The sequence below is a fragment of the Macaca thibetana genome, chromosome 4 (assembly GCF_024542745.1).
Source record: "Macaca thibetana thibetana isolate TM-01 chromosome 4, ASM2454274v1, whole genome shotgun sequence".
In the NCBI taxonomy this organism is placed as follows: Eukaryota; Metazoa; Chordata; class Mammalia; order Primates; family Cercopithecidae; genus Macaca; species Macaca thibetana.
Window position 1 is genome coordinate 11,077,579 of NC_065581.1, and position 58,041 is coordinate 11,135,619.

General features: G+C 43.4%; 2 protein-coding genes across 2 annotated transcripts; one reads left to right on the forward strand and one right to left on the reverse strand.

Moving 5' to 3' along the window:
• Nucleotides 1-4,880: 4,880 nt before the first annotated feature.
• On the forward strand, nucleotides 4,881-49,034 carry SMIM13 (small integral membrane protein 13). The gene is made up of 2 exons (XM_050789617.1): nucleotides 4,881-5,136; nucleotides 44,764-49,034. Exons 1-2 carry the CDS (start codon nucleotides 5,061-5,063, stop codon nucleotides 44,961-44,963), a joined length of 276 nt encoding a protein of 91 aa, XP_050645574.1. The 5' UTR covers nucleotides 4,881-5,060; the 3' UTR covers nucleotides 44,964-49,034.
• ERVFRD-1 (endogenous retrovirus group FRD member 1, envelope) lies at nucleotides 11,669-21,063 on the reverse strand. Its single transcript, XM_050789586.1, has 2 exons — nucleotides 20,784-21,063; nucleotides 11,669-14,812 (listed from the first exon to the last, which is right to left on the reverse strand). Exon 2 carries the CDS (start codon nucleotides 14,490-14,492, stop codon nucleotides 12,879-12,881), a length of 1,614 nt encoding a protein of 537 aa, XP_050645543.1. The 5' UTR covers nucleotides 14,493-14,812; nucleotides 20,784-21,063; the 3' UTR covers nucleotides 11,669-12,878.
• Nucleotides 49,035-58,041: the final 9,007 nt, after the last annotated feature.

Here is a 58,041-nt window from a genome sequence, read left to right on the forward strand (position 1 = left end):
CTCAGCCTCCCAAGTAGCTGGGACGACAGGCGCCCGCCACCACGCCCGGCTAGTTTTTTGTATTTTTAGTAGAGACGGGGTTTCACCATGTTAGCCAGGATAGTCTCGATCTCCTGACCTTGTGATCCACCCGCCTCGGCCTCCCAAAGTGCTGGGATTACAGGCTTGAGCCACCGCGCCCGGCCTTTTTTGTATTTTTTAGTAGAGACGGGGTTTCACCGTGTGAGCCAGGATGGTCTCGATCTCCTGACCTCGTGATCCACCCGTCTCGGCCTCCCAAAGTGCTGGGATTACAGGCTTGAGCCACCGCGCCCGGCCTGGGCTCCACCCTCTTGAATGAGATTAGTGCCCTTGTAAAAGAAGCTCAAGGACCGGGTGTGGTGGCTCACACCTATAATCCTACGCTTCGGGAGGCTGAGGCCGGCGGATCACTTGAGCCTGGGAGTTTGAGACCAGCCTAGGCAACATGGTGGAACCCCATCTCTACAAAAAATACGAAAAATTAGCCAGGAGAGTGGTGGCAGATGCCTATAGACCCAGCTACTCTAAAGGCAGAGGTGGGAGGATCGGCTGAGCCCAGGGATGTCAAGGCTGCAGTGAGTCATGATCGTGCCACTGCACTCTAGCCTGGGCGGCAGAGTGATACCTTGTCTCAGAAAAAAACGAAAAAACAAAAAAGCAAACCTGAAAAGCTTGAGTGAACTCCCTTGCCTCTTCCACCTTGTAGGGACACAGCAAGAGGTGCCATCTATGAAGCAGTGAGCTCTCACCAGACATTGAATCTGCTGGCACTTTGATCTTGGACTTCTTAGCCTCCAAAACTGTACACAATAAATTTCTGTTGTATATAAACTACCCAATCTAAGGTATTTTGTTATAGCAGCCTGAAGTAAGACATATATGAACATATATATATATATATATTTGAATTGCTAAATATGAAACAGTCCCAGGGCTATCACAAGGTGGGCACACAATTGCTAAATGTAATTTACACTGGTGTTTCTCAAGTCTGTTCATCAAAACATGGAGAATATTAAAAAACTTACAGCTCCTCTATACCTCCTTCCCTGCCTTCAGTATTCCTGGTATGAAACCTAGGAAATTTTTTTGGCTGGGCACGGTGGCTCAAGCCTGTAATCCCAGCACTTTGGGAGGCCGAGATGGGCGGATCACGAGGTCAGGAGATCGAGACCATCCTGGCTAACACGGTGAAACCCCGTCTCTACTAAAAAATACAAAAAACTAGCTGGGTGAGGTGGCGGGCGCCTGTAGTCCCAGCTACTAGGGAGGCAGAGGCAGGAGAATGGCATAAACCCGGGAGGCAGAGTTTGCAGTGAGCTGAGATCCGGCCACTGCACTCCAGCCTGGGTGACAGAGCGAGACTCTGTCTCAAAAAAAAAAAAAAAAAAGAAACTTAGGAATTTTTTTTTTTTTTTTTTTTGAGACAGGGTCTTGCTCTGTCTCCTAGGCTGGAGTGCCGTGGCATGATCTCGGCTCACTGCAACCTCCGTCTCTCGGGTTCCACAAATTCTCACTCCTCAGCCTCCCAAGTAGCTGGGATTACAGGCATGTGCCACCATGCCTGGCTGAATTTTTTTGCATTTTCAGTAGAGATGAGCTTTCACCTTGTGGTCCAGGCTGGTCTCAAACTCCTGACCTCAAGTGATCCTCCTGCCTCAGCCTCCCAAAGTGCTGGGATTACAGGTGTGAGCCACCGCGCCCAGCCCAAAACCTAGGAATGTTTTTAAAGCTCCCTGGGTAATTCCAATGTATAAACAAGACTGATAACCAGGTGTGGTGGCTCATGCCTGTAATTCCATCACTTTGGGAGGCCAACGTGGGCAGATTACTTGAGCACAGGAGTTCGAGACCAGCCTAGGTAATATGGCAAAAACCTATCTCTGCAAAAAATAAAATTAGCAGGGCATAGTGATGCATGCCTGTGGTCCCAGCTACTCAGGAGGCTGAGGTGGGAGGATCACTTGAGCCCAGGAGGTCAAGGCTGCAGTAAGCCATTGGCTTAGAGGAGTTAGACAAGTGAACAGGAGTCAGGAAGATCTTATTGAGGAGGAATGTGGACAGACATTGCAGAAGTAGGAGTGAGGCTGTCAGAAAAGAGGGAGCAGAGCGTTTTTTATAGGGATGAGAATAGTAAAAGGACTGGAAATAGCTGGGCTTATTTTTTTAATTTCATTTTTATTAAAACTGAGTCTCGCTCTGTCACCCAGGCTGGAGTGCAGTGGTGTGACCTTGGCTCACTGCAACCTCTGCCTCCTGGGCTCAAGCGATTCTCCTGCCTCAGCCTCCTGAGTAGCTGGGATTACAGGCATCTGCCACCACACCCAGCTATTTTTTGTATTTTTAGTAGAGATGGGGTTTCGCCATGTTGGTCAGGCTAGTCTCGAACTCCTGACCTCAAGTGATCTGCCCACCTCGGCCCCCCAAAGCTGGTTGCGGTGCCACCGCACCCAACCAGCTGTCTCAAAAACAAAAATAAAAAACAATCATGATTAGGCCCTACTCCCAGAGATTCTGTTCATTTGGTATGGGGATGAGGTCTAGCTATTTGTAATTTATAAATCTCCCTAGGTGATTTGAAATGTGCATCCAGAGTTGAGAAACATTGACAAGGCTTAGAGCAATGGCCAAGTTGATTTGCTTCCTGTGGCTTTTGCACTAGCTGTTCCCTTTACCTGGTGTGTTCTTCTCTAGGTCTTTCCATGAACCCTTCTTGTCATTCAGGACTCAGATTAAATGTTACTTCCTCAGGAAGACCTTCCCTGATCCCCCACAACAAGCTAAAATAACACACCTACATTTATCACACTGTCTTGCTTATTTTCATGACTGAATTAATAGCAGTCCCTGAGATTTCTCTATTTATGCTTATTGTCTGTTTTTCTCCAACCATCATATAAGCATCTTGAGTAAAGGCACTTTGTCTTATTCACTGCTGTATCCGCAGCACTTAGAACAGTGCCTGGCCTCTATAGGTATTCCAATATATGTGAATCAATGATAAAAATAAATTGTTTTAGTTCTTCTGATGGCGCTTTTTTTTTTTTTTTTTTTTTTTTTTTTTTTTTTTTTTTTTTGGATACGGAGTCTCTCTGTCGCCCAAGCTGGAGTGCAGTGGCGCGATCTCGGCACACTGCAACCTCGGCCTCCAGGGTTCAAGTGATTCTCCTGCGTCAGCCCCCCGAGTACATGAAATTACAGGCGCCCACCACTACCCCCGGCTAATTTTTGTATTTTTAGTAGAGACAGGGTTTCACCAGGTTGGCCAGGCTGGTCTCGATCTCCTGATCTCAGGTGATCTGCCCACCTCGGCCTCCCAAAGTGCTGGGATTACAGGCGTGAGCCACCTCGCCTAGCCCTGACGGCTATTTTCAACTGGTTTTTAATAAAATGTGCTTTACTTATGCAAAGTAATTGAACCATCCATGAAATAAGCACAAACTGATTTTTTTGTAAATATATCTTAATTTCACTGGGTTCATTCTCTTCACAGGAATCTATATTAAATCTGTTTCAAAGCAAGTAATTATCCTTTAATGTATTTTTACATATGATATCGGTTCCTAATGTTGCTTCTTAGGGAATACAGTACACATAGCATGGCAGCTGGGTATGGCAGGATACATTTATTAAATCAAGGGATTGCTGCTTCGAACTTTTGTGTTTGTTTTTGGAGACAGAAGACAGGGAACTGTAATTTCTAGAAGAGTAGAAAGTATCTCAGGAAGCAAAGGAGTCACAGGAAAACGCGAAGGCTCTGATTCCTTCTGAAAGAGGGACACATTTACCCTCTATTCTTCTCGGGGCACCTCTTTAACAAGTGAATGTGATCTGGCGGAAGTGGGGAGTTTTAATTTTAGGTGGAGACAGAATAGTTGAGATTATGCAAGTGTCTTGTTTCGTAGAGGAGTAAGCCAGTGCGGCAACATCTCCAAGCTGTGGGTCAGCTGTCGCTTGGTCTCAAGGAAGCAGCTGAGTCTAATTTACAACTCAGGCAGGCGATCTGAGGGCAGTGCTGCTGTCCTTAAGTCACCCGCGGGCCATTTCTGAAATGCTTTACCTACGAAAAGACAGAACATAACATCTGTTGCAAGGGAAAAATGAGGGACCTGAGTACTTCCTCCAAGTCCCAAATATCCAACCTTCGCCCCCGGCAACAGGGCTAGGTGCACGAGCAACCAGTTTTTCAGGCAGCCGCCTCCTCTTTCCTCCCTCGGCGTACTTCATCACGGCTGGAAACAAAACGACTTCGTATTCAGAATAATGGTTGAAATCTCACTGGCGCCTCAGCAGTGCGGGCAGCCAAATCCGCGGCTTCGGAGAAGGCCAGCCCACCTTCTTCCGACTGAGGCGACTTGAGCAAGACCAAAGGCAGAGCGACCCTCACGATGGAAGCAGCGAAGCCCGAGTGGGCGGTGCTTTCTGGGAGTTGTAGTCCGTGCGAGACAACGCCCTCCCGTCTCCACCAGGCTCTGCACTCCATCTCCCAGCCGCCCCCGCGCCGCGGAGGAGGCGAGCTCGGTGATGAGCTGCCGCAGCGATAGGGGGGCCTGGGGCGGAGAAGCCGCTGCAGCAGCGGCCGGGAGGCGCTGACATCTGGCATCCCTGGGGGTCTCAGAGACACTTGGGTGGACAGCGACGAAGGCCTTGTGGCCGCCGTGTGTCCCCGCGCTAACTCTCTGTCCTCCCCACAGGCGCGCGGTGTCCGCCATGGAAGCACATCCGATCGCCGGGGTCTCTGGGTGCCGCGGCCTCGGCTTCCCGGGGCGATGACGGACTAGAGGCGCCCTGCGTCCCGCCTGACTCCAGCGCTCTGGCCACCCGGGCGGGAAAGGGATCGGGCGGGCGGGAGGTCCCACGGTGCCCGCCTTTGCGCCGCCCCACCCCCTGAGGGCGCTGCTGAGGGGGCGCCAGCCGCCCATGCAGCCCCGGCGCCCAGCCGCGCCTGGCGCCCGCAGCTGAAGCGCAGGACGCGCGGCCGCCCTCGCTCACTGCCGTCCGCGCCCGCCGCCCCGAGCCGGCCGCCCTTCTGCCCCAAGATGTGGCACAGCGTCGGGCTGACCCTGCTTGTGTTCGTGGCTACTCTGCTGATCGTCCTGCTGCTGATGGTGTGCGGTGAGTGGGGGCGGCAGCCGCGGGGCAATTCCACACGCCGGGTCGCTGATGTGCTTTTTTTTTTTTTTTTTTGGTTTTGGTTTTTTGGTTTTTTTGTTTGTTTGTTTAAAAAGGGGCGTGGACGGACAAGTGTCTTAAAATCAACTGTTGTCCCTTAGCCTCTAGGGCTGAGCGCAGAGGTGGGCCCTTTACCCATGGCCGGCCCTCGGGCATCCTGGGGGAGGGAAAGGATAGGCTGCAGGGCTTCCTGACTCTGAGTGAAACTCTGTCTTGCTTCACCGGCAGCGTCTGCTCTTGATTTCATTCTCACCACAGGCTGCCCAGATTGTAACCTTGGCCTGCATTCGAAGGTGAAGTGATTGGTTAGTCCTTTTTCATTTGCACAGATTCTTACCTTAACGATGACAGGTGTCACCTTCGTTTCATCAGCGGGTGGGCTAGAGTTGGGTTTTCAGCACCCGTTCAATTGTTTACTCAGAGTTCAGCCTTAAACTCAATTCCAAGCAGAGATGTCGAGACCAGGCAGAGCTTAAAAACACCGGCTATATTAAACTTCCAGGGTCAGGTAACCTAACTCTCAGTTCTATAATAATGGTGCTATTTTGAATGCTGTGCGTATTTTCCTTCTTGGAATGAGAGGACGTTCAACTTTCTTCTTAGGATAATGTTAGCCCAATTTTAGATCTTTTTTATTTCTTTGTACATATATAGTAGCTAATAACCACAGGTCTCTTAGCAAAGTGGCTGAGCAATTGTGAAAATCTAAAAAGTATATAGAACACATGTCAGTGAGTTTACACATATTTATGAGACTGAAGTATGGGTTCAGGTTGATGTAATAATGGGTCAGAATTCATACAGATACTATAGGGCTTGTTCATTACATGATAAATGTACAAATTGTTACTTAGTGATGCTGTGGAAGACGTGTGCACTTGTGCATATGCGTGTATATGTATTTATAAACTTGTAGGTTTATTTTATTTTGTTTTTTGAGATGGAGTCTCATTCTTGTCGCCCAGGCAGGAGTGCAATGGCCTGATCTTGGCCCACTGTAACCTCCGCCTCCTGGGTTTAAGTGATTTTCCTGCCTCAGCCTCTGGAGTAGCTGTAGCTGGGATTACAGGCACCCACCACCATGACCAGCTAATTTTTGTATTTTTAGTAGAGATGGGGTTTAACCGTGTTGGCCACGCTGGTCTTGAACTCCTGACCTCATGAGATCCACCTGCCTTGGCCTCCCAAAGTGCTGGGATTACAGGCATGAGCCACCACGCCTGGCCTTGTATGTATGTTTAAAATTTATTGTGCTTTCCTATAACACCAGATTAAAGCTTCTAATTTACAGCCTTTCTTTTCTGATGAGATAAAGCAATTGAATAACTTCTTAATTTTCTGCTTGTGATGTCAACAAGCAGAAGAATATTAGAATATTGAACTAATTGTAGATGTTTAAGGTTCTTGAAGTAAGGACAACAAACTCCTTGTGATATGTTTGGATGTGGGGAAGGAGGGAAAGCATTTATTACCCTTTCTAGTTTGAAAATGCAAGCTACCTGGACATGGGAATGTGACATGTAGACCCTACCATACCCTGGCTAGGATATTTGCCAAATTTACCTTTGTGACTTCAGAATTCCAAATTGCTTTCTCGTCTCTAAACAGCTATTTGATGGTTTAATTATACAAATTTTTCTAAAAGTGCTTTTAGTTTCAGAAACATTAAAGAATAAGAGAGATGAGGTGTGTTAGGACAACAGTCCCCAACCTTTTTGGCACCAGGGACTCGTTTCATGGAGAATAATTTTTCCACAGACGGAGCAGGGATGGTTTTGGGATAAAATCATTCCACCTCAGATCATCAGGCATTAGTTAGATTCTCATAAGCAGCGAGCAGCCTAGATCCCTCCTATGCGCAGTTCACCGTAGGTTCACAATAGGTGCTCCTATGAGAATCTAATGTGCTGCTGATCAAACAGGAGGCGGAGCTCAGATGGTACCACTCGCCGCCTGCATGGGCCAGGGACCTGTGTGCTAGGGATGGGGACCCCTGTGCTAGGACACCTTAGTTGTTTGGAATGATCAAGAACTAAAAGCTCCATGATGAAGTTATCAACACTTTTTGTTGTTGTTGTTGGGAGAACTGATGATGGAGTAGCCTCATCTTTTGACTAGGATGGGGCGGGAACTTGGGGAGAGGAGGCAAGGATCAGACCAGACTTGAGAGAGAAACTAGAGTGCGATATTAGTTTGCCAGGGCTGCCATGACAAAATACTGGAGACTGGTGGGTGGCTTAAACAACACATTTCTCTTCTTTCTTATCTTTTTTTTTTTTTTTTGAGACGGCGTTTTGCTCTCGTTGCCCAGGCTGGAGTGCAATGACGCGATCTCGGCCCACTGCAACCTCTGCCACCTGGGTTCAAGCGATTCTCCTGCCTCAGCCTCCTGAGTAGCTGGGATCACAGGCATGCGCCACCATGCCCGGCTAATTTTCTGTTTTTAATAGAGATGGGGTTTCTCCGTGTTGGCCAGGCTGGTCTTGATCTCCCAACCTCAGGTGATCCACCTGCCTCGGCCTCCCAAAGTGCTGGGATTACAGGCGTGAGCCACTGCGCCTGGCCCAATGCCCGGCTAATTTTGTATTTTTAGTAGAGATGGGGTTTCTCCATGTTGGTCAGTCAGGCGGGTCTTGAGCTCAGGTGATCTGCCCACCTCGACCTCCCAAAGTGCTGGGATGACAGGCGTAAGCCACCCACACCTGGCCGAACACATTTATTTTCTTTTTTTTTTTTTTTGATCTGGAGTCTCGCTCCGTTGCCCAGGCTGGAGTGCAATGGCACAATCTCGGCTCACTGCAACCTCCGTCTCCCGGGTTCAAGCGATTCTCCTGCCTCAGCCTCCCAAGTATCTGGGATTATAGGCGCCCACCACTACACTTGGCTAATTCTTGTATTTTTAGTAGAGATGGGCTTTCACCATGTTAGTCAGGGTGGTCTTGAACTCCTGACCTCAGGCGATCCACCCACCTCGGCCTCCCAAAGTGCTGGGATTACAGGCATGAGCCACCGCGCCCTGCCTGAACACATTTGTTTTCTTACATCTCTGGAAGCTAGAAGTCAAAGATCAGCAGGATTGATTTTCTCCTGAGGCTACTCCCCTTAGCTTGTAGATAGTGGTCTTCTCCTTGTGTCTTCACATAGTCTCTTCTTTGTTGTGTTCTAATCTCTTTATAAGTCACTGGATTATGCGTCCTCACCCTATGACTTTATTTAACCTTAATTACCTCTTTAAAAACCTTATCTCCAGGCCGGGCATGGCGGCTCACGCTTGTAATCCCAGCCCTTTGGAAGGCCGAGGCAGGCAGATCACCTGAGATCAGGAGTTCGAGACCAGTCTGGCCAACCTGGCAAATCCTCATCTCTACTAAAAAAAAAAAAAAATGCCAAAAATTTGCCGGGCATGATGGCACGTGTCTGTAATCCCAGCTGCTCAGGAGGCTGAGGCAAGAGAACTGCTTGAACCCAGTAGGCGGAGGATGCAGTGAGCTGACATCGCACCATAGCACTCCAGCCTGGGTGACAAGAGTAAAACTCCGTCTTGAAAAAAAAAATAAATAAAAATAAAAAAATCAGAAATACATTGTCTTCTCTGTGCCCACCACCACCTTCATCTTCAGCCTGCATTAGTCTCCTAACTAGTCTTTTTTCCAACCCATCTTAAGTTACTTTTCACATACTAGCCACACTGTTTTATGAAGAATATTTTATCACCAGTCTAGTTTCAAAAGTCAGTAGTACTTATGAAGAGCTGGTTCCTTTCAACTCTGTTTCACTATTTTCCTGGTTATTTTCTTTCATATTTCTAAATAACATTCATTACTATCTCTTGATTTTGCATTTTTAGACATTATTAACCATGGTAGATGCTCCATCCATTTCTTTCTCTCGTTGCCATTGATAATACCTTTAGCTGACTTAATAGTGTGGATTTATATTTTGACTCTATAAACATTATTCTCTGCTGGTTAAATAGTGTAATATGACCACACTTTCATTCTTACATGGTTCTTCATTTTTTTTGAAGTTAATACATAATTGCCTTTTTAGCTTACCTACTGTTGCTTTGGTACATTGTTGTTTTGTTTTGTTTTGTTTTCTGAGAGGGAGTCTCACTCTGTTGCCCAGGCTGGAGTCCAGTGACGCGATCTCAGCTCACTGCAACCTTCACCTCCTGGGTTCGAGCGATTCTCCTGCCTCAGCCTCCTGAGTAGCTGGGACTACAGGTGCCTGCCACCATGCCCAGCTAATTTTTTGTATTTTTAATGGAGACGAGGTTTCACCATGTTAGCCAGGATGGTCTTGATCTCCTGACCTCGTGATCCACCTGCCTCGGCCTTCCAAAGTACTGGGATTACAGGCGTGAGCCACCATGCCTGGCCTACTTTGGTACATTGTTATGTGCCCCCTACCAGATGTTCCACAATCTCTTACACTCATCAGTAGTATTTCCCATATGTTCAAATGGAATGCTTTTCCCCTCCTTCCCCTACCCAGCTCCAGAACCTTCCTTCTTTCTCAACAGCTGTCATTCTGCAGGAAGTTGTACTTTCTCTGTCCTGTTCTGTACCCTGTTTTCTGGGTCTCATGTCATTATCTTTTTCAGTTTCCATTCTTTTTTTGTTGGAGCACATTTTCTAGTAGCTTTTTAGGAAAGAATGCATGAAAAATAATTTTTTGAGCTAATGCATACCTGAAAATGTCTCTATTTGTTTATATTCTACCTTTATACTTGATTGATAATTTGAATAGGTTTTGGGGTTGCAAATGATTTTCACCCAAAATTTGAGAATGGTTACCCCATTGATTTCTTGCTTCCAGGTCTGGTATTGAAAAATTTAATGCCTTCTGTTTCCTTGTCGTTATACATGACTTGGTTTCTCTTTCAAGATGCTTTTTGGATAGCCTTTTTGTCATTGTATACTGGAAAGTCATAATGATGTGCCTTTGTATGTGTCTCTTTCATTTTTCTAGGTCCCTTCAGTTCAGATTTTTTCCTCATTTCTGGGGAAATTTTCTACTAGATTTGTGATCATTTTTTCCTCTCCATTTTCTTTTTTTTTTTCTTTTCTCTCTGAAACTTCTGGTAGTTGTATGCTGGACCTCTTGGATTGATCTTTTTATCTCCTAATTCCCTCCTCCCCCTTTCTTCTGGAGGATCTTTGGGGCTTTATCTTCTGTCTCTTAAAATGAATTTTTAGTTGTAGCTGTCCAGTTTTTAATTTCCGAACTTTGTTGTTATATGATCAGCGTTGGACCTGGGCTGATCTGTGACTGTGTGATCAAGTCACACAGCTGGCGTTGCCGCTTACTAGCTGTGTGGCTTGAGCAATCCACTTAACCTCTCTTATTTCAGCTGGTAGGTAAATTCACAAATAATTCAGGAATCCTGAGGTTCAACCGTGTTTCTGCTTATTTATCTTACATTGAGGTACTGTAACTGTAATAGAGCTGTTTCTCGCAATATCAGGTTGCAGTGAAGAGGTTTTATGGTAGGGCTTCTGAAGAAGGAGATGGAAGGAAACTCCAAATCCATCTTGGAGTGGTTTGGGGCTAGGGTTTAAGGGTTTTGGAGTGGGCGGATTGATTGGTCAAAGAACCCAGGGGTGAAGCTATGGGACAGGAGATGAAGACACTATTCTCGTGCTGATTTGATTCCTCTGTAGAGTGTCTTTAAACTGGTCATAAACTGGTGACAGCTGTTTTACTGTAATTCCAGAACCTGAAAAATGTCTTAAGCAATTCTTTTTTATTTTGAGACAGAGTCTCCTCTGTGGCCCAGGCTGGAGTGGAGTGGCACAATCGCCGCTCACTGCAACCTCCGCCTCCTGGGTTCAAGTGATTCTCATGCCTCAACCTCCCAAGTAGCTGGATTACAGGCATGCACTACCACACCTGGCTAATTTTTTGTATTTTTAGTAGAGACCGGGTTTCACTATGTTGACCAGGCTGGTCTTGAACTCCTGATCTCGTGATCCGCCCACCTCAGCCTCCCAAAGTGCTGGGATTACAGGCGTGAGCCACCACACCTGTCCTCATCTTAAGCAATTCTTAAAAGCCTTATGATTCTAACTCAAAAATCTTATTTTTAAGAACCATGGAGATGCAAATAGACAGTATCTAGCATATTGTGACTTTTGGTTACACGAAAATGGGTCAAAGTGCAGCTTGATTAAACTATATTGCTGTCCAGAATTCTTATTAACCCTGTGAGGATGACTTTGGTACAGGTGAATATATATGAATTAATTGACTTTTGAAAAAATCAATTTTTAAAGATTAAATTTGGTTTTAGAAATTTAAACTATCCTTAGATTAATACAGTTTTACTTAGGGTGATGTACATATTTCAAAGATAGTAGACTGAGGTAAAACGTGCTGATTACAGAAAAGTGTGAACAAATTTTGTAGGTTGTCTAGTTCATTGGTTTTCATACAATTTGCAAAGATGTGTTAAGAAATCAACTTAGGCACATTAGCAGTTTAGAGAGTTTATTTGAGTAAGGGTGATTCATGAACAGTCAGTGCCAAACTGCGAGCAACTGGGTCTTTACTGCAGAGGTACAAGGGGGAAACTTTTATAAGGTGCTCACAGAAGCAAGACAAAGAAAATACTTGGTTAAAGTAGAAAGGACCTAGTTAGAGGTTAGTTGGTGGTTTCTAATTGGTTAAGCTTAAGTTTTGTTTGGCTGTTTACACTGAGTTGAGTGTTAGTTTGCTTGGTGCTGGAACCTAAATGGTGGAACTGTTACCAGCAGCAAATCCGATGGGTCTGCAGCAAACTCCATCCTTGCCCCGCTGGAGGAGAGGAGGGAATTTGGCAGGGAGGCATAAGGTAGCCTGACAGTCCCAGGCTCAAGTTTTAGAGCAGGAGTGAAAGTTGTAGAGTAAGAACAAAAGGAAGCAAAGTGGGCTTGAAGAGAGCCAAGCGGGCGACTTGAGAGATCCAATTGCCCTGCTAGGCCCTTGATTTGGGGTTTTATGCATTAGCGTGGTTCCAGGATTTCCATTTCTCCTCCTCTGATTTTTTTTGGGGGCAGGCTGTCTGCATGCACAGTGGCCTGCCAGCACTTGGGAGGGGACACATGTGCAGTGTTTTTACTGAAGTTGTGCACGTGTTCACTGGAGGAGTTTTTCCCTTGCCAGTCAAGCCTTCCTAAAGGAAGGTCATATGCGACTTAAATGCCACTATTTTGCCTCTTAGGGGGCATGCTTGAGCCTGCACGCCCAACTCCTGAGATTTTATCAGGAAGCTGCTGATGACCAGCTTCAGGTGTTTCCTATCTATTGGGAGCCCATCTTTCCCTGGCGCCAGCTGCCATCCATTATTATGTTAGTGACACAGCTTAACAACTGCTTGACCATCACCTGATGGTTGCTTGACATTCCTGGTGAGGGGGCCCTGCCCTGCTCATGTCTGACTAGTGACCTGCTCCAACATTTCCTCCCCATCAAGAGTCCAAGACCCAATTATTTGGGAAAATGGACGAAGGTCAGTCTTCTTTAACTGCTTCCTGCTGACAGAGGGGCTGTAGTGGTTGTTCTGTGGGTCTTGGCCTCTTGCTAGCTGTCAGGGCAGGATGGCTCTGTGGATTGACAAAAGCCGTATCCAGCCAGATCCACAGGAGACGGGGCAGGATTTCGCCTCTGTTGTGTCCCACTAGTGAGCAGTCTAGGGGCCCTCTTTAGAAGGGTGACTCTTGAATATTGCGAGGACGGCATCCCGCACCGTTTGTCTGAAGCTTTATGGCCTGAAGACGAGAGGAGACAAATTGAGTTATTAGATTTAGGAGACATGGGCCAAAAAGGAGCAAAAGTAGGAGACTAACAAGTGGGCCTATAAAGGGAAGAACCCAAGAGAACCATTTCCAAGTTCCTTCCCAATTTAACCAACCCTGAGTGGCTCGTTCCCGTAAACTGGAGGCTTGATTTAGGAGTTGTCTGATGTTGTCTTGTACTTTTCCTGATTGATTCACCCAAAAGCAACATTTTTCATCTAAGGCCAAACAAATTCCTCCCTGTGCTGCCGTTAACATGTCTAGTCCTCGGCGATTTTGGAGGACTACGGCTGCTAAAGAGTCGATTTGTTCTTGCACGGTCGTTAAGGTTTTAGCCATGGTGTCAATGTTCTTGGCTATTTCCTTTGAGAGCTGGCTGTAGGTGAAGGAAGCTTTTGTGATTCCAGCAATTCCGGTTCCCGTACCGGCTAGAATGCCGAGTCCCGCGAGAAGGGGAATGAAATGGATTGCCCTCCTCACCCTGGGCAGCTGGGAATTCCCATAGATTGGTATTGGAAGAGAGAGATTGCCAGGGGCTATGAAGATGTCAGGGGTTACATAGCCTATGGTACAAGTTCCAGTCCAGTTAGTGGGGAGGCATTGGTGAATCGACTGGCCACAAATATAAAAGGCTCCTTGAGTTTTAAGGCATGTAGAGATATGGAAATGAAATAAGGGGGTGAGGGAGGTTCCAAAAAATTCTGAGACTGCTGATATGCCCAGGTAGCTGGTGGCTATAGTCATGCCTGCTAAGACTTGGATGCAGGGTGTTTGGCTCTGGTTAGCTCCCTTGGTTTTATTTTCCCAAAAAAGAGAATTTCGAGTTTGGTCCAATAGAACCCATTCTGCTGGAGAGCTGAGGTTGGGAATTTGCAGACATTGATTGTAATCAGCAGGCCGAAACCAGAAATTTCGAGTTCTACATGAGCTTGGGCGTCCCTGGCAAAACTGGGTGGATTTATCTAGCAAAGTTCCCTGAGGAAAAGTAATATTTGGAGGTTTGGGGAATCTTGGTTGATGGCGGAATTGGTTGTGGGTGTATGTTTGATAAGTCTGTTGGTTAGGATCTACAGTGAAAGTAACATTACAGACTGTACTTGGAAGAGTGCCTACATTTGTTCCATTTTTCCTTTTGGCTGTAACACAAATAGGGGCTTTTCCCATTAAGTTGATATTCGTAAAGATGGGTCCGAAAATGGGAGGTTTCTGGCGGATATCAGGGAAATCTTGCTTTACTGTTGAAAGAAGGCTGTTTGCAGGCGTCATCAATCCTTTCAGATTAGGGTCCCATTGATAGGAAATATGTAATTCCGCCTCTATGCTTGTCCATTCTCTGGGCGAGGCTGGATAAGCTGTCCCTGGCGTTTCAGTGGAAGAGCTAGTACATAACCAGCAATTGGTGGAGTAAGGGGATCCTGTACTTTGGAGCAGTTGCTGAGCTTTTTCCAATAACGGGAAATCAGGATGGCGGTAGGCTGCTAGTAAAGGAGTGAGAATGAGAACCAGCAGGAGCAGGCCCATGGTGACCTAAGAGAAACTGGTCACAAAACGAGCTGCCAATGGAACTCCTGCTGGTGTACAAGTTAGGGTTAAAATAGTGATAACAATCAGAGCAGTTGCCGATACAATTTCTAGTATTGGGATCACCTTACTTTGAGGCGAAGGGATGTTGGTGGGGCATTACTTATCTTTTTGTTTAAAGAGGAATTTTAGATCTTCCAGTGCCTCGCAAGTGTATTCTGGAGCTGAGGTTGCTGGTTCTGGCTCTGGTGTTTAAGGGCTTTTCCACGGCTTCACTTGAGTGTGATGGATCTAGCTGGCAATCTCCAGTACTGTAATGGCTGTAGGGGTAGATAATAGAATGGTGAAGGGGCCCTTTCAGATAGGAGTTTGTTGGGAATTTGGGGTTCCATCCTTCCAGACATTAATGAGAAGCTGTGAGTGTACAGGATATAGAGGTGGGGATTTTTCCCCTTCAGATTTTGGTTTGTTTGTAAACCATATTCCCAGAAAGCCTGCGAGAAGCCTGCTAAAGAAGAAACGTAGTGGGTGACTTTGGCAGTTTCTTCAGCTAGTAATGTCAGAATATAGGAATGGCCTACCATATAAAGCCTTGAAGGGGCTTAATTGCAAGGGAGCCTTAGGGGCAACAAATCAGAAAGAGGGCTAAAGCTAAGAGGTCCACCCATGGCTGTGCTGTTTCCTCGCAGAGTTTGTTGGGGATATGTTTGAGGGTTTGGTTATTTCTTTCCACTTTTCCTGAAGATTACAGTCTCCTGGCAGAGTGAAGCTTTATGTCCAGGGCACTACTAACCTGTTGAGTTAATTGGGAAATGAAGGATGGACCTTTGTCACTCTGCAATGACCTGGGTTGCCTGAACTGAGGAATGAGTTCCTTTAGGAGGAATTTAGCTACCTCCTGTGCCTTTTCAGTCCTTGTGAGGCAGGCTTCTACCCATCCTGTGAAGGTGTCTACACAGACCAAGAGGTACTTACACCTGCGGTGTGCAGGCAGCTGAGTGAATTCAGTCCATCTGCCGGTCCTCTGCAGGGTATGTACCTCTCCTTTTACTGATGGAGAGGCTTCCCCGTATGGGGATTATTTATAGTGCACAAAGTGCAGGCTTGACAAACCTGTTGAATAGTTTTATTTACTCCTGAACACCCATTTACAAATTTGCCCTAGACTGTCTTTTCTAAAGTGGCGGGAGTCCTGTAAACTCTTGATGATTTCCATTGGAAGGTTTTAGGTAGACGGAAAAGTTCTCCCAACCTATACCATCCATTGGTTTCTTTTCAATACCCATGTTGGGTGGCCCAATCTGTTTCTTCCTTAGTGTATTGGAGAGAGAGCAGTTGCATTGGAGAGAGAGAGGAGCAAGGCCCCCATGAAGGTATCTTTTGAGATGCCTGTCTCTTTAGCTGTTTAGTCATCTAACCTGTTTCCCCATGTAATTTCATCGGAGCCCCTTTGGTGTCCTTTACTGTGCACTATTGCCAATTCCTGGGGCAAATGAACAGCCTCCAATAGCTCTAAGATTTGAGGCCCATACTTAATTTGAGTATCTGGAGCTGTTAGGTACACCCTCTCCTTCCAGATAGCCGTGTGGGTGTGAAGCACCAGAAATGTGTATTTGGAATCTGTATGTACTCTTTTTCTTTCCCCTAGTTTAAGGCTTTGGTCAGCGCAGTGAGTTTGGCTAGATGCACAGAGATCCCCGGGGACAGAGCTTTAGCCTCTATAACTTGGTGAAGGGACATTATAGCATACTCTGCATAGCTAGTTCTATCCCTGACAAAGCTATTCCCACTTGAAAACCATATGTCATCTGGATTATCTAGGAGCTGATCTTTTTAGTCTTCCTGGCTGGCATAAATTTGGTTAAGTATCTCACAACACAAATGTGGTATTATGGTCTCCTGGTAGTGGCAGTAAGGAAACTGGGTTAAGGGTGGAACACTGCTCAACTATTACCTATGGGTTTTCTAACAACAAGACTTGGTACTTTAGGAGTCTGTTTTCAGACACCGTGTATCCTCTGTCTGCAAGGAATTTAGTGTTTTGGACTAGATGTTGGATTCCCAGTTCTCTTGTTGGGGAGCAGATTAACAGGTTGTCCATCTATTGTAGGACACACTCTCTCCTCTCAAGACTTAGGTCCTGCAAATCTCTAGCTAGGGCTTGCCCAGACCAGTGGGGACTGTCTCTGAAACCTTGGGGAAGCACTGTCCAGGTGAGCTGTTGACTCCTTCCTTTTCATTCTCCCACTCAAATGCAAATAGAAATTAGGAGGATGGGTCGAGGGGGAGATACAAATGAACGAGTCTTTAAGGTCTAAGACTGGAAACCGCTGAGCATCTGGAGGTTGGGGAAGAAGTACGTAAGAGTTGGGGAGCATTGGGTGTAGTGGGACTATTTATGATTCGCAGGTCCTGGACCAGCCTATGTTCTTCGTTGCTCTTTTTAACAGGTAAGATGGGGTGTTACAAGGTATTAATAATCCATGTTTTTGAAATTTTTCAGTGAGAAGCTGAAATCCCTCTTTGGCCTCCAGCTGAAGAGGAAACTGCTTTCTACAAGGATAGCTAGAAGGATTCTTGAGCTGAATTACTATAGGCATTGCCGTTATGGCCTCCTTTCCTGTTATTCCTGAGGCCCAGACCTCTGGATCAATGGAAAGGTCTGTGAGCAGTTCATCCTTGTGTATGGTTTCCTTGAGGCGTAAGATTGCATTTGAAAAAGGGGGTGTTGGCCCTGGAGGAAAGGTTAACTGAGCCCCTAGTCTGAACAAAATATCCCTACCCAAAAGGTGTGTAGGGTATTCTGGCATCACCAGAAATGAATGAGAAAAGATGGTTTTCCCCCATGGGCAGCACAGAGGAGGAGTAAACCTCCAGGTTATGAGCACTTCATATTCTCCCAGGAGGGTAATTGCCTGGGAAAAGAGGTAAGCACTGAGCAGGCAGCCCTCATGTCCAAAAGAAAACTTACAGTCCTGCTAGGCACATCCAAGGCAGCCCTTGGCTCTGTCCCTTCAGTAGTGATATTTGATCCAGGAGCCAGCTGGAGCGTAGTTGGGATGTCCTGAAGGCCTTTCATCTTTCAGGGTAGTCCTGTTTCCCAGTGGCCAAGCTTGTGGCAATTGGACCATGGAGAGCTGGGGGTGGGGGTCCCCACTGGTTTGGGCACTGCCTTCTTGTGTGGCCTGGCTCCCCACAGAAGTAGCATTTGGGCAAAGGGGTCTGCCTGGGGCTGGCCAGAGGTGGCTGGTGGGTTTGCAGGGCAGTCAGTAGTTGGAACTGTCGCTTTTCCTTTTGCCTGTCCTTTTCTTGAGCACTTTCTTCCTCCTCCTGGTTCTGGTTGTAAAAGACCAAGGAACCTACTTTGCAGATCTCACGCATAGAGGTACTGGGGTCCAGTGCTAGTTTCTGGTGTTTCCTCCTACTATCTGGGGTTGTTTGAGTTAGGGAAATGATCCTTTATGAACGATTGTCCTTCTAGTGGATCTGGGTCTAGGTTAGTATGTTTCACTAGGGCCTTTTCTAGCCTCTAAGAAAATGGTGAGGTTTTCATAAGGCCCTTCATCTGTTAAGGCCAATTTGTTACAGTTCACAGGCTTTGCTCTGCTAGCTTTCATTCCTTCTGTCAGACGGAGGGACTTGTGGTTCCTTGCTCATATACTCCCCTGGATATTGTAATCCCAGTTGGGGTTGACCTGGGGAACTGTGGTGGCCCCCACAGGGTAGCCACCAGGGTCAGTCATGTGCATTGTGTTTGCAAATTGTTAAACCGCCACTATAATGGAGTCACATTCTCCCTTAGGCAGAGTTTGTCCTAGTATGATTGAGACGTCCCTCCTGGTAAGTTCATATGTTAAGCCCAGTTTAGAAAACACTTTGATATATTTGTCAGGGTCCTCCATAAACTCCCCTAGTTCCATTTTAATTTGGCTCAGGTGTTGCACAGTGAGTGGAGTCTGGACTCTAGTGGGTCCACTGGGACCACTAAACCTCCTGAATGGGACATAACTTAAGGGGATGGTGTCCAGAGGATGGCCCTGGGTAGGGAGGAGAAGGCTTCTGGGAGACTTTGATATAATTGGGTAGAAGGGGCAGTGGGGCTTGAGCTCTGGATAAACCTGATGAGGGGACTCCTGAACCAATGGGAAGGGTTTGCATGACATGGCTGTGGATCTGTTTTACAAGCCTGACCTTTTCAGGGTTGTTTCTTAGGGCCATGAAGACCAGTACATAGGGGATTTCTGTCCATTTTCCCTGGTGGTAGCAAAACAAATCTAGTTGATGGATCATATTTAATTTCGTGCTTCCGTTTTCTGGCCAAGATTCCTGGTCCTAGAGCTTTTATTCAAGCCAGGCTGTGTTACAGAAAAAAGCCTTTTCCTTTTTAGGGTTTGGGAGTCAAACTTTTCCCAGTTCTTGAAGATGTATCTGAGTAGTGTGTCCTGTGGTATGGAGACTTGATTACCCATCCACAAAGAGAGAACAGAGGAGAGAAGGGAAAAAGAAGGCAACCCCTCCAATTTCCCTACTGTCTTCTTCCTGAACTTACAGCATACCAGAGTGGGTAGGGCGTTACCCATTCATCCATTTTTCCTTTGCGTCTGGCAGTGTCCCCCATTCATCCTAAGGGTTCCAGAATGAACTGGTGCTTACCAGGTACCCCAACCTTGGTCCCATCTTGTTTTATGGAGGCACAATTTGCAAAGAAAAGAGGCGAGAAGAGGGTGTCTCCCCTTGTTCTCTTAGTCCTCTGCCTATGGCAGACCACAATGAACAGGGTGCCCCCCGCAATTCATCCAAGGGGTTCTGGAATGAGCCAGTGTTAACTGGGTACCCCTACCCTGGTCCCATCCCCTTTCTGGACCAGCCTGCATCTGTGTTGCAGTGGTAGCCTGTTTTGTGTTTGTAGCCTGGAACTAGTCTTCATCTCTGTTCTATGGGTACTTTGGTCTCTTGCATCTGCCTCCCTGGGCGTCCTATATCCTTATCTCCATGACCTTATAGTGACTCTTGTTCAGAGCATTCTAGCAACAAAATGATTATCTCTTTTCTCAGATTCACATTTCCCATGTTCTTTAATTAGACAAGAAGCCTGTTTTTCTGCCAGTTGCTGCAAGGGGGCTGGCCTTCCCTCCCTTCAAATATAACTTTGAAGGTACTGATACATACTGAGAAGGGCATGGAGGTGATTAGAGGAATGGAGGAAAATTTGTATTTGGGATTCTTCATCCTCCCAGGGTAACATGCAGAACAAATGCTTAAATAGATAGAACAATCCTTCTGCTACAGGAGGAAGCAGGAGGAAGCAAGAGGAATACTCATGGAAAGCCTTCATATGCTCGCGGAAACAGCAGCCCTTGGATTTGAGAGCGCAATGTTTATTTGCCCTCCAGAGCAACCTCTGGAGGACTTGGTGTTTGGGATAAGGGCCTGCAAATGGCAGAGAAAGAATATTCCGTCCTCCCAAAGGGGTGCTAACTCAACAAAAAAGCAAGTGGGTGGGGTCCTTAAGGGCCACAGAGTGAGGTCCTATGCAAGCAAGCAAACCACTTCAAAAGCCAGTGAAAAACATGGCCCTGGAGCATCACAGGGATGAAAAGCATATGGTAAGTCATAAGGAGCTGGCAGAGCTGAGGTTCTGATTAGTGTCTGTCCCGGCAGTGAGCCAACAGACAGGGAAAGGGTTGGAGGTCGTCCGAACTGGTAGGGTAACAAGTATAAATATCAAGGGACATCCATAAGGGAGCCCATCTCTTGGTTGCCAGGCTAACACAGCAAGAGCTGTGGGTGCATGAGTAAGAAATAGGGAGTGTAGGTTTAAGGCAGAGAAGAAAGTTGCAGGGCATGCAAAGTAAGAACAGAGAAAAGGCAGACTTACCCCCAAGGCAGTTGGTCCAATGGGTGTGCAAGGTCATTTTGGAATACATACAGAGAAAGGAGAATAGGTGGTGGTGGGTTTTTGGGAAAGAGGTGATTTTAGTTGAAAAAGCAGAGGAAACCCCAGATACTACATGGTGGTAGGTTTTAGCCCTACCACGCTCATCAGCCTCCTGTCCAGGGGGGTCATTAGTGTCTCAGGTCTACTCAGTGCAGATTCCAAGGTCCTTCCCACCCCTGCAAGCCATCCTCAGGGTGAGCAGAGAGAGCAGCCAGGGGGAGCAGAGCCACTGTGGCTGAGAGGAATCGTTCTAGGGGTTGGTTAGTAAGCAGGAGAGTGCAAGAGAAGAAGGAAACCACATATAAGGGTTGAACGCCTCTAGCCAAAGAAGGCAAGGCGTAGAGATGTCTTACCATTAGGGAAGGTATCCGAGTCACTGCACCACTTGAGAGATCCAACTGTCCTGTTCAGCCCTTGACTTGGGGTTTTATACATCGGCATGGTTCCGGGGTTTCCGTTTCTGCTCCGTGGATTTTTGTCTTGGGATGGGCTGTCTGCATGTGCAGTGGCCTGTCAGCACTTGGGAGGAGCCACATGTGCATGTGTTTACTGAAGTTGTGCGCATGATTTCTTGAGACATTTTTCCCATATCAGTCAAGTGTTCCTAGAGGAAGGTCATATACTGGTTAAACTCTGTCCTTTTGCTTCTTAGTGCGCATGCTTGAGCCCACTTGCCTAGCTTTGGAGATCTTATCAGGAAGTTGCTGATCACCAGCTTCCAGTGTTTCCTGTCTTTTGGGAGACTGTCTTTCCCTTGTACTGGCCTCGACCCATTATTATTATTTTAGAGAAACAGTGTAACAACCGCCTGATCATCACCTGATGATCACCTGACATTCCTGAGGTGGGGGCCCTCTCCTGCCCTGCTCATGTCTGCTTGACTACCTACTCTAACAGAACCAGCTTAACCTAATGGCCTCCTGATTGAACTGCTTTCTTTTTTTTTTTTTTTTTTTTTTTTTGAAACATTCTTGCTCTGTCTCCCAGGCTGGAGTGCAGTGGTGCAATCTTGACTCACTGCAACCTCCACCTCCCGGGTTCAAGTGATTCTTGTGCCTCAGACTCCTGAATAGCTGGAATAACTGGTGTGCACCACCATGCCCAGCTAATTATTGTATTTTTAGTAGAGACAAGATTTCACCATGGTGGCCAGGCTGATCTTGAACTCCTGACCTCAAGTAATCTGCTGTCCTTGGCCTCCCAAAATGCTGGGATTATAGGCATGAGCCACTGCACCTGGCCCAAACTGCTTTCCATAAACATACAACATGCTTTTTGTGTTTGACTTCTTTCTTCCAGCATAATGCTTTTGAAATCTATTTGTGTTGTGTATATCAGTAATACATTCTTTTTTATTGTTGAAAGAGTATTCTATTGTGTAGATATACCACAATTTGTTTATCTATTTACTCATTGATGGATATTAAAGTGGTTTCCAGATTTTGGCTGTTATTATTATTATTATTGTTATTTTATTTTATTTTTTTTTTTGAGACAGGGTCTTGCTCTGTCGCCCAAGCTGGAGTGCAGTGGTATAATCTTGGCTCACTGCAACCTTTGCCTCCCGGATTCAAGCCATTCTCCTGCCTCAGCCTCCCAAGTAGCGGTATTATAGGCGCCTGCCACCATGCCTGGTTTTTTGTTTTTTGTTTTTTTTTCAGTAGAGACACGGTTTCACCATGTTGGCCAGGCTGGTCTCAAACTCCTGACCTCAAGTAGTCCACCCGCCTAGGCCTCCCAAAGTGCTGGGATTACAGGCGTGAGCCTGTAGTAATATTAGTAGTGGTTAGTAGTATTATTAACATTCAATTGCAAATCTTGGTGTAGACATATGTTTTCATTTCTCTTGAGTAGCTTCATAAGAAACTGCCAAACATTTGCATTGCCAACAGTCGTGTGAGAATTCGTTACTGCGCATCCATCACCAACTTTTGATGCTATTGTCTGTTTTTAATTTAGCCATTCTAGAGGATGGGTATTATACTTTTGATTTTTGTTTCCTTAATGACTAATTATTTTGAGCATCTTTTATATGTTATTTGCCATTCTTTCTACCTTCTGTGTAAATCATCTGTACAAGTTTTTTCTACTCATTTAAAAAATTGTGTTACTTGTCTTTTATCAAGTTGTAAACAATTCTTTATTCTGGATACAAGTTTGTTTTGTTTTTTTGTTTTTATTCTATCTGTTTTGCAAGTATTTTCTTCTATTCTGTAGCTTATCTTTTTATTTTTTTTTTTTTTCGAGATGGAGTCTTGCTTTGTTGCCCAGGCTGGAGTGCAGTGGCACAATCTTGGCTCACTGCAGCCCCCGCCTCCCAGGTTCAAACGATTGCCCTGTTTCAGTCTCCCCAGTAGCTGGGAATTACAGGCATGTGCCACCGTACCTGGCTAATTTTTGTATTTTTAGTAGAGGCAGGGTTTCACCATGGTGGTCAGGCTGGTCTTGAACTTCTGATCTCAGGTGGTCCACCCACCTTGGCCTCCCAAAGTGCTGGGATTACAGGTGTGAGCCACTGCACTTTTTTATTTTTAAATGTCATTTGTTTTGTGTTGTTATTGTTTGGTAAGTGCTGCTTATCAAGTTTTTAAGGTATGACATATAAAGTTATTTTTTTTTTTTTTTTTTTTTGAGACAGAGTCTCACTGTGTCGCCCAGGCTGGAGTGCAATGGCGAAATCTTGGCTCACTGCATCCTCTGCCTCCTGGATTCAAGTGATTCTCCTGCCTCAGCCTCCCAAGTAGCTGGGATTACAGGTGCGTGCCACCACGCCTGGCTAATTTTTGTATTTTTAGTAGAGATGGGATTTCACCATGTTGGCCAGGCTCATCTCCAACTCCTTATCTCAAATGATCTACCTACCTTAGCCTCCCAAAGTGTTGGGATTACAGGCAGTTGAAGGTAGTTTTACCTTTTCTTCCCAGTGTGTACATTTGTCTTTTCGCTTTTGCCTCATTGCACTGGCTAGGGCCTTACAATGTTGCAAGAAAGGAGTGAGAGCAAACCTTCCCCCCTATCTTTTGGAGTAAAACATTTAGCTTTTTACCATTAAATGAGTTATTAGCTGTAGGATTTTAATAGATATTCTTTGTCAAGTTTAGGAAGAAAACTTCCCCTTTGTTTCTGCTTTGTGGGGATTTTTCTTTTTTAAAAAAATCAGGAGTGGATATTGGATTTTTTTTTTTTTTTTTTTAATTTTTCTGTATTGAGATGGTCATGTACTTTTTCTCTTTTCCTTTTTTTTTTGTGACGGAGTCTTGCTCTGTCGCCCAGGCTGGAATGCAGTGGTATGATCTCAGCTTACTGCAACCTCCTCCTCCCAGGCTCAAGTGATTCTCGTGCCTCAGCCTCCTAAGTAGCTGGGATTATAGGCGTGTACCATCACACCCAGCTAATTTTTGTATTTTTAGTAGAGACAGGGTTTCACCGTGTTGGTCAGGCTGGTCTTGAACTCCTGACCTCAAGCGATCCACCCACCTCGGCCTCCCAAAGTGTTGGCATTACAGGCATGAGCTACCACACCCGGCTGTATTTTTTCTCTTTTAAGTGGGGGGGGGGGGGGGGGGGGGGGGGGGGGGGGGGGGGGGGGGGGGGGGGGGGGGGGGGGGGGGGGGGGGGGGGGGGGGGGGGGGGGGGGGGGGGGGGGGGGGGGGGGGGGGGGGGGGGGGGGGGGGGGGGGGGGGGGGGGGGGGGGGGGGGGGGGGGGGGGGGGGGGGGGGGGGGGGGGGGGGGGGGGGGGGGGGGGGGGGGGGGGGGGGGGGGGGGGGGGGGGGGGGGGGGGGGGGGGGGGGGGGGGGGGGGGGGGGGGGGGGGGGGGGGGGGGGGGGGGGGGGGGGGGGGGGGGGGGGGGGGGGGGGGGGGGGGGGGGGGGGGGGGGGGGGGGGGGGGGGGGGGGGGGGGGGGGGGGGGGGGGGGTTAACATGATGGATTATGTTGCATTTCGAATGTGAAAGAACCCATTCCTCAGATAAACCTGCTTTGGTCATGACATGTTATCCGTTTTCTATACTGTAGGAATTAATTTAGTAAGCATTTAAGATGTTTCTGTTTATATTCATGAGAAATACTTGTGGTTTTCTTAAGCACCCTTGTCTGGTTTTGTCATAGTGTTAATGCAGACCTTATTACATGAGTTGGGCACTGTTCCTTTCTTTTGGATTTTTGGGAGCATTTACATACAATTGGCATATTGGTTTTCTGTTGCTACATAACAAATTGCCACAGATTTAGCAGCTTAAGACAACACACAGTTATTAGATATCAGTTTCTGTGGATCAGGAGTCTCCACTTGGCTTAGCTGGGTCCTTTGCTCCTAAGGCTGCAGTCGGGGCCTGACTTCGTTCGTTTCTGGAGCTTGGGTTCCTCCTTCAAGCTTATGTGGTTGTTGGCAGGATTCGGTTCTGTTGAGTCCTGTGACTGAGGACTCAAGTTGGCTCACCTCTTCATGCCAGTTGAATCTCTGACACCAGGGAGGGTCCCAATCCCTCTTTTAAGGTTTTTACCTAATTGAGTCAGGCCCACCCGAGGTAATTTCACTTTTGAATAACTAAAAAATAACTGATTGAGACCTTAATTGTAGTTTCAAAATCCCTTCGTCTTTACCAAATAATATAACCTAATAAAGGGAGTAACTGTCCCATTACCTTTGCCATATTCTGTCTTGTCTTGTCTTTTCTTTTTTTTGACAGAATTTCACTTTTGTTGCCCAGGCTGGAGTGCAATGGCTCGATCTTGGCTCACCGCAACCTCCGCCTCCTGGGTTCAAGCGATTCTCCTGCCTCAGGCTCCCGAGTAGCTGGGATTACAAGCATAGACCGCCACACCTGGCTCATTTTCTTGTATTTTTAGTAGAGATGGGGTTTCTCCATGTTGGTCAGGCTGGTCTCAAACTCCCAACCTCAGGTGATCTGCCCGCCTCGGCCTCCTAAAGTGCTGGGATTACAGGCGTGAGCCACCATGGCCAGCCTCCCTCCCTCCTTCCCTCCCTCCCTCCCTCCCTCCCTTCCTTCCCTTTTTCCTTTTTTTCTTTTTTTTTTTTTTTTTGAGACGGAGTCTCGCTCTGTCGCCCAGGCTGGAGTGCAGTGGCCGGATCTCAGCTCACTGCAAGCTCCGCCTCCCGGGTTCGGGCCATTCTCCTGACTCAGCCTCCTGAGTAGCTGGGACTACAGGCGCCTGCCACCTCGCCCGGCTAGTTTTTTGTATTTTTTAGTAGAGACGGGGTTTCACCGTGTTAGCCAGGATGGTCTCGATCTCCTGACCTAGTGATCCGCCCGTCTCGGCCTCCCAAAGTGCTGGGATTACAGGCTTGAGCCATCGCGCCCGGCCCCTTTTTTCTTTTTTGGACAGGGTATCACTCTTTCACCCGGGCTGGGGTATAGTGGTGTGATCTCTGCCCACTGCAACCTCCGCCTCCCAGGTTCAAGCGATTCTCGTGCCTCAGCCTCCCAAGTAGCTGCTACAGGCATGCACTACCACGCCCAGCTAATTTTTTTTTTTTTTTTTTTTTCTAAAGATGGGGTTTCGTCATGTTGGCCAGGCTGGTCTCAAACTCTGGGCCTCACGTGATCCACCTGCGTCAGCTTCTCAAAGTGCTGGGTTTATAGGCATGAGCCACTGCTCCTGGCCAGCTTTGCCATGTTCTGTTGGTTAGAAGCAGATCAGTTTCTACCCACACTCAAGAGGAGGAATCATATAAAGATTACACAAAGGATTGACTCATTGGGATTACTAGAGTGTGTCTGTCACATTTGACATAATTTCTTTTGTAAATGTTTGGTAGAATTCATCTGGGCTGGGACTTTTCTTTTTGGAAAGATTTTCAACTACGAATTGAGTTTCTTTATTAGATATTTGGCTATTCCACTTACCTGTTTCTTCTTGAATGAACTTTCTTTTTTTTTTTTTTTTTGAGACGGAGTCTTGCTCTGTCGCCCGGGCAGGAGTGCAGTGGCCGTATCTCTCAGCTCACTGCAAGCTCCGCCTCTCGGGTTCACGCCATTCTCCTGCCTCAGCCTCCCGAGTAGCTGGGACTACAGGTGCCCGCCACCGTGCCCAGCTAGTTTTTTGTATTTTTTAGTAGAGACGGGGTTTCACCGTGTTAGCCAGGATGGTCTCGATCTCCTGACCTCGTGATCCACCCGTCTCGGCCTCCCAAAGTGCTGGGATTACAGGCTTGAGCCACCGCGCCCGGCCTGAATGAACTTTCATAGTGTTTTTCAGGCACTGTGTCTGTTTACTCTGAATTGTATAATTTACAGGGATAAAGTTTATAATGTTTCTTAATTAGCCTTTTAACACCTGTAGGATCTGATATTGGTTATTTGTGTCCTTTCTTGTTTGTAATTGGCCTGACTAGAGGTTTATAAATTTTATTGATCTTTTTCCAAGAACCACCTTTGGTTTGATATTTTTCTCCCTATTGCTTGTCCATATTCTGTTTCATTGGTTTATGCATATATCTAGATATCTTTCCTTCTGCTTATTTTGAGTTTAATTTGTACTTCTTTTTCAAGTTTCTTATGGGGAAAGCTTGGGTTATTGATTTTAGACTTTTCTTATTTTTAAGAAAATAGATATTTAATGATAATTGTTTCTTTTTCTTTTTCTTTTTTTTTTTTTTTGAGATGTAGTCTTGCTCTGTCGCGAGGCTGGAGTGCAGTAGCGCGATCTTGGCTCACTGCAACCTCCGCCTCCCGGGTTCAAGCGATTTTCCTGCCTCAGTCTCCTGAGTAGCTGGGACTGCAGGTGCCTGCCACCACGTCCAGCTAATTTTTGTATTTTTAGTAGAGATGGGGTTTTACCATGTGGCCAGGATGGTATCGATCTCTTGACCTCATGATCCGCCTGCCTTGGCCTCCCAAGATGTTGGGATTACAGGCGTGAGCCACCGTGCCAGGCTGACATTTAATAATTGTTTCTAAGTATTGATTTTGACTTTTAAATTTTTATTCAATTCAAGATATTTTCGAATTTCACTTGTGATTTCTCCCTGGCACCATGGCTTATTTAGAAGTATGTTGTTAAATTTTGACTATTTTTTCTTTTCCAGATATTTTGTTTTCAGTTTCTAATTTGACTTTTTTATGGTCACAAATGTATTTTGTATGATAAAATTTAGGAGGGTTTACTTTTACATTTAATGGGACTTATTTTACGATAGAATATGGTTTATCTTTTTTTTTTTCTTTTTTTCTTTTTTCTTTTTAAGACGGTCTCTCTCTGTCACCCAACTGGAGTGCAGTCGCAAGATCTCTGCTCACTGCAATCTCCGCCTCCCGGGTTCAAGCAATTCTTGTGCCTCAGCCTCGCAAGTGGCTGGGATTGCACGCCCGGCAAATTTTTGTGTTTTTAATAGAGATGGAGTTTCACCATGTTAGCCAGGCTGGTCTCGAACTCCTGAACTCAAGTCATCTGCCCACCTCAGCCCTCTAAAGTGGTGGGATTACAGGCATGAACCACCACCCCTGGCCAGTATATGGTTTGTCTTTGTGAACATCGCATATATAATTGAAAAGAATGTTTTTTCTGCTATTGATTGAAATGTTCTATATATCTCAGATCAGTTTGGTTGAGGGTTGCTTGGTACTTTTGTGAAAGGGCACCAGCAGCTTTTGCCATACAGTAGCTACTATATTATATAGTAGGACTCTTCAGAGCAAACATTGAACTCTGTAATGGATCAATTGGTCAAATTAATTAAATCTTGGTAGTTTTGGGGGTGGGATTGGGACAGGGAGAATAAAAGTTGATTTGTTTTGAGTATCTACTTTGTGCCAGGTGCTGTTTTAAGGCATAGTGAGCACACTGGAAAACTGATTAAAGCATACATTTCCTTTCCTTAAGAAACTTGTGTCTCATAGGGAAAGTGATCAGTAGTATGGATGATGGAAGTGAGCATGAGGTGCTAAAGCAATTATCCAAAACAGGTTATATTGAAGTAATAGTATTGTAGAATGATCTAAAAATTATATATTAGTAATGCTTAAAATTCTCAGTTACAGCGGTAGTAGTCTCATGTCTGTATTGTTTGCCTTAGAGGGGAGGAGGTTGGAGCCTATGAAATGGTAACAGTGCTAATATTTGATGAGTATTATGTTTTAGGCATTCATTTTAGCTTGTTACATGTATTAACTTTTAATTACCGCATACTCTTTGAGAATGGGTGCTGTTATTCACATTTTATAGAACAGGAAACTGAGGCACGTAGAGGTTAACTTGCCAAAGTCAGAAATAAGTCACTGAGTTTTAGGATTCATGGAAGAACATTGTGGTCTAACATGCCTCTGAGATATAAGAAATTATGGTGACAATCCAGTTGATAGATACAAGGATGTGATCTAGGATAGAGAATGGCGCTAGGAATGTAGAGAAGGAGACAGATGTGAGAGGGTTCATTAAAATAAAATCTGCAGCACTGGGATAAGATAAAGTGGGAACAAAATGCTGAAGAGGAACTCTTTTCTGCCATAGAGATGGGGAGAGAATATAGTTCCCCCAAAGAGCTGTTGGATGGAGACAGACAGCAGACACATGTGCGTGTGCTCTCTCTCTCAGCCTCTCTCAATCTCTCACTCACTCGCTGTTTTTGAGATGTCTTCAAACTAGCCAGGTAGAAATTCCCTCTTGAGGTTCAGGAAAGTGGAAAGTGTGGATGAAAATTTGGTCCTCATCATCTGTAATAACGATGATATTTGGATCCATGGCAGTGTTGTGATCACCAGAAGAAGAGAACAGAAAGAGAGAAGAGATTTTAAAAGGCAACTTGAAATGTCTTATGATTATTGGATAGAAAGGCTTTGGATTTGTTAGGTACTATGGCTCAAATTTGTGTTGATTTGGTAGTGGCAACTCCAGGGGCTTAACTCCTAGCATTGCCTAGTGTGTCATTGAGAAAGGGGTGTGCAGTAGAGGGAGAATTTTAAGAATTAGAAGAGCTTGGCTTACTTGGTTTAGTCTGCATTTAGGACTTGGACATACTATCTCACAGATGAGCCTTTGCTGCCTTCAGAGTAAAATGGAAATAAAGTAATAAGATTGAACGTGGAAAAGAGCTTTTTATAAATGTGAAATCTGTATTGAGCCAGTCAACTAGCTACTTAGATAGTATCATGAAGGTGAGATTATATAACTCCATTGGAATGATTCCACAATTTACAAATACAAGAATTTGTGGTTATACCGCACCTGGGCTTTTGGACTGAAAATACCTTGGGTAGTGTGTCTTAGTCTGTTTGGGCTGCTGTAACAAAAATACCATAGACTGGGTAGCTTATAAACAACGAAAGTTTATTTCTCATGGTTCTAGAGGGCTGGAAAATCCAAGGTCAAGGTACTGGCAGATTTAGTGTCTGGTGAGGGCCTGCTTCCTGGTTCATAGATGTGTCTTCTCACTGTGTCCAAACATGGCAGAAGGGGAAGGAGGGAGGGAGCTCTCTGGGGTGTTATTTTAATAAATGCATTAATCCCACTCATGAGTCTCCACCCTATGGCCTAATCACCTCCCAGAGGCTTCACCTGCAAATGCTATCACATTGGGGATTAAATTTCAATATATGAATTTTGGGGGCACACAAACATTCAGACTATAGCAAGTAGCAAAATGGTATTCTCATTCTCTAGATAGTGCTTTGTGTTTTAGTCATACTGTCACCATGAAAATCTGAGAAGTTTGATACACTGTTAAGATTCATTGCTGTGTCTTATGTAGCTGGCTGTCTTCAAATGTCATGAGTCACTGTGTGCCTTTATTTTCTTATTTAGAAAATGGGAATAATGATTGCTGGTCTCATTCAGATGGATTGTGTACAAGCACAATGATTGAATGTAAAAGCACTTTGTGAACTGATAACTGTATAATTGAAGGTGAAATTACACTTCTCCCCTAGGTTTGTGGTGTGTTGATGGTGATGGTTCATCACTCAAGTTCATCTATCACAACCCTTCTGCTGCCAGCATGTTTATCTTACATAGAAAACAATTTACAGTGTGTTTAATGAAATTCATCATTTGAACAAATGCTTAGTTATTGGCACACAGAAGTGAGTACTCTTTTGCTTATCTCAGAATACACACCCTCTTTTGCTTACTAGTTATTCTGGCATACAATGCCAGACTGAAGCAAGACATAAACTTCCTTTTAAGCTGAAAAACTGCAAAGCTCATTTTAACAGTCAGTGTATTATGGACTGTCCTTTGCCCCTCACCTCTCCTTTCTTCTCACTCTACTGTTTCTGTCTTACTAAATCCCAGGACATGGTTCTAGACCCATGCCCATAGAATAAGTGTTAAGAAGTTTCTGATATGTGCCTTTTGGGTCTGGGTGGGAGGAATTGTATAAGCTATACTTCTGTAAGAAGTCCGCTGTAGGCATGCAGGGTGCAATTGGTAAGTCTTTTTCAGAAAAAGGCTGCCTGGGTTTTAGTGGTTTTGCTTCCTTCATTCCCCTCTCCCCCAAAATACATATGCACACCTGGGAGAAGTTAGTCACTAGGGCCCCGAGTCCAGATTAGGTTGGTCTATATTTATGGTTATACAGGTGCCTCTCCCCCTCCCAACACACACACCTGCATACACACCCCTCTCCTGGTATTTGGTGCTCTCTTACCAATATCATGTAAAGAGTGATGCTTTATTTTCTATTACATAACTTTCCACTTGTCTTCTCTTCCACTCATTGTTTACAAGAGAATGAGTTCTGAATGCATAAGTGCTGTATTAAACCATTCTATTAACTAGACATAATACAGTTCCACTTGGAGCAAGATACAGTCATTCTTTATGTCCACTACTGACTATCCATTATGTCGGTCATCATATCCATGGTCCTCCTGCAGCATTGCTCCACTTATCAGCAATGTCTGGCCAGTTTCTTTGTTGCTCCCCTTACATACATACCTACACTGTCTCACTAGTAAATACTGATTTTGCATTAAGCTGTGTTTTCTCAAGTATAGTCTTCTCAGGTTCTCTGGTCAACTGTTGTTCTGTCTATCCCCCATGTACACCCCACTGCTAATCTTTTTCTTCTTTTCCTTGGCCAGTCTCCACAATTGATTGGCAGCAGCACTCATGCTTCTTTTTCACTTCTTTTTGTCTTTTCCAAGGCTGCATGTGTGTCAGAATCATCTAGGGAGCTTAAAAACATGAATCAGCACAATCCCTGGAGACTGATTTTGGGATATCTGGGATGAGCTCTTGGCAATCTGCATTTTCTAAAAACTCCTCAGCGGATTTCGAAGTCTGTATGATCCCTCTTGTGAGGGTGCAGTGTGGTAATCACATACCTTTAACTCAAATCATTGCACTGGATAATAATTTTGAATTCGCCTTACTTTTATAGGTGTTCTTTTCCCTAAAAGGGAAAATACGACTCCTGTCCTCTTGTGACCCTACCTTGCCCCGACTCTGAGTAGTTCCTCTGCCCTAGAGGTGGAGGGCTTTTTGCAGTGTGGACCAAAGTTTAGGCCTATCCTCTTGCGAGCCCACCTTCCCCTGACTAAGTAGTTCCTCTGCTCTAGAGGTGGAGGACTTTTTGCAATGTGGACCTTTATCAAAGGTCAGGCCTGTGTTTTAAAGGAATTGGGGCAGATTCCAAGAAGATTGAAGGTTTTGGTTAGACATTATCTAACAAAATATTATTGCCTGCCTGGTTTTTTTTTTTTTTTTTTTTTTTTTTTTTGAGATGGGGTGGCTCCCATGATAGAGGCCATCCTCCAAGAGCCTATTGTCTAGTAAAGGTGGAGGAGATATCAAGATATTACTGGGCATCTTTTCCCAGACTATTCCCTCCACTCCCCTTTAATCTCAAAAATCACCATGTCAGCTGGGCATGGCAGCTCACACCTGTAATCCCAGCACGTTGAGAGGCCAAGGCGGGAGGATCACTTGAACCGGGAGTTTGAGACCAGCCTGGGCAACAAAGCAAGACCCTATCTCTACAATAAATAAAAATTAAAAACACTCATGTCCTCTCAGGGATGGGCCCTATATTCATGTTCACTGTACCTGCTCCTGGGGCTAACGCTTGAACTCAGAGATTCTACGTTGTGTTTTTTCTAAGTTTGTGTTTTAGAAAGCTGGGGGGAGGAGGAGCAATCTACAGAGAGAAGCATAGAGGAAAATGGAGCCAGTATGCAGAGAGAAACAGATCATGCTGAGCAAATGACCTCAGTTCGTGAGAACCTTCTCCTAGTTCTCGTCCCTCGTAAGGGCGCTTCCTCCCATGCTCTCTGAGACACCCACCTCTGTAGCTTTTAGTAAATTCCCTTTTTGTTTAAGCTGTCTTTGGGATTCTCTAACTTGAACTAAAAGCTGCTTTATTAAAATAACAAGAGATGAACTATGTATGTGACTTTCTATTTCGTGTTACATTTGTCATAAGATGATTACAAATACCATAGCTGAATAGATTTGAGCCCTATTAGCAGCAAGGAGTGTGGCATACCAGAAGTGTGTGACACAACGGTTTAGTTCAACTGAATAACAATTTGGCCGTTAGATGATATGTGCAAAGCATTTTCTTACAGTTCTTGTCTCAGAGTTTTAAAAGTTAGCTATTATTATTTTTATTGTTACATAATAATCATACATATTTATGGAGTAAATATATTTCAATACATAAATATAATGTACCATGATCAAAGCAAGGTATTTAGCATATCCATCAACTCAAACTTTTACCATTTCTTTATGTTGGGAACATTTCAAATCTTGCTATTTTGAAATATACAATAAATTATTGTATGTTTTTTATTTTTGTGGGTACATAGTAGGTATATATAGGGAGTACATGAGATATTTTGATATGAGCATGCAATGCATAATAATCACATAAGGATAAATGGGGTGTTCACTACTTCATACATTTATCCTTTGTGCTACAATTCTTTTCTTTTAGTTATTTTTATAAATATACAGTAAGTTATTGTTGACTGTGATCACCCCGATGTGCTGTCAAATACTAGATCTTACTCATTCTATCCCAATATGTTTTTGTACCCATTAACCGTTCCCACTCCCTGCCCCTTCAATACCCTTCCCAGCCTCTGGGAACTATCATTATACTTTCTGTAAGTTCAGTTGTTTTAATTCTTAACTTCTACAAATAAGTGAGAACATACAAAGTTTGTCTTTCCGTGCTTGGCTTTTGTCATTTAACATCCTCCAGTTTCATCCATGTTATTGCAAGTGACAGGATCTCATTCTTTTCTACGCCTGGATAGTATTCCATTGTGTATATGTACCACATTTTAAAAATCCATTTGTCTGTTGATGGACACCTAGGTTGCTTCCAAATCTTGACTATTGTGAATAGCACTGCAGTAAACATGGGAATGTAGGCATCTCTTCAGTATATTGATTTCCTTTTTTTAGGGGGGTAGGTGGGGAAATACCTAGCAGTGGGATTGCTGGATCATATGGTAGTTTTATTTTTAGATTTTTAAAGGAACCTCCAAATTGTTCTCCATAGTGGTATTACTAACTTATGTACACAGTGTTTCCACCAGCATTGTACAAGGGTTCCTTTTTTCTCCACATTCTCACCCAGCATTCATTATTGTCTATCTTTTGGATAAAAGCCATTTTAACTAGGTGAGATGATATCTCATTGTAGTTTCGTTTTGCATTTCTCTGATGATCAGGGATGTTGAGCACCTTTTTATATACCTGTTTGCCATTTGCATGTCTTCTTCTGAGAAATGTCTATTCAGATCTTTTGCCCATTTTTAATTGAATTATTACATTTTTTTCCTATAGAGTTGTTTGAGCTCTTTATATGTTGTAGTTATTAATCCCTTGTCAGATGGATAGTTTGCATATATTTTCTCCTATTCTGTCGGTTGTCTCTTCATTTTATTGGTTGTTTCCTTTGCTGCACAGAAGCTTTTAAACTTGATGGGATCCCATTTGCCCATTTTTGCTTTGGTTGGTTGTGCTTTTGAGGTATCACTGAAGAAATCTTTGCTTAGACCAGTGTCCCAGAGAGTTTCCTCAGTGTTTTCTTATAGTAGTTTCATAATTTGAGGTCTTAAATGTAAGTCTTAAGCCGTTTTGATTTGATTTTTGTATATGGTGAGAGATAGGAGTCTAGTTGCATTCTTTTGCATATGGATATCCAGTTTCCCCAGCACCATTCAAGAGGCCAACCAGTTTTATACCTTCAGGTGATTTCTTATCAGTAATGTCCTTTTCTTTCAGGTTGAAGAACTCCCTTTAGCACTTCTTGTAGGACAGGTTTGGTGTTGACGAAATCCCCTAGCGGGAAAGTCTTAATTTCTCCTTCATGTTTGAAGGATATTTTTGCTTAATATACTGTTCTAGGATATTTTTTTTTTTCCCTTCAGCACTTTAAATATGTCATGCCATGGCCAGGCATGGTAGCTCATGCCTGTAATCCCAGCATTTTGGGAGGCCGAGGCTGGTGGATCACCTGAGGTCAGGAGTTTGAAACCGGCCTGGCCAATGTGGCAAAACCCCATCTCTACTAAAAATACAAAAATCAACTGGGCATGGTGGCGTGCACCTGTAATGCCAGCTACTTGGGAGGCTGAGGCAGGGGAATCACCTGAACCTGGGAGACAGAGGTTGCAGTGAGCCGAGATAGTGCTACTGCACTCCAGTCTGGGCAACAGAGTGAGACTCTATCTTAAAAAAAAAAAAAAAAAAAAAAAAAAAAGCCTGGTGTGGTGGCTCACGCTTGTAATTCCAGCACTTTGGGAGGCCAAGGCGGGTGGATCCCTTGAAGTAAGGAGTTTGAGACCAGCCTGGCCAACATGGTGAAACCCCGTGTCTACTAAAAATACAAAAATTAGCTGGGCGTGATAGTGCACACCTGTAATCTCAGCCACCTGGGAGGCTGAAGCAGGAGAATTGCTTGAACCTGGGAAGTAGCGGTTGCAGTGAGCTGAGATCATGCCATTGCAATCCAGACTCCAGCCTGGGTGACAGAGTGAGACCCTGTTAAAAAAAAAAAAAAAAAAAAAAAATGCCTTGCCACTTTCTCCTGGGGTTTCCACTGAGAGGTTGACTGCCAGACATGTTCAAGCTTCTGAGTATCTTATTTGTTTCTTTTCTCTTGCTGCCTTCAGTATCCTTTCTTTGTCCTTTACCTTTGGGAGTTTGATTATTAAATGCCTTGAGGTGGCTGGGCGCGGTGGCTCAAGCCTGTAATCCCAGCACTTTGGGAGGCCGAGACGGGCGGATCACGAGGTCAGGAGATCGAGACCATCCTGGCTAACATGGTGAAACCCCGTCTCTACTAAAAAATACAAAAAAAAAACTAGCCGGGCGAGGTGGCGGGCGCCTGTAGTCCCAGCTACTCGGGAGGCTGAGGCAGGAGAATGGCGTAAACCCGGGAGGCGGAGCTTGCAGTGAGCTGAGATCCAGCCACTGCACTCCAGCCTGGGCGACAGAGCGAGACTCCGTCTCCAAAAAAAAAAAAAAAAAAAAAAAAAATGCCTTGAGGTAGTCTTCTTTGGGTTAAATCTGCTTGGTGTTCTGTAACTTTCTTGTACTTGAGTATTGATACCTTTCTCTAGGTTTGAGAAGTTCTCTGTTATCTCTTTAAATAACTTTGTACCCTAATCTCTCTCTCTACCTCCTCTTTAAGGCCTATAATTCTTAGATTAGCCCTTCTGAGGCTGTTCTCTAGATCTTGTAGATGTACTTCTTTTTTCTTTTGTCTCCTCTGACTGCATATTTTCATTTATTTTATTTATTTTGAGATGGAGTCTCGCCCTGTTGCCCTGGCTGGCGTAGTGGCGCAATCTTGGCTCACCACAACCTCCGCCTCCCGCGTTCAAGCGATTCTCCTGCCTCAGCCTCCCGAGTAGCTGGGACTACAGGTGCACGCCACCATGCCCAGCTAATTTTTGTATTTTTAGTAGAGATGGGGTTTCACTATGTTGGCCAGGCTGGTCTCGAACTTCTGGCCTCGTGATCCGCCTGCCTCGGCCTCCCAAAGTGCTGAGATTATAGGCGCGAGCCATGGCCCCCAGCCCTGGCTGCGTATTTTAAAATAGCCTGTCTTCAAGGTCACTGATTTTCTTCTGCTTGATCAGTTCTGCTGTTGAGAGGCTCTGATGCATTTTTCAGTATTTCAGTTGAAGTTTTTAGCTCCAGAATTTCTTCTTGATTTTAAAAAATTATTTCAATCTTTTTGTTAAATTTATCTGATAGGATTCAAATTCATTCTGTTATCTTTAATTTTGTTGAGCCTCCTCAAAACAGCTATTTTGAATCCTCTCTCTGAAAGGTCACATATCTCTGGGAGTGGTCTCTGGTTCCTTAATGAGTTCATTTGGTGAGGTCGTGTTTTCCTGGATGGTCTTGATGCTTCTGAATGTTTATTGGTGTCTGGGCATTGCAGAGTTAGGTGTTTATTGTAGTCTTCACAATCTGGGCCTCTTTGTACCTATCCTTCTTGGGAATGCTTTCCAAGTATTTGAAGGGACTTGGGCATTGTGATCTAAGTCTTTGTTCACTGTAGCCATGTCTGCATTAGGAGGCATCCCAAGCCCAGTTATGCTGTGGCTCTTACAGACTTGTAGAGGCACCACCTTGGTTGTCTTGGGTAAGATCCAGAAGAATTCTTTGGGTTAGCAAGCAGAAACTCGTGTTCTTTTCCCTTACTTTTCCCAAAATAAATGGAATCTCTGTCTGTGCTGAGCTGCCTGGAGCTGGGGAAGGGGTAACACAGTCACCCCTGTGGCCACCACAGCTGGGACTGTGCTGAGTCAGACTCGAAGCCAGCATAACAGTGGGTCTTGATTGAGGTTCATGGTGACCACTGCCTGGCTACCACTTACGTTTCCTCAAAACCCAAGGGCTCTACAGTCAGCAGGTGATGAATCCAGTCAGGCTTGTGTCCTTCCCATTAGGGTGGGGTGAGTTCCCCGCTAGCTGTCTGGGAGCCAGGGCCAGGAGTTGGGAAACTTACAGATTTACCTGGTGCTCTCTGTTCTACTGCAGCTAAGCTGGCACTGAAGCTGCAAGACAAAACCCCTCCCAGTCTTCCCTTTCCTCAGAGAACTGTTTCCTTGTGGCCACAACTGCCCTAGGCCCACAGGGACTACTGTCTTCCAACCACCAGTGTTCACTTGAGGCTCAGTGTATTAGTCCCCTTTCATGCTGCTGATAAAGACATACCTGAGATTGGGCAATTTACAAAATAAAGAGGTTTAATTGGATTTACAGTTCCATGTGGCTAGGGAAGCCTCACAATTATGGCGGAAGGCAAGAAGGAGCAAATCCCATCTTACATGGATGGCAGCAGCCAAAGAGAGAATGAGGAAGACGCAAAAGTGGAAACCCCTGATAAAACCGTCAGATCTCGTGAGACTTATTCACTACCAGGAGAACAGTATGGAGGAAACTGCCCCCTGTGATTCACTTATCTCCCACTGGGTCCCTCCCACAACATGTGGCAATTATGGGAGTACAATTCCAAAAGAGATTTGTGTGGGGACACAGCCAAACTATGTCACTCAGTTAGCTTGTGGTGAGATTTGGGTGGGGACACAGCCAAACCATATCACTTAGTTAGCTTGTGGTGAATGCTATCATGACTTAGTCTCTCCTTCAGGACAGTGGACTTCCCTCTGGCCCAGGGCAGGTCCAGAAATGCCATCTAGGAGCCAAGACCTGGAACTGAGGACACCAGGAGGCTGCTTAGTGTTCTGTCCCACTGTAGCCGAGCTGGTACCCAAGCTGCAAGACAAAGTTCTCTTCACTCTTTTCTCTCCTTTCCTTGAGTAAGAGTTTCTCCCCATAGCCACCACAGCTCAGAATGTGCTGGGTCACATCTGAGGCCAACATGGCTCTGAGTCTCACTCAAGGCCCTCAGTAAGTACTGTTTGGCTACCACTGTTGACTATTTAGGTTCCAGGGGCTGTGTACTAAGCAGGCAGTGAATCCTGCTAGGAGCAGGTCCTTCCATTCAAGGCAGCAGATTCCCATCTGGCCCAGGGTGTATCTGGACATGTCAGCTGGGAGCCAGGGCCCGGAATGGCAATCTCACGACTCTGCTTGGTACCCTGTTCTAGTATGGCTAAGCTGATAACCAAGTTGTAAGACCAAGTCCTCTTTACTCTCTCCTCTCCTCTCTCCTCAGACAGAGGGAAGAAGTCTCCCCCAGACCTGCGAGCTGTACTGCTTGTGGTTGAGGGGTGGTAATGCAAGCACTCCTTTGGTTGCCCCAGGTGGTGTCTCACTAGGTCGTGTGCTCCCTAAGTCCACTGGCTCCCAGCACAGCACCAGGACTTGTCCAGGAATTTTAGTCCTTGTGACTTAGACTCCTTTTCAAGTTTATTGAGGTCCCCAGAGCACTTTAGCCCAGGGTGGTAGGGCTTGCTGGAACTCAGGTTCCAGTTGCTGGGGTGGGCAATTCCCCTATGGTTAGGACTGGTCTAACTGCTCCCTATGTGGGTGCAGACTGAGTTCTGTCCTGTCTTGCTTTCTCCTGTGACAGGACAGAGTCCCATAATCACCGTGCTCTCCCTCCCCCAGGCATACAGATTCTCTTTCCATGCCATGTGACTGCTGCTGACAGAGGAGGGAGGGTAGCGTAGGCATTTCGAGACTATCTTTCCTCTTCAGTACCTCTTTTATTAATATGATGTTAAAACCAGGTACTGTGATCATTCACCTGATTTTTGATTTTTATGAAGGTGCTTGTTTGTGTGGATAGTTGTTCAGTTTGGCATTGCTACAGGGACATTGGTCACTAGAGGCTTCTGTTTGGCCATCTTGCTCTTCCTTCCTCCTCTCTAATTGTATTTTTGTACCCACTAATCAACTTCTCTTCATCCCTTCCCCACCTCAACACTTCCCGGACTCCAATAACCATCACTCTAGCTCTGTAAGATCGTTTTTAGCTGCCACGTATGAGTGAGATGATGTGATATTTGTCTTTCTGTGTCTGACTTATTTCACTTAACATAATAACCTCCAGCTCCAACCATGTTGCTGCAAATGACAGGACACATTCTTTATGGCGGAATAGTATTCTGTTGTGTATCTGTGCCACATTTTCTTTATCCATTTATCCATTGCTGGCACTTAGGTTGATTTCGTATTTTGCTATTGTGAATAGTTCTGCAATAAACATGAGCATGTATGCAAATATCTCTTGAATATACCGATTTCCTTTCTTTTGGATATATAAACCAACAGGAGCATTGTTGGATCATATGGTAAATCTATTTTTAGTTTTTTGAGGAACTTGAATGTTCTTGGTGGGTGTGTCAAATCAGTTGGCTGTTAATACATGGATTTATTTCTGGATTCTCTATTCTGTTCCATTTGTCTATGTGTCTGTTTTTATGTTAGTACCATGATGTGTTGGTTACTATAGTTTGTGGTATATTTTTAAGTCAGGTAGTGTGATTCCTCCTAGTTATTAGTATTGTCATGTCTAACATAGCAGTTGAATAGCTTATTGGCAGTTGTATCTGGCACAGTAATACCTCTTTTAGTTTATTCTTTGCTCAGTCATACTTTTCCTGTTATATATTCATTGGGGCTTTAATAATGGTTTCTTTCCTCAAAACAGATGTGTCATGTGTTGTTTTCCCATTCAAACTACCCAGCATTTTTAGTCTCATCCTTTGTTCAGACTATGAACACTCTTTGATAAACAGCCTATGGTAGAAGCATCAGATCTTACTAGTCCTAAGTATTATGATATGGAAACACCCCCCTTCCTGTCCTCCTCCTGTCTCTCCCCAGAATTACACCTCTGTAAGAACTTAGTCATTTTGCTTGGAGGACAACTTGTTGAACTTTCCTCAGTTTAGTGAATTTACTGCAGTTCTTATCTAAACTACAATTTATCTCTTTCCTTTGTACTCCCAACCTATCATTACAGTAGTCATTGTAAGAAAAACAAAACAACTGGGCGTTTGTTCTTTTTGGCTGCCCAATAGATGAACTCCATAGTTATATTAGGGGAATTCCATACCTCACAGTGTTTTGTGAGAAACAGTGTCACTACTGCACGTTTCCCCCCAGCCCTCACACAGCCTATACCCAGACAGAATTGGGAGAAAAATGCATACTGTTCAAGCTTACCTCTCTCCAGATTTGAGGATAAAAATTACAGCAGTATGGAGTTGGAGTGGTTCAGCTGGCCAGGGTGGGGAGGGGAGTGGTGAGTGGACATAGTAGCCATAACTTGCTTCTCCAAACTCTGGAATTTTTCTCATTGACACCACATTCTGGTTCTGAATTTTGACTTGAGATTGAATCCCTTACATTGGTTGCTGACAGTGATTACCAAAAAAAATTTTTTGATTCCTCTTACTAAAATTGGGAAGAGTCTGTGATCTAGCTGAATGCTCTTCTATCCCAAGCCTCTGAAAGCTACAGTGGTCCTTAGTTCCTTATCTTGTAGATTTCCATGCTGAGAGACTTACTCTTTCTTAACCATCCCAAGAGCACTATAGTACTTTATGGTGGGAACCCCAATGGTGAGGCCTTTTATCATAGTCTTTCCAGGCAAAGGATTTCCTCTCTCTTTTTTTTCTCTGTTATGCAGTGGTCATTTTGCAATACATTGCCTCAGCCTCCCGAGTAGCCTGGGACTGTTAGTAGGAATCTTTGGCATTTTATAATTGTAGCCACTGTTGGAAAATCAAGAGCATCAGTTTTTAGCAAGATTATAATTTTCTGATAGTAAATTTACCACTGTATTATCTGTTTAGCACAAAACCCTGATCAAGTGAGTTCTTTTAGCTTTTAGGTTATATTTTCGAGTCTAACCTAAGAGTTAAGAGAAGTTTTCCTTAGTATCTGTTGAAGTCAACTGACCTTGTTAATTTAGGCTAATTAATGGCATTGAGGTATTTACAAAATATAAGTCTACAGAGTATTCATGATGTACTTACCGGTTTCTTTCTTATTTATCCCAATTACCAAAGCCATGTGTGTTCATTGTGGAAAAATTTGGTAAGTACAGAGAAATATGTTTTTTTAAAAAAACAAGGTAGGTGTCCAAATTGATCTACAGATTAAATGCAGTCCCTATCAAAATTCTTGGTGCCTTTTTTTTTTTAAAAAAACTTATATCGACAAAATGATTCTAAAATTCCCGTGGAAATGACTCAGAATAGTCAAAACAGTCTTGAAAAGGAACGTTGATGGACTCAAATTTCCTAATTTTTAAACTTAATATAAAGCTACCGTAACCAACATGGTATGGGACTAGAATAATGATAGGCATATACAGGTTAATGGGATGGAATTGAGAATCCAGAAATAAACTGTAACATTTATGACCAATTGTTTTTTGACAAAGGTGCCAATATAATGTAATGGTGGAGGAAAATAATCTTCTCAACAAATGATCCTGGAACAGCTTGATTTCCGCATGCAAAAGGATGAATTTGGACCCCTTTCTTACACCAAAATTAACAAAAGTGGATTAAATACTTACATCTAAGAGCAAAACTATAAACTCTTAGAAGAACTACATAGATGTAAATCTTCATGATGTAGGATTGGTCAGTGGTTTCCTAGATACGCCATTCAAAGTACAAGCAAACAAAGGAAAAAATGATGCATTAGGCTTCCTTAAAAACTTTTGTGCTTCAAAGGACTTTTTCAAGATAGTGAAAAGCCGGCCCACAGAATGGGAGAAAATATTTGCAAATCATATACCTGATAAGCATCTAATATCTAGAATATACTAAGAACTCTTACAACTCAATAATAAAAAGCAACTAAATGTAAAAACTGGGCAAAAGAAATGAATAGATATTTCTCCAAAGTAGATAATAGATGGCTAATAAGAACATGAAAAGATACCGAACATCATTAGTCATGAGGGAAATGCAAATCAAAGCTTCATGATATACCGTCATGCCTGCTAGGAGTCCTGTAATAAAAAAGATGGACAATAAAAAGTGTTGGTGAGGATGTAGAGAAATTGGAACCTCATACATTGCAGGTGGGAATGTAAAGTGTTGTAGCTGCTTTGCAGTTTCCAAGTGTTTAAACACAGAGTTACCATATGACCCAGCAATTCCCTTCTAGATAGATACACCCAAGATAAATGAGAACATAGGTCCATGGAGAAACTTGTACACAAATATTCATTGCAGTCAAAAAGTGGCAACTTTGTTTCCTATAATAGCCAAAAGTAGAAACTTCTAAATGTCTATCAATTGATAAATCCTTAAACAGAATGTAATATGTACATAAAATGGAATATTATTCAACCATAAAAAGAAATGAAGTGCTGATGCTTACAACACAGTGGACACACGTTGGGAACATGGGCTGAGTTTGAAAAACCAGACACAGAGGCCACGTATTATATGATTCCATTAACATGACATGTTCAGAATAGGCAAATCCATAGAGACAGAAAGTAGATTAGTGGTTGCCAGGGGCTAGTAGGAGCAGGGATGGGGAGTGACTGTTAATGGGTATGAGGTTTCTGTTGGGGTTGATGAAAACATTTTGGACTTCAGTAGTGGTGATGGTTGTACAATCTTGTGGATATACTAAAAAACACTGAATTGTATACTTTAAAAGGATGAATTTTATGGTATGTGAATTACATCTCAATTTTAAAACCCAACAAAAGTTACCTCAGATTCCACTGCCTAAGGACAACCAAATTGAGCATTTTAGAAAATGCCTAATGCCAGGTACCTCAGCCCTTTTGAGACCTTCTCATTCAATTCCTCACTGTAGCTTTGTGAATCTTCTGTCAGAACTGGAACTCCTGACTCCTTCCTCAGTGTTCTTTCCACTAATTTGCTCTGCCTGTTTTACACAGAATTTTGGGTAAAGAGAGAACATGCTAATTTGGAATATCATTAAAATAATATTTTACAAAGTTGGGTGCTTTACTCAAACACACAGTTGACCAGAAAATATGTATGGTTTGGTTCAGGTAACACTCAGCACCCAAGCTTAAAGCAAAAACTTGAGAAATTGATTAAATCTCTGAAGTTTGTCTTTAGTGTCAAGCGGTTTATAGTAATTTTTTTCCAGAGGTTGTAAGAAAAAAACAAGTAAAATTAGAAACTCCCCTTACGTATCCATTTATCTTGGCCTGGATTAACACTGGGCAAGAAAAGCTGGTTTTATTTTGTTTTCACAAAATATGCTCTATGCTATGTTTCATTTCTATTCTATGCAGCCGGAGTCTTTAAAGTAGACAGCATCAAGAAAACACATGAACATGGAAAACCTTGTTAGGATGGTTAATTTAGTTTATTTTATGCTCTTAACATTTTAGAGCAACCAAGCATAGGTTCAGAGGTTTTCACCTGTGTGTTCCTTTATTGATTGTTTGTTCCTTATTAGTGAACATTTAAAAACCTTACTACTCCTTGCAAAAACAAGACTTGTTTTAGTTGGCCGGGCGCGGTGGCTCAAGCCTGTAATCCCAGCACTTTGGGAGGCCGAGACGGGCGGATCACGAGGTCAGGAGATCGAGACCATCCTGGCTAACACGGTGAAACCCCGTCTCTACTAAAAAATACAAAAAACTAGCCGGGCGCAGTGGCGGGCGCCTGTAGTCCCAGGTACTCGGGAGGCTGAGGCAGGAGAATGGCATGAACCCGGGAGGCGGAGCTTGCAGTGAGCTGAGATCCGGCCACTGCATTCCAGCCTGCGCGGCAGAGCGAGACTCCGTCTCAAAAAAAAAAAAAAAAAAAAAAAAAAAAAAAAAAAAAAAAAAAAAAAGAGAATTAGTCATACTTTCTAATGACATTGACATGAAAATATTGTATTTTTAAAATCTGTGTTTTAAACACCTTGAATCTAAGATATTGGTGCTGTGGCTTTAGTCTTTCATCATATAATTTAAGAAAACATATTTTCTTTGAAAATTATTTCCAGAAACTTATGGATAGCTTGGTCCTGAGTAGTTTTCATCATAGTGCTGTTAAGTCCTGCTATTTAAGGCCATATAGATTCTGATTGAAACAAACTTGCTTTTAGTAAATAAATAGCACCGAGATATGAAAGTCCAAGTAAATGGCAAAGTGAATTTTCTTTCCCAGAAAAATGCTCTCAAAAATTTGATTTTAATATAAGTAACACTTTTACTTAGATATCATAAACTCATTTTGATTTTACTGTAGATGGACTCAGCCCGAATTCTAGATTCTATGAGGGTAGAGACTGTTTTTGCCATTACTGTAATCCCAGAGTTTATCCTTATTCCTCATACAAAAAAATGTTTGTTATATCATTATATATTTGTAATTATGTATATTTTTATATATTATTTTGTAATATACCTCCCCATTAACTGTAACATTCTGAATTGATAACATTGTGTGTAATAACTTTTCTTAATGTTTTTGTCTTTCTCTATAGGTTGGTATTTTGTATGGCATCTTTTTTTATCAAAATTCAAGTTTCTCCGGGAACTGGTGGGAGACACAGGATCCCAAGAGGGAGATCATGAGCCTTCAGGGTCTGAAACTGAAGAAGACACTTCCTCCTCTCCACACAGAATCAGATCTGCTCGCCAAAGGAGGGCACCTGCTGATGAAGGCCACAGACCCCAGACATAGTCGTGTACTCGTGAAGGATGAAAAGGCAGTTGCCAACTTCTGTCTTTTAGTGACTTGGCTTTGAAAGTTACTAATGACTGAAGAACATTTGTATTGGATTTTATGTCCAATTTTAAAAAAGATTTACATGTAAGCCATATAAAAATAAAGGGAATTAAAACCAAATTGGACTATTTCATCTTAAAGATAATCTTTTATTTCACTAGCTTTCTACTTATACTCTTATTCCTTGGCTTTTGGGCTTATTTTCTTGCACTGCTGCAGATCTGGTAAACATTAAAGGCTTGAAAAACCATATTTTGTTAGCCCTAAAATGTACATTTTTCTTCCCACTTTAACTTGTCTGAAATTGGGATGCATCTCATTACTGTCAACCAGGTGATAGTCATGTAATTCTCCTACTGTGTGCATGTGTGAATTTACAGCTTGTCATCGTGTCATCCCTTTAACCAACATGTGTTTTGTTGGTATCAAATGCGTCAGGTTTAACTGACATTTTAAAATGTCTTCAAAAAGATTACACTATGATTCAGCATTGAAACGAAAAGTTATTGTGTATGCAGAAAAGCATGGAAACAGAGCAGCAGGGCGTACATTTGATATTAGTGAAGCAAATATTCGTCGCTGGAGAAATGATCGCAATTCCATATTTTCCTGCAAAGCAACAACAAAATGTTTTACGGGACCTAAGAAAGGTAGATACCCACAAGTAGACGAAGCTGTACTACATTTCGTCAGTGAGACACGTGCAAAAGGATTGCCTATCACACGCCAAGCAATGCAATTGAAGGCAGGCGAAATTGCCAAAACCCTGGGAATTGATGAAACAAAATTCAAAGCCACAAGAGGCTGGTGTGACCGATTCATGCGCCGAGCAGGACTGTCGTTAAGGCATCAAACATCATTTTGTCCCAAGCTCCCCACTGCCATTAAACAGAAGACAGTGTTGGAGCACTCTTTCAAGAAGTGCTGCATAACCAGTACTCTTGACAACACCGGGAGAGACGTTATGTGGAAAAACGCAGACATCAATGACTGTGGTTTGAAAAGTGATTCAGAGGAGTTGGATTCAGAATATGAAGTTATAATTATAACTTAACCAATTTATTTCACACATATTCTTTACATATGCACAAGATTGATGTGATAAAAATCTGTTTAACTCAAAGTGCTGTTTCAATAAATATAAAATAAATGTTTTCTGTGATATGAAAGCATTGTGTCATAGTTTAATGGGCAGTGTTTTTTCTTAGTGATACATATGGTGCATCTTAACAATTGGTAGTATCTTAGGTTAAATTAAAAATGGTAGCTTGTAAATTTATTTTTCTTTTTAAGATAGCAGTTATTTATTGAGGAATTTGATTGACTCATAATGTTAAACTTGTTATCCTGTGTGAAACACATTTCTGGGGCGGGGGGCGGGGGCAGGTAACTTTACCTATTCGATATTTTAGAGTAGTAACTTAGGAATCTAAGAACTATCTTCTACTTTAGGAAGAGTGGGATTAGTTACTCCCTTTGTATAGGAGGACTTTATGCTAAAGGAATGTGTTGTGGAGAAAAACACTTCTTCACAAACAGCAATTCATTGACAAGACCTCAAAGGTAATGCGTATTGAGGAAAAGAGTAGTGGGTGAAAATACCCGCTTAGCTGTAAAATGACTCTCTTGCCAGGTTTCCATGTTTGTCTTAACTGAACTCTAGACTGAGTGTTTACCAGGGAGGAGAGATGTGAATTAAACAACCTTCCTGTTTAGTGTTACCTGCTTTGTACAAGAATGAAATGCAAAGCCAACTTATTTGATTAATCCAAGTTCTTTTTATGTTTTTTTTTTAACCTTTATTAAGGACTAGTTATCACAAAATATTTAACCTCTATTTTATGGTGTGTTATTATGTTTGATACCTCATACTTCTTGCTTAGAGTTTTGTTTAACAGTTCACTGGCTCTGTCCCAATATTTGTGATGAACACTTCTTTGCTATATTGTAGCTCTAGGAGATACTAAAAGGGAATTCACAGAACATTAGTTTTATGTGTTTGCTAGGGGAAGATTTCCTAGCTGCTGAGAGCGAGGCACAGTCTTTCTGTCTTCATTTCTTTATTAGATACAATTTTCTATTTTTATGTGACTCTAGGGCATAACAAAACAGTGACTGTTTCAAGCATTAATTTTAATGCTTCCTACTAGCTAAATATCGTCTTAAAATGATTATTAGAAAAAAATATGCCCCCAAAACATTTTGGTACTGGGAGGATATTTAAATATAGATTTTTCATAGTCTAATGTTTTGAACTATGGATTCTGTTTTATGGTGGATACCTAAGGTTTAGATAATAGTTGCTGGAAAGCTTAAAGTAGCTGGTGAGCTTCCTGTTATGTCACTATTAAAGAATTGATGGCTGATGTAACTCTCCCCCCGAAATCTACAAGGGTCATGCCCAAATTAATACAGGTTAACCTTTGTAGAGGTATATATGTTGGCATTATTTATTGACATTTATGCTTTAAGCATGTCTTATTCTATGTAATTTTAAGAAATACTCTATTTAACTTGTGAAATACACCTAAAAGCATACTAGTTAGCTCTTAGCCTGTCACTTAGGGAGGGTAAAGAAACATCACTGATGCCAATATGAAGATCTATAAAATCCTTTGTTTAGAACTCTGTTCTCTTCGTGCACCTCACAACACACTTACCATGGTACATATTTCTTAATGCCACTGAGAAAGGCAAGATAGTTAACACATAATTATTTATGTGCTATAGTGTTTCTTTTCCTGTTTTAGTGCTTTTGTAGCTAAACTTGTCAGAACTGCATCACAAGTACATTTTCAGCCTCAGTGGGAGGCGGACCAGCCTGTGTTTAATTTTAGAGCTTAGAAGTGTATGAGCATTAAAAATACATGTCTTAGAATCTCGTCTAATCCCTCACAAAGGATGATGGTGGTCAGCATGCCATCTTTTGAAGATTAATTCTAAAATTGAGGACTCTGGTAGGGTGTTTTATTTCCTTCCCAATCAGCCATTCATTTCCAAATGTTTTGCCTTTGAAACTTTTTGTGAAAATTGCCTGTACCAATTGCATTGGTTGTGTTGCTCTGATTTAAATGCCAAAAATACTAAATATTTGTGTAGTGCTGTTAAATGAGGTTTTTGATATTTCTATCACTTGATGGATTTTGTGGTGATATTTTCATAGTTGAAACAAGTAGATTGCTCTGTGGTGGACAGCCACCTCACAGACATGCAGACCCATTTCTTTCAATATTAGGGTTAACACCCATTTTAATTTTATTTTGCTGAAGGTTTGGAATATATAAAGTAATGGATTCACAAAATATGATATCTTAAAACATGTTGAAAGATTTGAAAGTGGTACATTTTTACTTTTAAGAGCAACAATTTTTGAAATTAGTCAACGATGCAGTCTTTTTTAAAAGTCAGTTTTCTCAAGTAGTATGTTGTAATGTAACTGATATAACTAGATTTTGACTGGTAAACTTTAAGTGCTTTTACATTTGAGGTTGACTTTAAAAAGCCACTGAGCAGTCCTCAGAGGTTATGGACTCTCAAGCGACTAATGGAATAGTGTTCTGTTGTGAAGTCTAGAACTAAAGCACCTTGTATTGTCTGCTTCTAAAGTGTCCTATAGTTTTAAACTTAAAGTTATGGCAATTAAAGTTACATTTTTCATTTGTTGGTGTACATGTGCTACCTGTTTTACGGGGAATGTTTAACATGATCCTCCAAGTTGGTTCTATGCATAACCATTCACCAAATACTGCTGCTGCGGTTCCTTGAAGGAAATATTCTGTGCTCTGCTATGATGCATTGCCATCTTGCTGCTTGACAATAGGTTTATAAAGAATTAGAATTATGTGTTTTAATAGTACCTTTGTGTATATAACAAGATGTAAAATTAAAGATGAGGAATGTATGTAAATGATCATTCACTGTTTTTGTTTTAAAACTGGTCAGTACTATAAAGCTTCTGTGGTTTGTATGATGTTTTAACTTTCACTTTAAACTGCATAGAATAAATTAAAATGAATACAACAAAAATTGTGTGTCTCTGATTGATAAAGGATGCTAAGTATGAAGGGTGCCGTGGACATAAAAGGATTTGAAAGCAGCCATTCTTACTAATGGTCAACACTTCACCCCATTTTTCAAACTACAAATCTAGAAGAATAAGAGGATAGCAATAATATTTCTTAGTGCCATGAAAGTAAATGACTTAGGACATATATATAGCATTAAAGGACACACACACACATATATATATATATATATATAGTGTTAGAGCTACATTATTACATTTACCTTATTTAACTTTTTGTTTTCTTCCCATGCTGTATTCAACACCCTCAAGGTTGTTTTGTTAACCTGTTTGCCATAGATCATGTTTCACATTTTTGTTAGTATTAACCACCGGGAAGATTGAGGAAGCTCATCAAAGCCAAGTAAAAGATGGAGGAGTTTCTTTGAGAATGCAGTTGAGATAGAAAGCCATGAATTTCATTGGCTGGGGCAAGTTGTGACTTCTCCAGGAGTGCTCAGCTGCCAAGAATGTAGGATGGGAAGAAGTGGATTGTGCTAGGGTTGGATTTTGCAAGGCAGGTGTGTCTGAAGGGCAAGGTCATTAGAGATTGCTGGAGATTGGCCCTGGAATTTGGGCTGCGTCATGAGAGAAGTCGGATGAGTAAGGCACTGGTAAACTGGGTGAAAGGAAAGGGATAGGGATTGAAGATAAAATGAATGTGACGTGTATGATAGGAAGTTTGGGATGGAGATTAGCTGAGGTAGTTCTGAGCAATGACACCAAATACAGCCATAGAAAAGGGGAATCTGAGAAGAGTGACTCATTTTAGAGTATGATGTGAACCTGAGAATGGCCACTAATATTTTCCACATGATGGCTACAGTTAAACTATGACTTGGGGGCCATGTTAGGGACTTGGAAGACTGATCTTAAGGTCTGTTATGTCTGGTGGCTCTTAAAAGGAGGAAGGAGCTTCCTGAAAATGGAAGAGGAATGTTCTGGGGGAGCTTTGAGAATGCTCTTTGCTCATCCTGGCCCCCACTCCCTGGGCATCTCTACAAGCGCATTAGTTTATCTTGTGTAAGTACTTCAGCTGAATTGTAAGAATGATGCTGTTTACAGAGAACTTTGTGGGGGTTAGAGGAGGAAGGAGGGAAGAACAGCAAAAGCTTCACTAAGAATCTTAAAGGAGTTGGAGTTTTCCAAGGAGAGGATGAGGATTCTAGATAAAATAATGTGCACAGGCAGTGTCACGGGAAGGTGCCTTGCTTGGAGAACTATAGAGAGTTGGTCATTCCTGAAATAGAGAATGCAAGTGTCAGGGGGTGGGGATGGGGGTCCACTGTTTAGACAATAGAGATATACAGTCTAGGTTACAAAAAGACTTCGTGTGCAGTGGCAAAGGCTTTGAAGTTCATGTCATATGGTACAGAGAGTACTAAAATGTTTTAAACAGAGAGCACTGATTTTGCTTAATTAACATACGTTGAGTAGTCAACTAATCTTCAGGCACCTGCACTAGTTGCTCGTGCTCACTGCGAGGAGGAGGACTGGTTAGAGGCACAATGGAAACAGGATGTCTTAACTGGTCCAACCAAGAAAACAAAACTAATGGCAGACGAAAGGAGCAATGACCATGGGAAATCTGAGGATACGAAAAATCAATAGGACTTGAGATTAGATTGTGAAGGAGAAGCAGAAATGAAGGATGATTTCAACATTTAGCAATTGATAACATGAAGGGATACATACAGGAAGAGAAGTAGGTTTGGGATTGGGTATAGGGAGATGGAAGATAGGAGTCCAGTTTTGGGCATACCATATTTGAATTTGAGGTGCTTATAGGATATTAAGTAGACAGAAATAACCAGTTGTACAAATAGTATGAGGGACATGGATTGAAAATACAGACTCAGTGTTATCACTATGTGTATGCATTTGAAGCTGTACGCAAAAATAGGATTCCCCAGGGCAGGGAGTGGAACAAGAAGAGACCCAAGGTGACACTGCTATGGTGTGAATGTTTTTGTTCCCTCCAAAAATTCATGTGTTGGAAACAATGCAATAGGGTTGGGAGGTGGGGCCTAATGGGAGGTTTTCAGGTCATGAGGGCTCTGACCTCGTGAATGGGTTAATGTCACCATAAAAAGGGATGGGCTCCTTTTTTTATTTTTTAATTTTTTTTATTTTTTGAGGTGGAGTCTCACTCTGTCTCCCAGGCTGGAGTGCAGTGGCATGATCTTGGCTCACTGCAACCTCTGCCTCCCAGGTTCAAGTGATTTCTCCTGCCTCAGCCTCCCGAGCAACTGGGATTACAGGTGCCCTCCACCATGCCCAGCTAATTTTTGTATTTTTAGTAGAGACAGGGTTTCACCATGTTGGCCAGGCTGGTCTCGAACTCTTGACCTCAGGTGATCCACAGGTGTGGGCTCTCTTTTCTTCCATATGAGGACACAATGTTCCTCCTTTCCGGGGGATATAGCAAGGAGATGCCATCTTGGAACCAGAGACAAACCTGCCAGCACCTTGATCTTGGACTTCTCAGCCTCCAGAACTGTGAGAAATAAATTTCTGTCCTTTATAAATTACCCAGTCTCAGGTATTCTGTTATAGCAGCACAAAAAGAACTAAGGCTGTTACGGTGCAGATATTTGTCCCCGCTAAACCTGATGTTGAAATTTGATTCCCAGTCTTGGTGGTGGGGCCTAGCAGGAAGTGTTTGGATCACAGGGGGAAGATCCCTCATGAAAGGCTTGGTGACATTCTCTCAGTAGTGAGTGAGTTCTTGCTCTGTAAGTTCCCAAGAGAGCTGGTTGTTAAATAAAGCCTGGCAACTCCTCCCCAACCCCTGCTTCCTCTTTGCCATGCAATCCTGCGCATGCAGACTCCGCTTCAACTTCTGCCATGAATGGAAGCAGCCTGAATGCCTCACCAGATGTCCAGTCTTCCAGCCAGTCGAGTCACAAGCCAAATAAACCTTTTCTTTCTTTCTTTTTTTTTTTTTTTAAAAAAAAGAGGCCAGGGACAGTGGCTCATGCCTGTAATCCCAGCACTTTGGGAGGCCAAGGCAGACAGATCACAAGGTCAAGAGATGGAGACCATCCTGGCCAACATGGTGAAACCCCATCTCCACTAAAAATACAAAAATCAGCTGGGCGTGGTGGTGCACACCTGTAGTCCCAGCTACTCGGGGGGCTGAGGCAGGAGAATCGCTTGAACCCGGGAGGCGGAGGTTGCAGTGAGCTGAAACTGTGCCACTGCTCTCCAGTCTGGCAACAAAGCGAGACTCCGTCTCAAAAAAAAAAAAAAAAAAAAAAAGAAAGAAAGAAATTACCCAGTCTCAGGTATTCCTTTATAGCAATGCAAAACAGCAATGCAAAAAAAATTCAGGCCTCTAAAGAACATTGGTATTTCTCAAAGAGGTTGGTAGAAATTTCTTAAAGAGACTGGTGAAAGAAGAAGTTCAGTAAGGACTCTGAGAAGGACCAGTAAGAGAAGTGGAATATGCATGAAGGTTAGTAAGGTGCTAGAAGCAAAATAAAGAAAAAACGTGAAGAGCAAGTGTTCAACTGACATACATCATAGAATGATGTTGCTTGGATCTGACTTTTGAAGAAATTGTGCCAACAGGAGTCCATTGTAGTAGTTTATGCAAAAAGATGACACGAATCTGCAAGGCTGGTGGTAGTGGGGACAAATTGAAGAGATAGTGATGGGAGTCAATTTGACAGGTTTTGAGGATTGGTTAGATACAGGAAGTGAGAGACAAGGATGAGTCAATGGTGGATCACTGCTGGACACTGGGGTGGAATGTATTTTAGGGGACAGTTTGGGCATAAGCCCAGGTGCGCGTAAGTCCTGTGGAAATGGCCAATCCGGATCTTAGGATCTCAGTCAGAAGAACTGAGATCCCATCCAAATGCTGTAACTTAAAGTTGGAAATTTATTTAACCTCCCTGTTTCCTGGTCTGCTAAATGGGAATGATAATATCTATCTCATAGGATTAATTTTTAAAACACCCATCAAGCATATTAATATATAGTAAGCAATCAGTAACTTCATTGTCCCCCCCTTCTCCTTATTCATCTTTGTAAGTGTAGAAACCTCCTTCTCCTTCTCCTTCTCCTTCTTCTTCTCCTTCTCCTCCTCCTCCTCTTCTTTCTTCTTTCTTCTTGTTCTTCTTTTTTTTTTTTTGAGACAGTCTTGCTCTGTCACCCAGGCTGAAATGTGGTGGCGTAATCTCAGCTGACTGCAACCTCTGCCTCCTGGGTTCAAGCGATTCTCCTGCCTCAGCCTCCCAAATAGCTGGGACTACAGACGTGTACCACCACACCCAGCTAATATTTGTATTTTTAGTAGAGATGGGGTTTCACCATGTTGGTCAGGCTGATCTTGAACTTTTCACATCAAGCGATCTGCCTGCCTCGGCCTCGTAAAGTGGTGCGATTACAGACATGAGCCACCGTACGTGGCCTAGAAACCTTCTTAATGACAACTTGGTCTGGGAGTTACTCATTTCGTCGAAAAATCCAACTGAATCGTGCTACACTATTTCTAGGTAAGGCCAAGTCTTCTTTCACTGAATATAGATTCATTAGAGTTGCATCTCATTTTCTTTGCAAGTCAGACATAATTCTGTGATTTATAGTCTTGTTCTCTTAAAATGTGAACAAGAACAGAAGCTTGCAAATATTTAACTATATTTATCCATGGTACTATTTTATATGACTATTAATATAGTATAATTTTACTACATTTTGTAGTGTATACAGTCTGTATATTTTATAATTGATAACTGTGAAGGATATGTGTAGTTTACAGTTGTCTCACTTGTAACTAGATGGACAGGATTTTTAGCATCTTATTTTTATCGGGTTTTCCCGAAGCAGTTAACTATGTTATAGTAACAGCAACCCTCTTTTCACATTATTTCATTGTTATATTTAATTAAAGTATGTAAATATACTATCAGAGACCACCGGAATAAACAGGTTTGGGAACAATTTTGGCTAAACAAAGAAGTGATTTGGCGAGAATAGAAATATGTGAGCATACAAAATACGAATCTTCTGTCCTTGACGGCACCGCACTCTGGCAGGGACTGGGCATCTTGTTTTACAGAGCAAATAGACTGGAATCCACTTACCCCTGTCCATACCTATTCCCGGCCTCCGCTTTCCACTTACCCCTGTCCGTATCTATTCCCCGCCTCCGCTTTCCTCCTGCTGCCTTAGAGGACAGACCCTCCTGCCTGCCTGAAACAAATCCTTTCTGTCCTTCAGATCCAATCTCCTCCTACCTTTTCAGCAAACTGACACTATCCATGATTTATTCTAATATATTCAGTCACATCCTGTCAACTGGGTCATTTCCTCAAACATTTAAATACATTCAATAAACATATTCCATCTGGAAAGAATGGGGGCGGGGGAGGCCTGCTTCTTTTCATCCTCTAAGCTGCCAGCCACTGTTCTCTCTCCACTTGACACCAGATCCCCCTAAGTTGTTGTTGTTGTTGTTTTTTAGAGACAAGGTCTGTTGCCCAGGCTGGAGTGTGGTGGTGTGATCATGGCTCACCGCAGCCTCAATCTCCCAGGCTCAAGCGATTCTCCCACCTCAGCCTCTCAAGTAGCTGGAACTACAGGTGTACCACCATGCCCAGCTAATTTGTTAACCTTATTGTACAGATAGAGTCTCGCCATGTTGCCCAGGCTGGTCTCGAACTCCTGGCCTCAAGCGATCCTCCCGTCTCGGCCTCCCAAAGCACTGAGATTGCAGGTGAGTGCCACTGTACCTGGCTCCCCTAAGTAGTTATCTCCGTGACTTTGCTGACATAAAATCTGAAGGACATTCTCCAGCCCTCATCTTTGACCTCCGGCAGTGTTTGTTGTGGTTGCTCATCCCTTGCTTGAAACATTCTTTTCCTTGGCTTTTATGACACTAAATTGTCCTGATTCTACTGATTTTATTCCTATCTGTCTGGTCATACTTTCATCTCACTTATAGGTGTATCTTGCAAATAAATGTCAGAGTTACTCAGGGCTAAATTCTAGCCCTTTTTTTCTTACTCTGTGCTGTCTCCTCAGGCAATTTTATCTGTGACTTCAACTACCATCTCTTCACCAGTGGGACACATATTTCTGTCTCTCTCTCTCTCTCTCTTTTTTTTTTTTTTGAGATGGATATCGCTCTGTCACCCAGGCTGGAGTGTAGTGGAGCAATCTCGGCTCACTGCAATCTCCACCTCCTGGGTTCAACCGATTCTCCTGCCTCAGCCTCCCCAGTAGCTGGGATTATAGGCATGTGTCACCACACCTGGCTAATTTTTGTATTTTTAGTAGAGACGGGGTTTCACCATGTTGACCAGGCTTGTCTTGAAATCCTGACCTCAGGTGATCTACCTGCCTCGGCCTCCCAAAGTGCTGGGATTACAGGTGGGAGCCACTGTGTCTGGCCCCATATTTCTATCTCTTGAGCCAGCTGCCTTCTCAGTCAGTTAAACACTGGTTAAACTCAGAATCTGCAAGGTCAAGCTAATGACCTTCTCCAAACCTGGTGTTCCTCCAGTGTCCCTATCCAGTGGCTTAAGCTGGCAGCCTGGGTATCATTCTTGATACTCTCTGGTGTCCTATATCCAACACATCAACAGGTCTTGTTGATTTTTCTTCGGAAGTAGCTCTTGAAACCATATACTTTCTTCCATTTTCTTATTACTGTCTATAGGCCAGGTAATGTAGTGGTCATAAAATTAGACATAAATTGTGGTCTGTGAAATTAGACTTCTGTGTGCCTCATTTTTCATGTGTAAAATGGGTATTAATAGTAGTACCTAGCTCATAGGGCTTTTGTAAGGATTAAATGAGTCAATATACAAAGCATTTAGAAGTGTGCCCAGCATATATCGGTTATTCCCTACCATGATAATGCTTACTTGGGCCACTACAGTAGTGGCTGTTTCAAATCACTACAGCCCATCTTTAGTATTTTCTCTTATCTGTTACTGGGAATGAGCTTTTCACAACCCAAATTTGTCTTCCTGCTTACAACATGTGAATAGGTTCCCATCGCTCCTAGAAAAAAGGTAGAAAAGCTTCAACGTGCCAGTGACATGCTGCACGGCTGCATCTGCAGTCTCCTCAGCATCGTCTCATCCTCTTACTCTATATGCTTGTGGCCACATGAGTCATCTTTCAGTTGCGCAAACATGCCGTCCTCACTCAGACATCCCCACCCTACTCACTGGATCCTTCCACTGGCCGTGCCCCTCACTCACACACTTGCCTTCTCTCTCCTTATCTTCCAGTCCTTCTTTAAATTTCAGCTCACAAATCACGTTCTCAGGGAAGCGTTCTGTGAACACAGTCCCCTTTCCAGACAAACTCTCACAGAGAAGGCTTCCTTTCCTTCAGTGGCCTGATCCCAGACGAGAATTGAACATTGGTTGGTGGATTTTTTTTTAATTAAGTGTCACCATTCCCACTATGTTGAATTAGTTAAACAATATTTTAATATAAAGTAGAACTTATATCAAAATAACATTTTAGCCTACAGTCTTTTTATTGGAATCTGAGAGTTTAAAATATTATAAAAGATGCCTTATTCCTGCCTAATGAGCATCTCCTGAAAGTGGCGATTTTCTTTAATCAGCAAACACGAAAGTGTATGTTAATGAGATGCATCTTTTTCAAGCCCCTAATCCTGCAACTTCTGTGTCCATTTCACTCCTTCATCTCTTCTGCAAAGGTCAAAGGATCCCGCCCGGTGCTGCCAGAAGAGCAGCTTGCAACCACCAGGTGGCGACAGTTTTCAAGAGTTGGCAGGTGAGGACGCCTTCTGTTCAGGTCTGGTCAGGGGTGCGCTCCTTTAAAAGGGTGTCGCTGGATGGAAGTTTGTTTGGTCGTTATATGGCACCCTGTTTTATGTCATAGGCATTTTACCTAGCGTTTTTTAGCTAAAGCAGCTGGGGCAAGCATAGAAGCTGTTGATCAAACTGGAGCACTTGAGAGTGAATGGGAGGAGAGTGGATTATCCATCACTGGGCCAGGACAATAGATACAAAACAGGATTGTGCCAGCCACACTGGGGCATCTTTTTTCTCCCTCTAAAGCCAAGTCAGGTGACAATATTTACAGTCTCTCTGACACCTACTAATGAAGGCTTGAAGTTGGAGAGAAAAGGAGCGCTCCCAAATAACATTTGAATTTTATCTCCCTGTGTACGACTCCAGAAAGTAAATCATTTCAGAAAATGAGTAAGGAGAGGATGACTGGTCCAAAGGTTCACATATTTATTTGTTGGAGTCAGAGAAACTCTACCTTTGGTGAAATGTCTTGAAAATAATAAAGCTTTTTTAAAAATTTTGTTTTGAGACGGAGTCTCGTTCTGTGCCCAGGCTGGAGTACAGTGGTGTGATCTGGGCTCGCTGCAAGCTCCACCTCCCAGGTTCAAGTGATTCTCCTGCCCCAGCCTCCGGAGTAGCTGCAACTACAGACGTGAGCCACCACTCCTGGCTGATTTTTGTATTTTTAGTAGAGATGAGGTTTCACCATATTGGCCAGGCTGGTCTCGAACTCCTGACCTCAGGTGATCCACCTACCTCGGCCTTGCAAAGTGCTGGGATTACAGGTGTGAGTCACTGTGCCCAGCCTAAAATAGTAAAGCTTTGTGTTGAAGTACCTTTCATTTGCAAAATCCTTTCCATATACTGCCTTCATTGAACTTCACAGCTTTGTGAGGGATAAGGAAGGAAGGAAAAGTATTATCCTTACTTTACACGGAAAGAAATTGAAATGCACTTTCTCGGCCATGGATGTGGTAAGTGCAAACCCCGGGCTTCTGCCTTGTCGCTTAGAGAAGGGGAAATACTTAAAGCATTCAAATCACTGTATGTCATTCAAACAAAGGAAAACGAATGCATATTCAAATGCAAGCACAAGATGAAGCCCTAATTTATACGAACATACCTGGCTGGATAAACGCATGGAGAGAGTTTTGGTGTAGCACTGGCTTTCTCTCACTCCATATGG

Coding starts and splice junctions, on each gene's coding strand:
- SMIM13 (XM_050789617.1), top strand. CDS start 5,061: ATGTGGCACAGCGTCGGGCTGACCCTGCTTGTGTTCGTGGCTACTCTG. Junction 5,137..44,763: donor CCTGCTGCTGATGGTGTGCG/GTGAGTGGGGGC, acceptor CTTTCTCTATAG/GTTGGTATTTTGTATGGCAT.
- ERVFRD-1 (XM_050789586.1), bottom strand. CDS start 14,492: ATGGGCCTGCTCCTGCTGGTTCTCATTCTCACTCCTTTACTAGCAGCC.